We start from the raw sequence: 60,948 nt of genomic DNA, 5'->3' as shown, positions 1-60,948 counted from the left end.
ATGCTCCGTTTTAGATCAGAAAAACACATTTCTCAAGGAATCTGAAAATTTGCCATTGCTTAATTTCTATTTGCAAGGCATGCCACATGACAAGGACACCTTTAATTGGGGGGTAATCTGGGGACTGTTTCATGAAACATCAGGTTAGTGAATTTCACCGGCTAATTTGTTCTCTGCCAGTCAGATGCAAGGATTTACAGTAGCTTGTAACATTTAACAGTGAAAATCACTGACAAATTTCTTCATGAAATGCCTCTCCTAGGCAATGTTTCATAAACACGCTGTCAGACAATGTCACAAATTGTCAGATCTACAACTTTTCTTGGTAACTTTGGCCGAGAAGTACTGTTACCATGGTAACTGTCGGGTGAAACAAGACTCGTTGGGTAAATAATTCTGACAAGTCCTTTCCGGAACTACTCACCGTATCTTTCTTCAAAGTGAAAATTTTTCTGACAGTAAAGAAAAAAAATTAAATCACATCATAATCTTGTTCTACTTTCCAAATACACAAAGTCGTTCCTCCCTTCAGAGAATGAATAGCATTACAAAAAATGCACTATAAACTAGCCAAGATGAATATAAAAATTCAGGTATATAGATAGGAAATGCCATTTCAGAGCAGACTAGAGAGGTTACTAATGGTTTTACAAAATTTGTGTTTTTCCTAAGATTGTACAAATACTAAGTTTTAGTTTAGAAATTGGCAAGAAACTAGAGGGCATTATAAAAAAAATCTGAAAAAGAGTGAAAAATATCAGCCTATTCTTTTTTTAAATGTCTAATATTGTATGAGAATAACAAATCATTTGGATGGGATAAAACCAACCTACATATTTTAAGGTATTTCTTGAGTATTTCTGGGGCCCGTTGCATAAAACTTTTTGCCTGAGAAAACTCGGGTTGTTTTTACCGGAGTTTTCGCCCTGTGTTAAAATCAATGGCAGAAATCAGACAAACCTTAGTTTTCAGTTTTTACCAGAGTTTTCTCAGGTAAAAAGTTTTATGAAACAGGCCCCTGGTGTTGCAGGTCATACAATTCTTTTTTATTAGATAGTCAAATGCGGTATAATAATACTATCTCTTGGCCTAACTTTGAGTATCTCACTGTTGAATACCAATTAATTTTTACACATTTAATGAAGCCATACACCACAGCAGGGACTGCCTTGAAAAAGGTTATGAGCATTATTAGAGCAGCATCTTGGTCCCAGTTCTAGTTTGAAGTGCACTTGTGATAAGGCATATTTTAAAAAAAAGAAAAAAAGAACAACAAACAGATGTCATAACAAAAACAACTAGCACAGTTATATTTCAATGTGAGTACACATTATTCACTGCCAATACAAGTAAAACCACCAACACTGATATAATAAGATAAGCATGCACAGTACATGTAACGAGTGCCTTTATAATTAAACCAAATATATCAGAGAAAAAAAACAAAACAAAAATAATAACCCCACAAGTAACACTGGTAATTGCACAGCTTTAAGTCATACAATATTTCAACATAATAAACTCACAGGCCAAAACACAGACAAGATGACAATCCGTTAAAAAACACTAATTTCTAGGATAGTTTGTATCACACGAGTCTTTGATAAATCTATGATGCGTAATAATCTGGCAGAAATCATACCTGAAACATCTTAAATTGCAATACACATAGAAAAAAGACAAATCACCAGGTAGATCATTGTTTCTAGGCTATTAACGAAAATCAAGAAGTCACTTTCTCTTTTCACCAAACTCTGAATACATCTATTCTAAAGGCAGCTATAACATTTCAGTGCAAGATGATAGGCTAATAGGTGCTCATTTTTTCTTCTTCACAGAATCACGAATACACTGAGATCATCCAGTACTTACAAAAGAATATGCACATGAATGTACTTTTCTTTTCTCTCAAAATAAAATATTTTTCACACATTGCAAATAAATGGACAGATTCTTTTGCTTTTAAAATATATCTAAGGCAACTCAACTCTTTTTTTTTCTCCCTATGCATGTAATCTCTGAATACTTGTAAGCATAATTTTTTTGTAATAAAATAAAATCATAGCAATTAATTCGTCCAGTGATAAATTATCCATAAATGCAAATCAGACTGCAGAAAATCCACATCATTTCAGCAAGTGACAGCAAAAAATATTTACACCTCTGTGCGCTATTCACTTGAGTAAAACAAAAGTGGACCTTGTTGAATTTTCTTTTTTATTAAAATGTTTGCACCTCGTATTTGAAAGTACTTTTGTCTTGTATAGCACTCCCATGTTGAATAAAGTTGAAAAGTATATATACAGTTGTTATTCTTACATGGGATGCCAGCCTCACCTTATGACAGATGCAACATGTATTGTGTGTTTGGATATAAATGCATAGTCACTTTACTAGCGTTCAGTTTGAAAGGGGACAATGTAATTACCCTTTTAACAAAGTTTCTGAAAACACTAGGGCTTTATAAGAAAACAAGCATGATCTTGGTGTTGTAGATTTTGGGAAGTTTCACCCTACAAGTTTTTGCTTTTTTATTATGATTAAAGTCTTCCTTTTCCTTTAATATATGTTAACATACATGTATGTTAACGTATTTGTACAAGAAGTTTGCAATTTTCTGAAGGTACATTTGATGTAAAATTTAGAAGTATTGGAAATCTAAACAAGAATTGCTGTATGATTTCTCCTTTTGCATGAAGAATTTGCAGTTCCTTATCTGGACCCTATTTCATTAATTTTGATTATTTGACATTTTTTGTGACAAACTATGGATTAGTATAACTTGACCTCTATTCACCAACCCCTAATTTCAACTCAATCATTATATATTTTTTCTTTTGAATTAATGTTCTTCAGATCACATCTCTGATAAGTAAATATTTAAGTTGGATGTCCAGCACAGTCACCTCCATGAGTATTAAACACATCACCGGAAGGAGTTGTCTTAAGTGATCCATTGACGTTGTATTTTTTCTAACATTTGAAACTGACTGATAAACTAACGCGGACCTCACTAGATGCCATTTCCTTGGATAAAGCGTCAAAATGATAATGTCACTCGTCGCCGGATCACTTAACATCGCTAGTAGCTTCTCAATGGTCTCCCCTCCCTGCACCTGAGTCAGATCCCGGGGAAGGGGTCAAGAGGGGACATCATTCATCATCGGCTGATTGGATGGGTTGCCCTGGCAACGATGCCGAAGATGGATTGCAAGAAGGGGGCAAAAATTTCATCATCAAGGCTAAAGTCCATACCCCTAATCGGAATTCCTTGATATACATATAACCCCTCAATCATGATTTGGCTGCCTTCTTAGTCATCCTCTCGACGGACTCTCATTGTCTTGGAAGGAATTTCCTCCTTGCGGGGGTTTCAAGTGCCGCCATGGCAACGGTGCTGATGGATAGTGATAATAGGGATGAGAGACGGCCTAAAAAACGAGCTAATGGGATGGAAACACATTTCTCGTTATACCTCCACGATCTCGCCCTCCTCGACCTTTGTCATGCCTTCGATGGAGTCTATGGTCTTTGAAGGGATTTCGTCCATGGTTGTTTGCAGGGTCGTCATGGTGTCCGTGTTGGTGTTGGAGGAGTCGGTGAAGGGAATGGCAGGCTCTGACGGGATGTGCTGGATGGAAGCGATTCGCTGCATCTCGGGGGAGAGGTGATCATGGATGCTCTGGAGATAACTCTGCAGTGGGAGAAAATAGAAGAGGGGTACAAGAGGGGGAGGGGTGTAATGAAAGGGAAAGGGGAAGGGAGAGAGAGAGAGAGGTGATTTTAATTCTCATTGTTTAAATAAAATGATAAAGGTAGAATATGTTGAAACAATTAATTTTTCATCTTCATAGCACGTCTTTTCTACTAAAAAAGAAATATCAAAATCAATTTTTGGAGTAGGCCTACTTTATTTCATCACTTTGCCAAACAATTGCGGTAATGTTTACATTATGGCATCTTCACCATGGCAACAGGGCTCGGCAGGTAGTCAAAAAAAAATCATGGTTTCCATGGTGGTTAACCATAATGACAAAGTTACCATAATCATAACCTTTGTGAAATGAGCAGCAGGTGTTAAATGGTATTCATCATGGTGGAGTATATCAGTCAGTAAGCTTGCAAAACTAGCACCCAACACAAAATCTGCAGGGAATACAAAAAGAAGTTAAATAGGCCTAAAGGCGACTTTTATCATCTCTCTGTAAATACCGGTACTTTCAAACAAGAAGCCTGCTAAATCATCATCATATTACAAATGCAATATTAACATTCTTCATATGTAGAATATCTCCCCTACTCTCTTGTTAGAAAGCCCAAGCTGATATTTAAAAAAAAATAACAATGTCACCTTTAATAGCATGTCTCGACCCCCCTCATTAAAATATCATGGGACCGCCCCTGAAGCAGGGGGTATATACTGAAGCACAAAAAGAAAATAGATCTACGAGTAACCTCAAAATATAATCCTTCTTTGGTTAAAAAAATATTATCATCATTCTGTTGATAAAATAATTTTTTATGTCAAAGAAAATAAATATATATAGGCCTTGTCCTACAGAAAAATCTATCTGCCCTCTTTTCGCCTGTTCGACTACTTTGGATGATATCACCTAAATGTATGAGTAAAGTTTCTGCAGCAGCTGAGTCTCGAGAACACCTGCCATCTTAAGCCCCGTTCTCATTACCATCCTAAAACTAGTTTAACCTGTGATGAGAATGGTCGAAGCGACCTTGGAAGCGATCTTCCAAACCGGTTCAGACAGCCAACTCGTGATGTAGTTTTCAAGATCGCTTTGCCATGTAAAACCGGTTTTAGTGTTGGGCAACAACGGGGAAGCGATCTTCATACATTTCGAGCGTGCTACTCCACACACTGTATGTAGAATGCCTACGCTGTGGTTTCAATTTTCTCGGGAAACGTGTCACCCACTGAGAGCGTTCCGGTAGCAACAAGACCACTTTACTTGAAGTGATTTTGCAAACCACTTTTGGGTGATCAAATGAGAATGCTAGCAAAGCAATCTTCCAAACTGACTTCCTGAACACGTTTCCAGTAAACTAGTTTTAAAAAGTATAATGAGAACGGTTCTAACATGTTGTAAGGAACGAGACTATTAATGACTGTGTGAAAACTCTTCAAATCCTCCTGGTGATCCGAGCTTACGACACAGCTGATCATGCACCAGAGAGGGAAGTAATCGTCTTATACAGATCATATTCAGGATTTAAAAACTTCAGCTGTAGTCCTTGGAAACATGCCCCAAGCTATTAAATCTATGTGATATGAATTGTAAATTTTATCTCCTTTGAACAAGATTATCAAGAGTAGGAATTCTGAATCTTTAATTTCTTTCATCTTCCTTCCTCTCGTTTTTTACCCCTTCTCTCGTTTTCCCTGAAAATCCTCTCTTTTTTTTTGTGATTTCTAGATCTATCCTTTCTTTTATATAAACTCTTATAATTTTTCACCTTGGAACTTTTTCTTTTTAATATGCAATGCCTGAAACCTGCTTTCTTTTCTCATACAACTCTAGCAAACTCGTCTCATTTATCATATCCCTTCTTTCATTATACCGTACATATATTAGGTCTACTTTCATATAATCGATTCATCCTTTTTCACTCCTCCCTTTCTCAACCTCATTATCAAACTTGAAGAAAAATCCTTAAATGATCAATATCAGCTCACGAGCTACAAACATTAATTTGTAAGAATTAATTTTTGAGATCTTTCCAAAACTGGAAATGGCTTCACATTAAGTGAGAACAGCAATGCACTCCTTTTTATCATGCACTTCATGACCTGAATAAAAGTAGAATGGCTAGGGCCCATGACCAACGGGATTGCCTGAAATAACAAGATATAGCTTTCGCTGGAAGCCAAGGATTATATGTTTCTGAATGACTCACACTTTCACCCACCGCTAAACTCCATCCTCCTACTTTTATCTGATAATGAGGGGCCCATCCCTTCACAAATCTACATCATGACTGTCCATTTTAATACTCATTTGAATGTGGATGAAAAAATGGTAGACTACAACATTCAACAGTAATGAAACTATGAAAATAGGTAAATCCAAATTATCCAATAACTGAATATTTTTTCAAAAAGACAAGAGTTTTCTCCCGTTTAATACTTAAGCGAAAGAAATATGCAGTAAAATCCACTGTTGTCAACATGAACACAAGGATTTTGAGTGAATATTTTGCTGAACATACTAACACTGTTTTTGTTCATTTATTCATATGAGTTCCTTCATCCCCTACCACTATAATGATTTCATAGAGTTAGGTTTACAAGTATATACAAGCACTATGATAATACTCTGTTTATTGCTGAACACATAGGTTCGAGGACTCTGTGAAAGAAGTTCACATAAATATCATTACCCCGGTCCTTGAATCCTGGCATGCCTGCAAACAATGTACACACTCTCTCCACTCCCTGGGAGCATTCCAACAGGAGCTTTAAGACTCAATTGCTAGGCATATTACAATACGAGGCTTTTGCATCCTCCCAGGTACCCATTTAACACCTGGATGGAGAGCTGCAAAGTATGGATCACTGGATTGATGGCTTATCAAATGATGCATGCAGCCCTCTATGAGGGATTCAACCACATGACCCACTGATTACAAGGCAAGAGAGTCAAAACTGCCACAACACAACAATTCAACACTTTCTCAAGAAATTATTGTTTGCTAACAGGTACTACAGACTGTAAGAACTTTCCTTCATAGCCAATGAAGGGATTTCATGTGGGAGAGTTGGGGAAAAGTTCGCAGCGGATATGGTCATAGCGATAGAATGAGAACTGACAGTGTTAAAGCGCCACCAAGAGTTCATCGTGCAATCTTTTTAATTGGTTACCCTGGACGGTAATTCAGGGTTATTTAATGACTAAGATGAGTGGGATACTAGCCAGAGACCTGTCATAATACCTTTCTATCGGAATTGAAATCATCACCACCACCTCCACATTTGTTGTTTGCATATATTAGGAAGCCAACAGACAACGATCAGCCACACATCACCTCACTTCACAAATACAGAAAGAGTACATGTACACATGTTGAATTGTCGAGTCTTGAATGAAGGCAATGACAAGTTGGCATTGTGAAATATTGACATTTTACATTTTTATCTTTGATTATGGATTAATATCTAATCTATCTATCTATCTATCTATCTCTATCTCCTTCTGTCCATCTATCCACCTGTTCACCAATCCATTCAACTTGTCTATATCTATATTTATCTATTCATTTTTTTATTGCATTAATATCTTTTTATTTCATTTTCAGGGAGAGGGGACTGATCACATTTTTCAGGACTTCCAAAGATTGTGGGTTGCTAATTTGCTTTTGCTACACAATTTGGAAAATCGTCCAATAAAATGACACCTGCAGGATTGTTTATAGGGCCTATTGTATTTCATTGGGAAGGGTGGAGGTGGGGAGGGGTGGGCTGCATCTATACAAAAAATCAGAATAGAATCATGTAAGCCTACATGTAATAAAGCCACCTTGAACTTTAATACACACAACACACCACAAGGGACAGGGTCTCTCAGAGCATTGGAAATAAATTTCATAAAAAACAATCAAAAGCCATCCATGACCACAGAATTAAAGGGGTTCCTTTCCGAAACAGTAAAACGCATCCTTTCTTCCTGATGACGTATGTTGAGAAAGAGATGAGTCACAACCTTGGTCTTAAAAACCAAAGCTAGCTGGATTCCCTGCCTGCCATCCCCGCAATTCAGGAAGATCTCCGAGCTTGAGAAGATTATCTTATCTTACAGTTTACATCCTTGTCTCATATTTTAATAATGTGCATTGCCTCTTCATACAATCCCACAGAGGATCCCAGGCTTACAAAATAAATATATCTTATTTCACTGAATGTTTTCTTTCATAGCAGGCTCCTGAATACAATCAAAACACAAGATTAGGGTCCAATTGCTATGTTAAAAATCTTTTATAGTAGTACATATCCTTGGCACATACAGTACGGTATATAAATTTAGGGCATGCATACAGTAGACCCATTTTCTACGATTAAAAAAAAAATACTATCAGAGGATTTCGATTCAAGATGACAAAGAACCAAAAAATTCCACTGAATATTATATAAAAGCTTGAGGATTTTGATTCAAAATAATAAAAAAAGGTCACTAAATATGGTACAAAAGCTTGACAAGAGATTTCAAAATTAAGGTCAACCCCCAACGACATACTACCAAATCCAAGCAGAAAGAGGTAGGATGAGCCACCAGGAGAGTGACATCTCTCCCTCTTCTGGCTGCACCTAGCCAGGGGCCCAGTTTCATAAAACTTGCTATAATTACAAAAAAATGCAACAGTTAAAAGCTACTGAAATCCATTAATGTGATTGGCTGATAGTAAACTTGTCATGATGACAGGTGTTCATGAAACAGGACCCTGGAAGTTTTAGGGCCTACACGCAGGCCTATTGCCTCCTACAGGTGTGTATGTAGTCTGCACGCATGGACCCTGATTGAAATTTTGATCAACAAGTGGGTCTCCATGCAAAGAGTAGCACATACAAAACTTTCTGTTTCAATTCAGTGGGATGGCCTTAGGTACACAAGACATTATAGTCTTCACCTTTTACAGATCCTAACTCGAGTGAAGGGTTTGCAAAGCAGACTAGCCTACATCATTGTGAAGTTTAGGTATACAACTTACAAGTGACCTAAGACGCTGTTCTCACACTTTCTGTAATTAATGATTTTAGTGGAAACCGGTTCAGGAAACCAGTTAGGAATATAGCCTTGCTGGCGTTCTCATTTGAACACCAGAAAGTGGTTTTAAAACCACTTCATGAAGACCCGCTCTCAATGGGGCATCATGTAAAGCGGTCTCGTTTCTACAGGAATGCTCTTAGCAGGGTGACATGGTTCGCGCGAAATTGGAAACTGCAGCACAAACATTCTATACACCGTATCAAATTGGAGTACGTACGCGCTCAAAATGTGCAAAGATCGCTTCCTGAAGAATGATTGTGTCCTCACTTACTCTAAAACCAGATTAACGAGGCAGAGCAATCTTCAAAACTACATCGCGAGGTGGTTTTCTGAACCGGATTGGAAGATCGCTTCGACCGTTCTCATTACACCTTAAACTAGTTCCACTAACTAGTTTCCAGTAAACTAGTTTTAGAATGGTAATGAGAACGGGGTTTAATAGGGATAGGCAACCACAAGCCATACTTGCAACACTCGTCCTTTGAGGGAAATGTCAGGTCAGTTTTGCAATGGCCAAATGTCCCACTCACTCACTAGATCTCCTGGCTAAGCTCATCATCAGGAGATAGACAGTGCAAGGTTTATCTTTATCCCGAAGATGAGGTGAAGGTGAAATAGCTCATATCACATTGGCTTTTCTGCATACTCATCCCTATACATGTATCTGTATATCACCGTGGGGATTTACCGGCCGGCGGCGGTAACACGCAAGAGCAAGATTCCTGCTTGATTCAGGCAAGGTGACTCAGCTCATGGCTTTCAGCTGATTTTCCTCTCTGAAAATGACTCTTTGAAATTGGCCATACTTGCCGGAGGTTATAGTCTCTCACTCTGTTTAGTTCTGGACTACAGGGATGGCCGGAGGCAGCGTAGCTCAGAGTTGGTCAGAGTGCCTGTTTCGGATAAGATCGTAGATCTCAAAGTGAGGGGTTCGAGTCCCGCTCATGCCGAAACATGTCTAACAATAATCTGATGCTACAGCATTGTGTGTTACAAGTGTGCCCCACCACTGTATTCAGTGCAGTTGTGATTGTTGTTGGAAAATAATCTGTCCACCAGAAAGGACGAAAAAGTTGGTCCCATGTATAGGAGAGTCACAACTTTTGTACATTAAAACCAATACACCATTCTTCAGTGTACACCTGGTGTATTACACCTACCACTCCCGGCAAAAATCTTCAGGTCAAGTCAATCTTCACGTTCAACTATCATAATAATCAATAGAATGATTGTGGGCATTATGAGAAAGACATGACAAGAGCTCGCACTCTCAGAAATCACCCCACCCCTTTCCTCCTCCTAGGGTGCATCCTCCTTCCTCAACCCAACCCTCCTGCTCTTCTCAACCACTTGCTTCTTCCATGTCTTCTTCAGCCGCGCCGTCCCCTCCTCCAACCAGCCATCGTGAACCCTAGCCCTCTTCTCAAAATATGATTAACATCCCTCCTCAAAACTAGTCTATGGGCACAGACCTTTGGTTTTCGCACTTTGCATAGTGCATAATGCAGAGTCTGGAGTAGTTAGACTAGATTCACTACTGTATGTACTGTGGCTGGCTCTTCAAAGACAGAGCCTTTGGTGTCTAGTCTTTACACTAGACTGTTTAGTGGTTTAAGTGTCATATATGGGTCTCCGGTTGCAGACTACCTCAAAACAGCTTTTCAATATTTGGCTGGGCAGAGGTGGTTCAGTGGTTGGTTTAGTAATTTAAAATGGCGATCTCAGAAGTTTTGAAATGGCTCACATTCAAAGATTGTCAAGGGTTTGCTGCTCCCTGCTCTAGATTTAACAATCTAGAGGTTTTCGCACTTGCTTGCTCTGAGTTCACACACTTTTATGCAGTTTTGGAGAAATACTCAACACCCCACCTTCCATTCTAAAGACCTGCGCACACCATCGGACGATGCTCAATTGTCCACACTGCAAGCTACATGTTTGCAGAGTGTGAATGACACCGGTGTGAAATGGATAGGCCTGTTCATACCTGAGTGACTATATCAGCGTTTCTGCTCCTCGCCCTGTAAAGGTCGCAGTATTTTTGCGCCCGGACCTCTTCCCTTGCTTCCCGTTGTCTAAGCTTCTGAAGCTCCACTCTTCTTGTCTTCGTGTGACCGCTTACTGTTGATAGAAAATAGAGAGGGGAATATGAACATAAAATGGAATTACTTTACTACATTTTATATGCAAACACTCTATAAAGGAAACAACAGTAGCAATAAAAAGTTTGTGAACCCCATCCAAGTGTTGAATGGAGACAACATCACTGCAATGTTTGGCGAACCCAGAGAAATAAACTTTCAATAATGAATGCAACATTTTATCACATGACTTTACAATTATTACAATATCTTAAAGATGGCAGAACTTGAATACTTTTCGATTTGTTCATTTTCTAGTGGGGTTCGCTATTAAACTTTTTAGCATCACTGTAGTTTACTGAAAAGAAATCAAAATGATTAAACTTGAAGACAAAATAATGAATAGAAAACAACATTTTTAATAATTAAATGGAACATACTTGAAGGTTATTTAACTTCACCCTCAGCCTCAAAAATTGTAATACATAACTGGTAGGGATATAAAAATTTGAAGAAGAAATGATTTTGAATAGTGAAATCAAACTATTGAGACATTCATGTACAGTCATTCGTCACAGACAATGTAAAACAAACTTTCCGTGTGTAAATTACATGTACAAATATCACCAAACTGTCCTATCATTTTTTTAAGCTACTGTTTTTACCAAGGCAATATAGTACATCAAAAGGGTACAAAGGCCTATTGTCAAAGAATACACAGACCAAACTGAGGAAGAATAAAATATGGATTTCACTCAAAGAGCACATATATTTAAAATATTTTTGGCGTTTCTGTATCACCCTGTAATTGATAAATCTTCAATTAATATGCACTTTTGGCTTTTACATAGGCCTAATGCTCAGTCACAGACTGTCCCTGTATGCTGTAAGTTTTTCTTTTTTCAGTCGGTGCTTTATCAAAATGGTTAAGAGAAAAAGCCATTGATGCTATAATTGAATATAATCCCTTCCTGTTGAAATATGAAAGTCAAATTTGACAAAAGATTTATGGGAAAGGGCAGGGCAACATAAAAAACAAAACAATACTTTGCATTATTAATGTTCAACTATTTCATGCATGGATTGATTATATTTGAAGAACGGCCCTGGAGGCATAGGTCGCCAGTGGAGCGCATCTGCTTCTACATTTCAGAGCAGCAATTTATTACCCCCTTCAGACCAACGAAAATTAGGAGTGAAAGTGAATCTTAAAATTAAAGGGAAAGTTTACCATTACGCCAAGCTGGTTTATATTTTGATATGTTTTTTTTTGTTTGACTCACTTTCATTTGTTTTCAAAAAAAATTTCTTTGTCAGTACCAACTTATCATAATTTTTTCTGTTGTGTAAAGGATTTTGGTGCTATATGCCATCAATCTCCGATGATTTATGCCAAATGGTAACCTACTTTATTTCATAATTTTCTATAAGTTGTTGTTGTGACATGAGGAGTCAGTGAAATGTTCTCCCTGTGTGTAATTCATCAAGCAGGCACTTCATTATTTAATAGTATATGACAAATAGATTATTTTATAAATGAATGCTTAATATATTTTTGATTATCAGAAAAGGAAGGGGGGGGGGTGGGTAGTGGAGATGTCTAAGTGTACATATTGAGCACTTTTAGAAATGCACGTCGACATAGTCAACTGGTACGAGATGACGTCATTTTTTAGCGTTCCATATGCCTCAAGTCCTCACACACGTCCACTCTCAGAATCAAGAACCTCGCCACATCCATTTTGCGGTTCTCCTAAATCATAGTCGACGTGCACGTGAGTGACGTCATTTAACCGTTCAAGCTCAGCATGAAGTTCAACCTTTCCCTTTTAAAACACAGTTTTCAGTGACTTTTTCACAAAATTAATGTAAGTTGTACGATGCATTTTGTTTATCATATTTGAAATTGCTTTCTGATCTCCAAAATTTATATCGATATATATCCCAACTCGCGTAAAAAGGAATCAAAGCAAGTGAAAGGGCAAGAGTGCACAGGTTGCACCTTCGCATCACCCGACCGGGTCGCCAGGCGATGGTACGCCCAGATTTTCCGGTCGGGCAGCGTGTCATGACCCGCTGGTTATCGCGCTGTTTCAAGTGGACGTACGTACACGTACGAGTCGAGTGAAATCTAAAGTCATCCGATCTGTAGTGAACGAGGGCAGACGACGACATTGACTCGAGCGATCAGAGGACTGCTACGACGTTCTCGTTCACTACTCCTAAAAGTCTCTATTTGGGGTTTCAGAAACCCTCTGATGCAAAAGGTATTATTTATGCACTGTGATAAGAAACGAGGGAAGAAACCAAACACATTAATGATTATTTAAGATGATGTGATGTATGCCAATAACACATCAGACAATGATGAAGGGTGAGAAGAAATCATTTCTATTAATACTACTAGGTGAATTACCTCTTTTTTTTTTTGGGGGGGGGGGGTAGGGCGATTGCTCACTTCTGGGGGCTATTTATTTCATTCCAAGGGCTATTGTTTTGTTTGCTTCATGGGCAATTATGCTATAAATAGAAACATTTCCCATTATTCTGTTGCATGCCTACATGTATAGAATATTGATTTTGATGATGTTCAATTGCTTGAGGCGCAGCTATTGAGGCAACTTTTTTTTATAGAAAAGATGGTCACCCCAAAGCATTCCATTTTGCCAATTTTAGGGACGATGTTGGCTGTCATAAGGGCACAATTGCCCGTCGCTCTCATGTATTTCTTACGCTAAAATGATGGATTTTAAGTTTGGGAGCCCTTGAATAACCATTTTACTGGAAGAGAGATCTCCCCCCCTCAAATAAGGAAGAGGTCAATGTGCTATCAGACATGTTCAATTACCGATCGACAAAAATAGTAGCTGAAGAAGAGTAGAATGCAAAAGATAAACTGAGCCGTGATTCACGCTACCAAATATATCCCCAAATCCACTTCCAATATGTGCAATCATTTCCCTCCGTGTAATCTCCGCAGACAGGCCAAGAGAACGATTCCAACTAGATACTACGGCTGCTCGTTCCCATCCATCCATCGATCAGTCTCCCCAGACATCTTATTTATAGCCACGTCCAATCTTCTTCGAAGAGAGAGTGGTCTCAACGACTTCCCCCGTCCGATCAAAAACTCGTCAAAATTAGCACCTATTTGTCGGAGACAAAGCAATTAGACATGCAATTTGTGCCTGATTACTTGAAAGCGTTCGTCGGCATGGTCGAGGTGGAGATAATTGTCGATGGCGATCATTCATAATTCCCATCAGTCTCTGGAATGGTAATTGGTCTTGAAGAGAAAAGAACTGCACCATCATCTTGGCCTTTTTTCAGGACAGGAGAAGAGGAGAAATCTCTGTAATTCAATTAAATCACTTGCTCTCAAAATAGAAGGATTTATATTTTGCTTGTTGACACGGGGTCACCAGACAAACAAATTCAAAAAAGTGAATTTCACTTGAAGATTTTAGGCTGAACTCCAGACATGAAGTTCATGTCCAACTCCAAGCCATTGCCACAAAATAATAAAGAAATATGCACAAGCATGTGGAGTGTTTCTTTCAATCACGATTGAATTCCATAACATCTCACTTGAGAGATACATGTATCATAACATTGCTTCATGAAGGCAAACATGCCTTGGTTCTTTATCCAATACCGTGTTTACACATTGACTCGGCTCGCGTGTTGAATCCGCGAGCCGGGTTGAAGACTGCGAAGAAGGGATCAGAGATCGCGTTCATACGTACATATGAAAAGGCGAGTTCAACACGGCTCGCGGATCTCGAATGGAAGAAGAATTATGACGTCGCAAATTAAAGGCGGGAAATTCACCGCCGGAATCGAATCTTGTCCGTGCGAACAACAACAATGCCAAAAGTGAAAGCGCGCGCAGTGACCTAGGTCAAGAGAGTTCGACACGGCTTTCTGTTTACACACGAAAAAATTGCAGAGTCTGACTCGGGTCGCGGGTTGAAACCTTCGATTTTGTAGGATCGATAAAGCCGTGTTCGACACGGCTCGCGGATCACTCTGATCACATTTACACAGCATAAACACGGTACAAGAGTCAGTTCTTTATTTTCAGAACATTCCTATTGTCAAGCATCAAACTGGATTTCAAACAATGTATGATGCATGTGCATGACAATCTTTCTGTGTAAATTGAAGAGGCTAATGGGGCATTGCAATAACCTAGCAATCACTTGAAAGTTAATTTTAGGTACAAAAATCAATCATACACTACATGCACATGTAATTCTGGCAAATGGGGGTGTCGTGGTCTAGTGGTTAAGACTTGTCTTTCAATCTGAGGGACGTGGGTTCGATTTTACCAGCCATGGCATGCTCTCCTTCGGCAAGAAATTCACCCACATTGTGCTGCACTCAACCCAGGTGAGATAAAATGAGTACCAGCAGAAAGAAATTTCCCAAAAAACTGTGAGCACAGGAATCTGTAAACTAGCTTAGCCAGGGTAATAAGAGCGCCTTGAGGACCTACATGTATATGTAATAAGGTGGATACACGCACTTTACAAATCATTATCATTTCTTTAATCAATTAATTGAAAATTCATACTTGATAGCTGGTCTGTTTCTTCATGGACCTATAGGTCCATAAAAGAAATGCCATTTCTTAGAAGTTATGATTGATACCAATTGCAATTGGCAACAGAAATTTGCAATTGATTGCAAATATTTTCTAGCAACACCCCCCCCCCCCCCCCCCCCGATTGAGGAATTGGCTTGGAGGCAATCTCAGTCCTGGAGCCCAAAACACAAAGCTTTAATAGCAATCGTCAAAGAACATTTTTTTCATGATTGATTGCATTGTCTACAATGTACAATCAATCGTGAAAACCCAGTGTATGATCAATATAGCTCCTTCGTGATAATGGTTCCCTGGATAAGATCTCATGGTCAACCAAATATTTTCATCCTTCAGACCAACAATATCCTCACAAAAGCATTTTAGAGAGCAAGAAGGAATTCATACAATTCAAGCAGAAAAAGAACAGCCTCCCGCCTCTCACTTTCTCGGAATAGAAATGTCAAAGAGATAGGAAGTGTCGTATTGAGCCTATAGGATTAAATTCTACATTTGAAAGTTCAATTTGAAAGCAGAGTATGTGTAGTCCTGAGGTGGTGGTTTGAGTATCTGTTTTATGCCTTGGTTCAAACCACCTATATGCATGATATGTACATGTAGTTGGACAAAAAAATTTAAAACGGCTGTTTTCGACTCGCTGTACGGCCGCCGTAGAACAAATGTGACCATGGTATTATGCTTTAATAATCAAGTTAAAAAATATTAAGTAAGTAATCAATTGATAGATAACATTGTCTTGAATTGAATATTGTGAAAAGCAGTCTAGTGTGATGTAGAAGACATACGAATGTAGAATTTTGAGGCAATACAAAACAAGTGCAAAAAGTCATCTAAATAGAAAAACTAGTGAAATGTTTTTCCTTGGTAACTTACTGGGCCCCCCTTAAAAAAAAAAAATCTAAATGAAAAACACAACAAACAGGGGTTTATTCAAATTTTATTTTCAATGATTGATAAAGCAATAGATATGCTTTCCTGCAGCACTTTGAAACTATTTCATTCTGTAAAGTTTCACTAGCTTTACATCTTCAGTAGATTACAATGCAGAATCTAATTTTCTTTCTCCACAATTTTTCAACTGAATATATCAATTCAGCATTTATTTACAAATTCATTAAATATCAACTACATGTAGTGTCTACATGTAAATATCAATTAAGTACACAAATGAATTCATATTGTGCATGAAGGCATCCACGTTTATGTATGAGTGGAAATCAGAACATCATTTTATTGCCTTTCTCAGCTTTTGAATATAGGGGGATGTACAGCCACCTCTGGTACATGTATGTGTGCTTGCTAAAAGTAATGATTTAAAGTGGAATTTGAAACACACTTATTTTTCTGAATGATTAATTTTCATCCCACAATTTTACCACATTTCCTGCCATTCCTATAATGCATTGAGGGCCAGTACTATTATTATTAATACTATAGAAAAGACTGTCGATGTCACTTGTCAGGTTCGTGAGTGACTGACCTGTCAATCCTTCAGAGGCCTTTTCTACGCATGCGACAGAAAGCCAAAGTGCAAGTTCACGTATGTCGCATCATGACAACACCTGCAATAGACTAGCATATGTGGGTCTTCCAAAAGGGGATGTTCACACAAGAACAGCCCAATCACTTTTATTTTCTTTCAGATGAAATTCTCTGCTGCCTGCTGTTGTCCATCAAACAAACCAATACAGTGTACATGTATTCAGGGTAGGATATCATTTTCATTTTCGTTTAATAGGGGCTAGCCTTTTTTCCAAATCAGAACTTTGGGACTATTTTTTTTTCATTTCAAGGGCTAATTTTTAGGGGCAACATGCAATTACGCAGTAAAGGCATACCATTGTTCTGCCATACATGTACATGTAGTTTGATTAATAGAAAATGATTTTCCAAATCATCTTTAATATTGTTTGTAACAGATCTTGGGGCCACTCTAAAACATATGGTCGCCCCGGCAGCACATATTCTAGGAAAATTTTATGGGCTATTTGGGCTGTCATGAGAGTGAAATTGCCAGTAGCCCCCATGAACATGTATTTCCTGCCCTTAAGAGCAGCATCAGCTTTTGCACCTGCTACTTCCCCAAGTTATAGAAAATGAAATAATTTCAGTGCAAATATAGTAGCGCCTGGTGTTCTCTCAAATATTAAATTTTTCTGCGGTGCAAACAAGCTTTATTAGAGACTTCCAGCAAGTGATTGAAGTCAATTTGGTCTGAGTGTACCTTGGGTCATTACATGGATAAACAAACAAGTCCAGAACGGTTTCGAGACCTCACTCATCGCCCCGCTGGACAGACCCTAACCAATGACAGATCCTCTATCCGCAATCTAACTTATAAATAGACCAGACGAGAAATGATAAATCATTGTTTGAATGAAGAGATGAGTGAGTCTTTTTGTTTTCAGACAAGTATGTCAATGTTTTTTTTACTGGATCTTCAGTAGTGGCATAATATAAATGATCAAAAAATTTTGAAGGGACACAACATACATGTAGCATCTGTGCAGCGCGAGCAAATACTTTTACCTATTAAAAAATTATACTGTACAAATTGGTGATAGATTATGACACAATATAAATAAAAATAACACATGTTTAATCCTTTTCCCTTTTAATACTTTTCTTTCCCTTTCCTTCTCTTTTTTTTCAGAATGCATCGTTAGCACAAGACAGACACACTAGAATGGCACGTAAGGCAAGGGCATGTTCGTATACATGTACATGTTCATAAATGACATGTACAGTGTACGTGTATGGTTTGATTCGAGTTTAATACGCTTCACAACAACCAACTATCTGAAGGTCGATCTGGATGGCTCAAATCCTAATAAAATCCTTTTATTGCTTCTGGCCGAGAGTTAGACACTGTTTAATTAATAGACAAGACAAATATGATCTGTCAATTCCTTTTTTGCATCGGAGCCCGACAGTGTATTAATATAGGCTTCATTGTACAATGGGGGCATTGGGAAAATAGTATATTACTAATATATCAAAACAATTTTTTTTTTTTGGGGGGGGAGGGAAGGGGACAGCGCCCTTTTTTCTTCTTTAACGTTTTGTTGTATTTTACTAAGATACACTACTACAAATCAAACGTACATGTATCCGAGAATGAATAAACAAGTGGAATGCCTCTGGCCGTCTCACCTGCATCACGCGGTTCAATATAGCAGCAGTGCTGACTTTGAATACTACTCTAACTCGCACAAGATGTTCAGTGATACATGGTTACTCTTATGTCCACTTTTTATGAACTAGACCAATAAACTTACAGAGATATGATGGTTATTCAACAAAAAACCCCAACATGGCCAAAGTTTATTGACCTTAATACATGACCTTTGACCTTGATCATGTGACCTGAAACTCGAACAGGATGTTCAGTGATACTTGATTACTCTTATGTACAAGTTTCATGAATCAGATCCATAAACTTTCAAAGTTAGGATGGTAATTCAACAGATACACCCAATTCGGCCAAAGTTCATTGACCTTTGACCTTGGTATGTGACCTGAAACGCGCACAGGATGTTCAGTGATACTTGATTACTCTAATGTCCAAGTTTAATGAACTAGACCAATAAACTTTCAAAGTTATGATGATAATTCAACAGATACATGTACCCCCGATTCGGCCAAAGTTCATTGACCCTAAATGACCTTTGACCTTAATCATGAGACCTGAAACTTGCACAAAATGTTCAGTGATGCTTGATTACTATTATGTCTAAGTTTCATGAATCAGATCCATAAACTTTCAAAGTTATGATGGGAATTCAAAAGATATCCCCAATTCGGCCAAAGTTCATTGACCCTAAATGACCTTTGACCTTGGTCATGTGACGTGAAACTCATGCAGGATGTTCAGTGATACTTGATTAACCTTATGGCCAAGTTTTATTAACTAGGTCCATATACTTTCTAAGTTATGACGTCATTTCAAAAACTTAACCTCAGGTTAAGATTTGATGTTGACGCCGCCGCCGCCGTCGGAAAAGCGGCGCCTATAGTCTCACTTTGCTTCGCAGGTGAGACAAAAATGGTAAACCAGGCTTGGCGATCTGACGAGTTGGTAAATGATGTAACAAATTATTTGTAGGGCTACATTGTAATCAACAAAATTCAAAGGTCTCCATCCTATCGTTAATGACGAAGGCGCAACACAAGATCTTTAATATTGTGAAGTAATGGAGGGTGGGTGGGGGAATCATTGGACTTATCAATTCAAACTATTCATCATACATGTAATCCAATAAAACTTGGCATTTATGCATGGCAGAGATGATCGCACATGACATCACAAATCAAAAAGTTCAAAATCATATTTAATACTCTCTTCAATAATCTATGATAAATTTCAGCAATTCTTCACCAAAAGTTTTTCTTGAATTTTTCATTCTATTTTCAAATTATTAAAAACCATCTTATTGCTATGTTAACTTCCCCTTTAATCCTCAACATTAGATGAAGCTGTCAAAACCTCTTTTAATCTCCCCACACAATCAACCACAAGAAGCTCTACTTTTTTTTTCTGAATTCTCTGGAACCTTCATTCCTGCCCATCGCTAATCTTACGCCACCGTGGCCAAGATAACATCGCCTGTGGCTTCCTCTTCGCCACCACACGAGGGCGGTGTCACTCCTCCCCGTCCATCTTCAGGACTGCTTCCCGATGACGTTGGCATCTTGTGGTTTTTTTTTTAAGAGGAAGCAAGTTTCTTAGGACAGTATTGAATTAAGAACCAAGGGTTTTCTACAATGTAGTTTCGTTTCAATGCTGTGCTCACTCCCGCTTCCTGTGTATGCATTTTATATGTCCAAGAAGCCTTTTGCTGAATCTTATTTGTATGCTATTCAAGTCATTCACCTTACCAATAAAAAACCACAGAAGAGAAGTCAACACCCCTCAAAAGTATAAACAATGTAGCACACTTTAGAATGTAAAGTGTTGCGAAGAACACCTTCAGGAGTGCTGCATTGGACAGGGATTTGGAAGAGGTCATTAAGATTTGAAAAAGTAGAATAAAGACATTAAGAAAAAAAAAAGATTTGACAGCACAATTCATAATGCCTCTACATTCGGCTTTTTGTTTTTGCTTTATTAGAGGAATATCTCATATTAGAATATCAATCCTTTTTACAGCAAAGATGGGCTTATTATGCTACACGTATGCAAATACACGTAACTGTTATTGTAATTCTGCCATCCAATGGCAATTTTCAGGGCAGCGTTTCATCAACATTTGTGTCCGACACATTGTCAGATCTGACAGCTTTCCTTGATTTTGATTGGTTGAGAAGGACAGTTCCTATGGAAACTGTCAGATAAATCAGGGCTCGTCAGATAAAATTTCTGACAAGGCTGTTCATGACCATGTGGGAATTCCTTATTTTCGATTGGCTTTTGAACCTTGGTGGTCACTACTTGATGGAAAAGTTGCAATAATGGTTCCTGAAACCTAAAATGTAGAACAGAGAATGGACGTAATGTGTCTTCAAAGAAAACTAGGAAGTAGTTTCCACCTTACCTTGTTTATGGTTAAATCCTTTGGCGGTGACTTTAAATTGGATGATTATGCCAACTAGCGAAACAAACGGCCACAATGCCAGTATAAGCCAGCTATACCAACATGGCTCCAGTGAGACCTGCAATCTAAACCGGTCATAGACATAGTTCACCATACGGAACAGTTCAAGGTAATAGTCTGTGCACGTGGCGACGATCGCGCCACCGATGAGCGAGGTGGCGAGGATCACAAAAGTTCTCTGGAATTTGAGGGTGATGAGCCCGAAGATGATACCGAGACCGAAGGTGATCCCGATCGGGACTAGAAGCACATCCATGTGGACAAACTGCTCGACGATGATGAGGACGATGATGGCGGAGAAGAGACCCATGTGGACGCCCGTCATGAAGAGGCCGACGATCTGGATGAGCATCGTGATGAGGCCGCAGAGGAGGCCGATGGCCAGGGCAATGCCTGCGTTGGCCCCTGTCGCTAGAGAACTCTGCTCCTGACAGATGAGGAATGAGACGACGGAGGCGAGGATGAAACCTACAAGGAACATGACTGCCTTGAAACATCGGTAACCTGAAGAAATTGAAAGAATAAAACATTTTTAAATATCAGGACTCAGGAGGGATAAAAACTACCATAAAAAAACCCAACATTATAATGGCTGTAAATGGTTTCTTTATATCATTCTTCATGTAAAGGAAACATTTCCTCTCCTGAATCTCTGCATTGCTAAATGTGAATAAATTCAATTCCATAGTAATTTTCTGGTATTTTCCGTTCGGTAGGCTCTTTCAATAGTTATAATAATTATATCTTCTTTGAAGTATATTTACAGTGAGTTCCTCAAAGATGTGAGGCACATGTAGACCTGCAGGTTAGTTTACTGTTGACTGTACCTTTTCCATACTGTAGGTCTTATTTCGTTAATAATTCTCAATTTTTTTCTAATATGCATGTATTTTTGTGTTCTCTCTGCTTTGGAAAGGCAAAAAAAAGGATAAATAAATGAAATAAATAAATAAAAATTATACATAAATAAAAACACTACTTACATCTACGCTTTTTAAATAGCCTTACAATCATACTCAAACAAAGAAAAAAATTAATTTGATATCAGATCATTTCCATTCGATACCATTCCTATCATATCCCATTACACTCTGACATCATATGATCTGCATTGTTGAGCTACCAAGTATGCAATATGTTTATCATCGGGCTACTACTGAAAGTCAACACGGATGTCATCATCATATCATCTGTCCATAGATGTCTGTCTGATGGGGTGTTGCAAGGAAACTTGCAATCAATTGCAAGCCATGTTTAGGTCCAAAATAAATCACAAATCTGGCATTCAATTGCAAATTTGCACCTGATTGACAGTCAGCTCCTTTCAGCAAGAAGTATTCATAGTTATCAAAACTTGATAGATAAATTGTAAGAGTAAAAATAGTTGCAATTTATTGTACAATATAGACCTTTTTTGCAACTCCCCAAGGATATCACAATATACATCAGGGCTCGATTTTAGAGGGAGCCCGGTGGCAAATGGCTACCTAAAACCTCTGCGAGCTCCTATGAAAGTATTAAATTGAAAAAGCCCGGTGGGCTCCCTAAGATTTTTTAGTACCAGCCACCAATAATAAAATTTCTTACCAGCACAGTAATCCATGCTTCAATTCATCTAAAAGTCTTAATCATGGTTTCAAAAGCATAACAAGCATTGAAAATAGCGACAGTGTCAAATTGCTTTATAGTTTATACATGTAGCTGCATCTTTTTTCTGTACGTTTTTCCATTACATATAGGCTACCTATCCCTTCCTGATATTCAGAAAATGTACATGAACATGTACGAGAAGATCCTTTTCAAAGGAAGTGTAACATTCACCTCGAAGATGGATGTTGTTGTCAACCCTTCCCCCACTCTTTCCATCTCTCCTGCTTAATTATGATTGACATTTCATGTCATATCTGCCCGATGACCAGTCCATTGACTTGTCTTTCGCACTCATGTCACCAACATGAGATGAGAGACGTGGCAACGGCCTTACTTCATACATGTACATGCCTCACATAGCAACATCACCACATAAGGATGTGGGATGGCCAGATGCCAAGGTTAATCGGATAGGAAGAGAGGGGCAAGGGAGGGGAGATGGTAATGGTACATGTAGGTGGTATCATGTTGAGAGGAGTAGAACTATGAGGCCGTTCTCATTACGCTTTCTAAAACTAGTTTACTGGAAACCGATTCAGAAAACCACTTTGGAAGATTGCTTTGCTAGCGTTCCCACTTGATCACACGAAAGTAGTTTTCATTATCACTTCACGTAAAGCGCTCTTGTTGCTGTGGAAACGCTCTCAGTGGGGTAACACATTTCGCGCAAAATTCGAAACTGCAGCATAGGCATTCTACTACACCTGTCGTGTGGAGTAGCGCGCTCAAAATGTGCGAAGATCGCTTCCCGAAGAACGGTTGTGTCCTCACGCTAAAACCAGTTTAACGAGGCAAAGTGATCTTCCAAACTGGTTTGGAAGATCGCTTCCAAGACCGCTTTGACCGTTCTCACTACACGTTCAACTAGTTTCCACTAAAGTAGTTTCCAGTAAACTAGTTTTAGGAACGTAGTGAGAACAGCCTCATTGCTGATGGTACTGTACATATTTACATCAATAGGTTGCCAATTTGTCTCTATTGCAGATCGTCCACTTTCACATGGCCTACTTTAATGCCATTCCGTCCAACAACCAATTGTGCCAAAAACCATTTGGTCCAATCATCACTTTGTCTAATGACCATTTTGTCTCTTAACCGGTCGGTCTAATACCCATTTAATTTTTATTCATTTCGCCCAATTACCACTTTAGTAGACCAAATGGTGTATGGACTACATGGCTATTAGACCAACTGGTTATTAGATGTAATGGCAATTCATAGACCATGTGGACAGTGGACGAACTGATGGTACAGTGTAGACCAAATGATAGTAGACAAGTTGGTACCTGGAAGAATTGGAATTAGACCGATTGAAAATAAACCCACGAAGGTATATCAAACACAATGATTATACAACAGGCAACCAATGAGTGTCAACTCTCAGCTGCCTTAACCCTTTGCACGCTGATCTTGCAATTTTGTACATTTGTAAAATTAAATTCAACAATCGTAATATTTAGTTCCATCCCCTATAACTTCATATCAAAGAATCTAATAAATTGCAATTAATTTTTTGGACGTAACATCTATATAATAATCATCAGTGTCAATGGTTCAAAATGGAAATCTTGAGTAAAAAAATAACAAGGAAACAATTGTCATTATTCCCCCAAAATTAATTCTGCGTGCAAAGAGTTAATTTATCTCATATGGTACACTAGTTCAGTGTCTCTGAGAACTCTAAAGACACAGGAATCCTTAAAGCTCTTAATAATTTTCCCATTTATACATGTACAAGTAGCGCTTCAATACAACAAAACTACCTCTCTGATACCCCTTTCATAAACCCAATTATGCAGCTAATAGCAGCATAATTTGGTCGTAAGATCGGAGGAGGACCAGAGTTATCCGCGTTAATTTGATGCTGCAATTATCCGCATAATAGCAGCATCGGGACCAGATTTTGACTTTATGGATGCATTTGGAAAGTAATGCGGATAATTGCCATGGAGCGGGTCACAAGGTCACCCTTTTCCAATGCAACCGCATAGGAGGGGGTGTGTGCGGTTGCCATGACGATTATCCTCCCTTTTCAGGACGGGCGCTCGTAAAAATAGTGCGGATTATTTTCGGAGTTTAATGAACGCAATTTTCATTGAATTCGGCATAACTCTTAGGCGGCTTATTGGAGGATAGGTTTATGAAAGGGGTATGAGAGATCATACAGATTATCATTCATTACCCGGTCATTGGATCCTAGCTGGCAAGTACATGTATGTACATGTACACATTCTCTACTCCCCTCTTCAGCATATGTACCAACATGAGCTTCAAGACTGAATTGCTAGACATATAGGCTTTCACACTCTACCTAGTATCCATTTTACACCTGGGTGGAGATGGGCAAAGTGTGGATTGACGCCTTGCCAAAGGACGCTAGCTAGGCCACAGTGGGATTTGCACACGCAACCCTCTCATTACAGGGCGAGAGACAGAACTGCTACACCATGACGCTTTCATCTGCAGCACATGAATTTCCTGGGGCTTGTTGCATAAAACTTTTTACCCGAGAAAACTCTGGTAAAAACTGAAACTAAGGTTAGTCTGATTTCTGCCATTGACTTCAACACAGGGCAAAAACTCCGGTAAAAACAACCTGAGTTTTCTCAGGTAAAAAGTTTTATGCAAGAGGCCCCTGATGTCATTAATACATTTTCTCTTTAATACCTGTATGACATTTAATCAATCACTTGGGATAATGTCCAAGTTTAATATTCAGATTACCTTATTTTGTGGAAACTTGGACGATGCTACAAAAGGCATCCTTTTAGATGCCCATGATGCATCCAATGTGAAATAAAAGCATCCCTCCCGGGGTTTCCACTAGAAAAGAACATTCCAATTGAATAGTCTAGGGTATCTTTCATTCAATTACGATTCCCATGTAACACGAGAAAAAATGGCCATCGTCTTGCTAATGGAGGAGTAATTCAATTGTTCGTTTCTGATGAAATTGCCTCTAACCACAAGGACTGTAAAACCTTAAGGGACATTCCTTTTTTAAACTTGACTTCAGCGATTCGATTTGGCTTCGATTCTTCGAAGGATAGTAACATGAGTTCTATCGGAAAGAGAATGGATGATTCATGAGCAAAACTTCAACAAAACTGAATAGATTGCTATTTTGGGGGATGGGATGGGTGGGGATCTGAAGGGGGGGTGCACTGTCATCCATCCATAAGCTAATTCAAGAAAGGATATGATCGAAGAAGTCTTTTAACGATACAGGAGATAAGATAAAATGAAAGAGGCTCACATGGGAAAGGAAAAAGTGAATTTTGGGGAAAAAAATTAAAAATACAAGGCAGCTGAAGAAACAGAAATTTGAAGGGGGGGGGGGGAGAAAAGTAGATTAATTAGGTCAAAGGGACTAGGAGGATAGGCAGTGGATCTACAGGTATATATAGAAATAATAGAAAGGTTTTTATTTTCATTATTGAAAATATAATTCATTTAGAGTCAATGATTTGAGTAATTCTGCCATAAAAAAAATTGAAGAAACATGACAAGCACTGAAACCTCTCCCTCTTGATTTTTAAAATACAGCGAAAATAATTGAGATCCCCTATGTGTTGAACCCAAGTTGCTTAGACCCTTTGATGGAGGGTTAATACTTTCAGAGGCCCTAAATACTTTGTACCTGCAGATAAAAAGCGACCCAAATTTCAATTATTTGAAACCCAATAAATTACCTTCAAACACCTTTACACTAATAAATTGGCTGGTCTGCAAACAAAAGAAGCAACAGCCTTTGAACACAATAGGCAATTTGAACTGAGCAACCAAAATGACCACATCAATTTGGGGAAGGTTTTCATGGGGCAAGTTCACTTGGGTTCACTTCTGAATACTCAAATCTTCAAACCTTTTCTTGTGGTAACTGGGATAGACTTGAGGCATCATTTTTGATGCACATGATGTATAAAAAAAATGAAGAAAAATAGCGAAACAAGCAACATCTGTGGGTCTAGTGGGGCAAGTGAACTGCTACATCTATGAGAAGCACTATCTGTAAAATCACAAAAGGCAAAAGGGGTGGAAAAGGGCCGAGGGTAACAGCGTTTTCCATCCTTAAGTACTATCAGAAACGCTGTCACTCCTTGGCCTTTAAAAGGATGTTGACCCATTTCCAACCTCTCAACTTTTAGACCACAGGCCTAGATATCTTTCAGTTGAAATTTCAGACTGAGCATGTGCAGATTGATTTTTCTCGGTGTCTTCTGCCCCCTGTCATGTTTTGGAAGTTCCCTTTATCAAGTTCATTTAAAGTTGTCAAAGAAAAAAAGATAAGACACAGTTCTCACTGCCATCCTAAAACTAGAGTACTGGAAATTAGTTTGGTGGAACATGTGATGAGAACGGTCAAAGCCGTCATGGAAGCGATCTTCCAAACCCGTTAAAAAAACCACCTCGCGACTGTAGTTATGAAGATCGCTTTGCCACATTAAATTGGTTTTAGCGTAAGGACACAACTGTTCTTCGGGAAGCGATTTTTTTAGCGTGCTTACTCCACACATGGAATGCCTGCAGTTTCAATTTTGCGTGAATCATATCACCCCACTGAGAGTGTTCCCATAGCAACAAGACTTATTTACGTGAAGTGGTTTTGAAAACCACTTTCGGGTGATCAAATGGGAACGCTAGCAAAGTGATCTTCCAAACTGCATGGTTTCCTTAACCAATTTCCAGTAAACTAATTTTAGAAAGTATAATTAGAACAGTGTCTAGGAAAGTTACAGATGAGATAGTGCATCTCTTTTATTTGACATTCAATGCTGTGAATGAGGAGAAGAAGAGGTCTCCAAATACCATTCCCCCAATGGATGTCGACCTCCATCAATAATGGATGCAGGTCAAGCGATCTTTCAAGTGTTTTCATGCCAGTCTTCTTCGTTTCTCAAGATGTCCATGTACTCCACATCTCTAGGGTCACGCCAATGCACTCAGAATTAAACTTGTACATTACCTTCATTCAGACCATCAAACATTGTCAGCTGGATACCGGTACATTCTTTTATGAAAAATGCAATGACAATGATTTCTAATGTAACAATACTGTCTTATGTGAATGATCACTTGCAATATTGATAAGCAGTTGATAAACACACCTTTTCAAGAATCAGTGTACTGCTTTTTTTAATGTGATTTTTTTTCTCCAGACAAACAAAATGAAATGTTTACAAACAGATTAAACTTTTACAAATGATTGGGATGATACATTAATGTGGTATGTGACTTTAAAGGATATTGGGTGTGGCTCAGTAACTGTTTGCACCTCTAAAGTGCTAAAGTGACTGTCCAAGTATTTTGCAATGCAAACTATGACCTCGTTCTCATTACCGTCCTAAAACTACATCTTCGCACATGTTGTGCGGAGAATCCCTACGCTGCGCCGGCTGCGATTTCAAATTTCGCGCAAAACTGAGAGCGTACCCATAGCAACAAGATCGCTTTCCGTGAAGTTGTTTTGGAAACCACTTTCAGGTGATCAAATGGGAACGCTAGCAAAGCGATCCTCCAAAATGATTTCCTGAACTGGTTTCCAGTAAACTACAAGTTTGTATTAAATGAGAACAGTGTCTATCCTACATGCATACAGGCTTATTCTATTCATACTGAACAAACCAATATTCAAATCGTTGTATTGCTGTATGAATTGCAGCAGTCTGAAATGGATGGGGTAGACTTGAATAGTTCAATGCAGTTAGTAACACACCCCCAAGGGTGATGTAATGAAGAGCCTAGACTAAAACAGTCACCTCAATTTACACATCTTGTGTAGGAGTTGAAAATTAAATTGGATGTAAATGTCAACGCACTCTATACTACAATAAATATTTCATAGGAGGAAGAGGGATTCAAAAGAACAGAATATATTATTTTTCCAAGGATTAAAACACAAAATAGAAGTCTATTAAACGGAAATCTATATTATAAACTGGAGTCAAGGTATATAAACAGAAAATATTGGCCTATATTAACACAGACACCCCGTTCTTACTATACAGTCCTAAAACGAGTGTAATGTAAACCAGTAGTTAAAACTAGTTTTAATAATGGATAATGGGAATGCTCGAAGCGGTCTTTGAAGTGTTCTTCCAAATTAATTTGGAAAAACCACCTGGCGATGTGGTTTTCAAGACCGCTTTGGTTCCTTTAAAGCGTAGGTGAACGCACAACTGTTCTTCAGGAAGCAATCTTTGCACATGTTTGGCGCGCTACTCCACACAACGTGTAGAATATCTATGCTGCGGTTTCATATTTTGCGCGAAACGTGTCACACCACTGGCACTGAGAGCGTTTCCCGTAGTACAAGACCGCTTGTCGTGCAGTGTTTCGAAAACCACTTTCGGGTGATCAGATGCAACCCTAGCAAAGCGATCTTCCAAATTTGTTCCCTGAACCGTTTTCCAAACAAGTTTTAGGATTGTCAAGAAAACGGGGTCTATTAAAATGCATGTACAATGGAAGACAATATATTGAAAGGACACTATCCCAGCAATGTACATGTAGATGACCTACAATCAGATACACCATCACACTATCATGCTCTATCAAGGGACCATGTATGATCCATCTACCCCCATCACAGGGTGTAAACTGCATCTTTATTATTCCATCCTCCTCCACTCATAAACCTTCCCCATTCAGACAGAAAAAAATTAATTGAACAAAGCAAGTGAAATGTAATCATTCAAACACTACTCTCCCCAAATTTTGATTTCATTTTCATATGGCAGGCCTTTGATAATTTAAGGAAAATACATGTTCAAATGCAAAAATGAATGTGAAGGAATTGTTTGATTGCAAGCTGTATACATGACAATCAAGTTTGACTGCAGACCTGGGCTCCATTTCATTTAATAAAGACTTGCAACTGTTGTAACTTGCCATTAAGGCAACTACCATGGAAAACTTGATTCTGATTGGCTGCTGAGCCCTGTTACCATGGTAGTTGCTATTATGGTAAAGTTTATACAACAGTTGCAAGTCCTTTACCTGAAACGGGTCCCTGAGATTTAGTACAGAAAATCATCATCAGTTGGAACCATTATTACAGTTTATACTGTTAACAGGCCATACATGTAAATATGACAAATTAAATAAATAGTTGAACAGATGAATAAATAAATAGATGAATAAATGAATATAAAATGCATATACAAATGGAAAACAATTTACAACTCCTTATTAATATGAGTCCCATTCCCCGTGCATAAAATATATTCCTTCCTACATGTAGGTAGACAGTGCCCCTTTTAATGGATATTAAGCTTTATTTTGTTTGTTTGGTATTAATCTTGTCTTGTGTGAAAGGGAACAGTATGTTCTCTTCATCTCCCTGTGCTGAGGGTGTGAAGATGGTGTGAGACCAGAGGATGAAGGAAAGGGTCTCAGGAGGGATGGAGGGCACAGGTGTACATGGACATCAACTTGACAAACCTTATCCCATCATGCATTTGCCCAGGGGGAAAAAATCACAGGGGGGGGGGGGGGTCGGGGTGATTTATCCCTCAAACTGGTAGGTTGTGAAATGTACATGTAACCCTTACAAAAACTTGCCTGCTACATGTATATCACAAATGAGGGGGGGGGGGGGGAAGTCTATTAAATTATACAAAGTATATAAAATTTAAAGGTGCTCAATACAGGCATTTCAAAGCACTACATTTTCTACAAGTACAACACAGAACTTTGGCATGGTATTCAAAACAATAGATGTGGGCTCTAAAGTATTTCTTAAGTAATAAAAAACATATCTTTATTACGCTGAATATTTGATCTGTATTACTTGATTTACTTCCTATTAGAATACTCTGGTCAATAAAAGTGTATTCACACTTTGCCCAATCATCCTGTCCCCATTACCTTCACACCTACGTAACAAGGGTGTGTGCAAGAAAGAAAAACAACCTGTGGATATTACAGTGTTGACACTAAACAAGTGATTAAATCCCTAATAAAAATGAGGTCACTCTAAAGCCTTTTCACACACTTGTCTGTAGGGCATAATTCCAAGCCTCCTCAATAGGAGCAACAAAATGTACATGTATTGGATGCCTACATGTAGATTGAGCTATGTACATGTAAAAACCATTCACCCTTCTGAAATGGCTGGTGTTTCTTAAATATCTTGTTTGAGCCAATGGAATACAAATACACAGCTTCAAAAATAAAAAGGTGTCTTCAAGAAAGCAATAACTCTATTGAGAATTAGAATTGCTTTTCAATTCATAATTGTTATACAAAACTTGTGAAAGCAAATGCAACACCCTAAAAAATTTCATCTCACAAAGCCAGATGGACAAATTAAAACAGTGATAGTGAATAATGTACTATGTATGGGCACAAAATGATATTAAAGGTCATTTTAATTCATAATACATGTACATATACCTCATCCCCTCAGAATGATGAAGTCAAAATCATGCCTTCTGTATCATATCAAAAAAAAATTGATGCTACTGTATTTGTATGTACTGCACTGATGCAAAATGCTGGTAATTTCAATAAAAAACCTTTTTTTTTACTCTAAGACAATTCACAGTCAATCATTCAAATATTGCAATTTAATTTTGTATAATTTTCGCGCACTTGTCTCTTTACTTTAACGTCACATTTATATGTACAAAGTATACTTGTGTCAGGAACAGCTCATCATGTGAAATAAATACATGTGTCAATACTTGAAAGAAAAAAGGAAATGAATCAAATTTAATAAGTATTTAAATTCAAATAATGATAAAACCCTTGAATTCATTGTACAGTGCAGAGTTAATATTCAGGCCTACAAACATTTACTGCAGACTGTAGGTTTTACACAACATTTATTTTGTACAGCTTCGTAAAGTTGTATGTAATTACAGTAGTTGTGATTACTACTTGCGCATTTACAATGTATACAACTATGTAATACTGTAGTTTGCTCTGACACAATAGAGCAGCCTACAGTATGTTTATATATTATTACAAATTATTCATATTGTCAACACTGTTTTTATTTATTAATTTGTGAAGCATTTTCATACTCATCCCCATTTAGAACTATATTAAACATGAAATAAAACAGTAAAAACTGGACTTTCCACCTTTCGAGTTCCCCCATCTCAAATGCAACTTACATGTAGTAATGAAAATATATATAATGAAACAGAATTTGATTTAATACACAAATACTGTAGCATCCATCATTTAATTTCCATTTATCTCCCTGGAGTGATTGATGGTGTGATTAAAAACACAGCTATCGATAAATGATGAGGCCAAATGTTCTAATGGTTTGCGATAATGGAATGATAACAGGGATGGTATTAGCAGCAATTACTCCATTCTACTGCACGCATCGTTAAATCTTATCTCCACAAATGCGCTGCAAGATCCGCAGGAGGACAGCCGTGTAATGATTACAAATTTCATATCGCATAAAACGCACTCTTCATGATGTACATGTACTTTTGATGAACTTGTTCGATCGTCACTTTTATTCTATCCTACTTCCGTGTGTATGTAATTCCTTATAACAATGAAATTATTCATGACTATACATGTACTTTATACAGTATTCAATAAAAGGAAAAAAAATGTTGTCTATGAGGGGGATGGGGGGGGATACTTTACATGTGGCCTACAGCTCTGAAAGAATGTTCAAGATTGAAAGAAGCAGGTGGAAGAAATGGTGTGGTGTAGAGCAGTGCTGAAACCTACATGTAGTCTGCAGGCACAGACCCTTGCATTTTAGAAGTTGCACATAATGCAGAGTCTGTTAGTCTGAAGTAGTGAGACTACATGTAGATTCACTATGTACTGTGGCTGGCTCTCTATCTTAATAACACAGACAGTCTTTGGAGTCTAGTCTTCATGCCAGACCTGTTGTTGGTTGGGAGTGTCAATCACGGGTCTGTGCTTGCAGACTAGCCCAAACCTACTTGATTGTTTTGATACATTACTATAAACAACAAGGCCCGAATTCACAAAGGTGGTTTTGAAAACCCATGGTTGAGTCCATGGTTTATGCAGATTCCCGCGTATAGGGCGCATGTATAAAAAATGTCCAATGAGGATTCGCACTTTTGTCACAGTGCGCCAAATTGACGCCTGTTGCCGCGGATATCCACGCTATTTTATTCATGAGTACACTGATTTTATTCATGAGTCCACTCTTCAAACAGTGGACTCATGAATAACATAGTAGCGTATCGAACCATGGTAACAGGCGTCACTTTGGCGCACTGTGACAAAAGCTCGCATCAGCATTGGACATGTTTTATACACGCGCGCTAAATTAAGCGTAATTTATACAGGAAATCTGCATAAACCATGGATTCAACCGTGGGTTTTCAAAACCACCTTTGTGAATTCGGGCCCACAAGTGTGTTCATCATTTACAACCATGTCACAACATCAATCTAGAAGATATTTTCATTTCAATGAATAAAGACAAACTGAAAGTAGTTGAGCCTATCAAGCAAAAATCTCTTAAAATGAACTCAAGGTGCATCACAATAAACCTCTCTTTCTGTTTTGACCCTTGTAAAGTCAAACTTGAGAAGTCTGAAAAGATTCCCCTTGACTAAAAAACCTTACTACAGATTTTTAATTCTGTCCAGGGGTAATGCACAGAGAGTGACTCATAATCCTATGTGCTTTTATCGAGTATGAGAAACAGGTAGCCCAGCAGGAAGGGGAAAATAATGTCAGCAGACATACAGGATTCGAGCAGAAGAATAAATACATGTGGGTTGTAGAACTGTTGTGAACTGAAATTAGGCCTACTGGTTCATTTGACCCTGAACTATACACAGGTACCTGTACAGGTACACCACACTCTAAAAACTTGAAAAGTGAGAAGGATTGGAAGAAGGTGGAAAAAGGCTGATGAGTGAAAGTGTTTTCCACCCCCATTAGAAACGCCCTCACTCCTTGGTCCTTGTAAAGGGTGATTACCCCTTTCCACCCTTTGAAGTGTCAAGTATGTGTACATGACGTCTGTCTATTTCAGGTGCAGACTTCAAATTCAATGGTTTGAAGAAAATAATGTTTGCTAAAAATAGGCCTATATACACTTCCCAAAGAAGTCAAAGACGATTCCGGAAATAGTGTGCCGACTTCAAAAATTGTTTGAAGCCAAGTGGGCTATGCTTTCTATAATGCTTATAATTACTTACCAAAGAAGTTAAAGATGATTCCAAAAATAAAACTGATCCCGCACACCACTGCTGTTGGGATGTTATACCGGTAGTTCATTACCCCGCACTCCGGCGTGGGAACGGTGGGGTAGAACGAGGAGGGGATGAGGGGTCCATCCGAGTTGTTCACGAGGTCGACTGGCGTCTGGATATCCGAACGGTCGTAATAATCCTCCCAGAATGCCGAGGAAGAGGACTGGGTAACCATAGGATCCATCGTGGTGGATAGGGATCTTCGGAGGGGTGATAGAAAAGGGCGTGACCAAGACAAGGGGGGGGGGCAGGTGATGCCTTGGTAGGGTCGCACCTACAGATCAGGTTGGTCTGTGTTTGACTGCTTCATACTGTAGTCATAAGAAGAAAACAATAAAAAGAAATCATTTTATATTTCAATTAAAGATTAAGAAACAGTTCAATAAAAATACAATGTAAAATGCAAAAAATGAAACTGGTCAGAGAAAAATGAATGAACTAAAATGGAGGGACTTCAAAAAAAACTTAAGCCAGATATACATGTATCACATTGACACTTTTTCTTCAAAATGACATAATTTATCAACTACCACACACTATCAACAGACTCAACACTTCACAGAACATCAACCTGACACAGACATTACCAAAATATCTCATAAGTTCAGAAGCGACTATTTTTAGTATATATTTTTTTTACCATCTTCCGGTCCTCCCACAGAGATGGAACACTACAGCTAATACAAAGACAGCTGGCAAGATTATAAATAGAAATGCCTTCAATCTACAACAGCTCTGAAAGTGAGTGTACATGAATGTATGCTGTGAACAAGTGCAACAATTTCAACAATAGCTATGATTAGCCTATGAAATGAGGTGTTATTGATCTGTTTACATACAGCTGAAAAAAGTCAATATGATTACAATAGGGATGTAGGGATTAAAGTCGACATGAGAGGTCACCTCCTGTTTATCATGTGTTGAACATACTGTATACAAACATGCTTTACAATGAGACTACATACTATACAAAAGATCATGTCTGAGGAAATGGTTATTTACATGAAGGACCTACATAATAAGTTTTATGTTTTATTTCCTTCCCTTTTCTTCAAACTGGGAAACTGTACATACATGTACATGTAGCCTACATGTACTTGTACAGTGTCATCCAATATTGTCTTTTTATAAGTTATAAAAAAAATCACAACTCACATACAAAATTTACAAATGTGTGAACTTTTTTTGGAGAAAGTTTTATATGAATATTTAATGCAATTAAACTTGCATTGAAATTTTTGATGTACAAGATTTTATTATTACTCTATCGACCCCCGATCGGGAGTATGAGTCTCAACAAGAACATATTTACAAATAATGAATAGGCCTAAGCGTATATAAATGAACATACGTGTATTTACAATAATGAATATGCATATAAAAATGAACATGAATATGTGTATAAAAATGAACGTATATTATGAATACAATTGTTTGCATTGTAGGCCTACATGTAAATGTACATGTACTTTGTTTATCATGTAGTACATTTTCTCGTCCTCAAAATACATGTACCTCATTCACTGGGCACATTTTGTGGTTGTGGTTTTGACAAGCATAATTATACTCATTTCATGCGGCCAATGTTAATCTCTCTCATCAAATTTGTCCAAACTCATGACTTGTATTTGTATTGCAAGATGAATACAAAAGAGCAGAACAGTTCTGAATTATGATTCAAGAACTGTATATGGCTGCGTTTATGCGACCTCAACCCAGAATCATGATTTGAATCACGATTTGAATCATGATTCAAAACAGCAACATTAATCATGATCCGACAGAATCAGCGTTTATACATCCATCTTTCTAACGCTGTTTCTCCCTGAATTCGGGCCGATCCAGTGCGCATCACAGTGCGCAGTTTGACCCAGGAAGTATAGGTCCAATTTGTGCCTTTGGAACTTGAAGACAAGATTGATGAAAACAATGAAATATACAAATGGCGCTACAGTACAACACCGGGGGTACAATACACAGAATGATAATTCCTAAATGCACGTGACAATTGGCATATACACTGGCAATACTGCTCCACCAAAATTAACCTGCATGAAACACAGCGCGCGCCTTTGAGTCGAACCTGGAAGAAGCACGACACAATAACGTCATAGAATCATGATTCAAATCACGATATCGTTCATATGACCATCGTGATTCTGCAGAATCGTGATTTGAATCATGATTCTAATCATGATTCTAGGGTTAAAAAGTGTCGAATAAACGCACCCTATATTGAATATACCATGTCATCTTAAGAATCTGAAAACTTTTGGCAAACACATACTATATGTGGAAGCTTTGCACTGCTCTGATAATGCTTCTATCATCTACCTCTTGAATTTCACTGATAAATTTCAAGAGTGAAAAAATAAAAGTTAGGTCTACTTGTATACAATTTACATGTACATTTTAGGTCTTTATCAAGTTCACATCCACAATATTTTATGTACAGCTTTATTACCCTTTCTCCTATATTTTTAGCAAGAAGCATCAAGAATTTCAAAAGATTAATGAATTATGAATAATTAAATAAAGAGAATTTCCTATTCCTATCATAAAAATAGCAATGCATGGATTCACTACAAACCTCAATACAATCCATTGATGTATGTATGAAGTTATTCCATCTCATAATCCAACAAATTATATCAGTGCATCAACGGAGCCTATAAAACAGATCTATCCCAAATAGTCAGAGTGCTATGTAGTATCCAGGAGACGGACAGTTGAACAGAGCCAACTCAAATTTATTCCATCTAGTACATTGCAAGATCCGGAACATTCATCCAAACTTTAGAAATAAAAAAGCGATCGATCACAAAAAGAGTGCCCCCATTTCATTCCAGGATATATCCAGCATTGCAGATTTTATTAGCAAGAAGCAAAAGAATAATTCACAAAAGGAGGTAGTCAATGATCTACATGTATTATTCAACCGAAATTCCAAGTATTGTAGGGAATCCAACTCAAAGAGAAACTCCACATGTAGATCTAAAGAACAGTTGGCAATACGAAAGTGGAATTGCAAATCCTGTATGTAAATATAGAGCTGTGTCACTGGAGAAGAATGAATGACAAAGCCCAGAGATGAGACCCCGAGAGTTCTTTCCCCAGCTGCTGCGTAAGCCAGTAATGATGGGATTCAATTTGAACGCTTCCTCTCTCCCTTTGGCAGCCAGCAGTCAGACGTTGACAGACGCACGGATGGATGCACAGAGCGCAGGCAGGGTGCATGCACTGCTCAATAAATGAGAATGCGCACACGCATATATGCATCATCGCCATCATCATGGGCTATCCCGCTCGTCTTGGAGCAGCGGGAGGGATTCCTTGATAATATGATCACTGAACTAAGAAATACATTTTGTATTGTGCAGAATAATTAACAGGAGTGTTAAACCATGCTTGAAGGTGATCTTACACTTCAATAGGTGATTTTCAAACCGCCCCGATCAGCTAAAAAATACCCATTAATTAATCATGCATTTACACCGCCCCGAAACATACCCTTCGGAATAAGTTCCTGAAATTACATGTACGAGCATGTCCAGTATGGTCTGATAAGCAGGCAAGGCGCGAGATTCAAAATCACTAGCTCAGCAGCCATCCACAGCGCCCGCGCCCAACTTCACGCTTTGCTATAAGTTCCCATAAATTGCTTTCACATTGCTAAATATCTGCGACCTTGGAAAAATCCCTGCAAAAGTTCTAGTAATTTTGACAATTACACTGTACCTACTATATAGTGGAAATTTTCTTTCGCAGAGATTACACGTAATTTGCTTTCACAATGCCAATATTATCTACATGTAGTATTTTCTGATCAGGGTAAATTTCCCGATCAGAAAATACCTCCATGTAACGAACTTCGAGGCGGTCTGAAACCAACTTATGACGTATACATGTAGACTTCATTGTACTAAAAACACAGATCAAGGAGTAGTTCATGCATACATATATACATGCAGATCGAGCTCATCTAGCTCTATAGAGTCCGGGGGGGGGGGGGGGGCTCAAAAAACCTTTGAATATTCTTCAATCCATAGCATGGGGGGGCTCAAAACCCTTGGAATATTTTTCAGTCCATAGCATGGGGGGGGGGGGGGGCTCAAAAGCCCTTGGAATATTCTTTAGTCCATAGCATTTGATATTTGATATTGATAATGAATGGGTGAAATTCAAATAATGAATTGAGAGAGAATGAGATCGATAGAGAAAGGGAAGAGAGAAGAGGTGAATGCAGAGGGAAATTGTGTAAAAACAGAAAATAAAGCATAATATTGATAACAATAATAATAGGCATTTATATAGCGCCATCTATTTTAGAAATATTGTATTCCGAGGCACAATTATTATTATTATTACCCAAGCTTTAGCTTGAGCTGCCTTTCAGTGCTCATGCAATCAAGGAATTAATCCTGCCGGGTACCCATTCACCTCACCCGAGTTGAGTGTGGCACAATGTGGATTAGTTCTTGCTGAAGGAAATTATGCCATGGCTGGGATTCGAACCACAACCCTCTCTTTCAAAGTCAGAAGACTAATCCACTGGGCCACAATGCATACATCAGGATAGATCTTCATTTTTTTTACAGTTTTAAGAAATAGGAAGAAGAATGGGATAAAGAAAATAATCTAAGTTGGGGCAGGGGGGGGGGGACAAGATCAGAGCATAGATCCAAGCTCCATGATCAAAGGGACGGATGAGAGCAAATGAAATAAATTTTTTAATTTGTAATTTTTCATTACACAAATCAACTTGAGGTTGAGTAGCCTTTGAGCTTTTAAACAGATCCTTGGCATAGGCTGATAGGGTTTCCAATCTACTGTCACGATTCAAGATATTCCGTTCTAATGATACTGGATATCCTTTGGCATTTGAACCTCATTTACCGTACTCAATGACTTCATGGGGATTGTAACTACTAGCCCAACTTCTCAACCTAACTGCTGAATTTTAATCCAAGAAATTCAAGCTCAGGCAAAATTATGAATGTGACTTTCTATTGCTTATTCATTAACCCCCCCCAAAAAAAACACTAAAAAAGAAAGATTTAAATGGTTTATTAAATATCATGCAAGTTCCCTTTCATTATCCGCAATAAGAAACTACCAGTAAGTTCTTTTTTTCTTTACCTTTATTCTGAATATTGAAGCTGAGGCCTCCATGTAGTAGGCTTCTATCAACCATAATTACCCTGGCTTTTAATAGCAAGGCTCGCGAAATTGGGTGCTCCAGCATTCAAAGAATCACTTCCTACCAAGTGCCCATTTGTTACAACTGGGTGGAGAGTGGCAAACAAAGATAAATGCTTTGCCAATAAAGGACACAAACTTTTGGTCTGGTGAGTTTTGAACCCTGGACCTTGGAGACTTTACCACTAATACCCCTTTCATAAACCCAATTATGCAGCTAATAGCAGCATAATTTGGTCGTAAAATCGGAGGAAGACCCGAGTTATCCGCATTATTTTGATGCTGCTATTATCCACATAATAGCAGCATCAGGACCAGATTTTAACTTTATGAACGCATTTCCAAATAATGCGGATAATTGCCATGGTGCGGTCACAAGGTCACCTTTTCCAACACCACCGCATCGGAAGGGGCGTGTCCAGTTGTCATGATGATTATCCGCCTTTTTCAGGAAAAATAGTGCGTATTATTTTCAGAGTTTATGAACGCAATTTTCATTGAATTATCCGCATTACTCTTAGGCGGCTAATTGGAGGATGGGTTTATGAAAAGGGTACCACTAAGCCACGCCAACTCTAGTTTGATCTCATGTTGACCTGAGATGTAACGCTACAATCACAGTAAAGACACTGACTTGAGGCCCGTAGCGATTAATCTATAATTTGAAAGAGCAGTTCTCATTGGTTCCTGATTAGCCTACTGAGCAAAATGCGCAAGCAACGATGACTTTGATATATAAAGCCATTTCATTGATTTATAATCGCTATTATATTTTTGTCGTTACGGGGTGCACAATGCAGATCAATCAAATATATTCCATTATTTCCAGTATAAACATATCATTGACTGGTCTGGAGTTGGTACCAATGTTGTGACTGAAGCACTACATCAAGCCTGTTTCAGGCTGGTGAGAACACACCTACGTACAAAGCCATACCGCGATGATAACGTGCATGCTTTCTATAATGCCCCATGACTAAAACCTGTAATTGGATGGGGCTACATCAATCAAACCAGTACGACAGTTATTGATATCAAACTGGACATCATGTTCTGATGTGGCTTGTCAACAATTTACTAGGTAATCCATCTTGGCAGAAGATGAAAATATAATTTTGAGGAATAAAACGTTTGTCTATGTTTTTTAACATGCATTGTAAATCTCTTGTTTTTTTCTCTCTGGATTGTAGATCTACATCATTACCAGTCAAGACATCTAAAAAAATGAAAGGTACATTATGTACTTTTGTGAGTTTCTGACTAATATAACATTTGTGGTACATGTATCGCATTTTGATTGATAAAAGTCAACTGATATTTTGAAACAATGTCAAATTAACAGCCAAAATCTCGAAATGCATTGGGAATTTTAGGATAACTTGAAACTTAAAGTATCACATAATAGTAATCAGGGCCTCGTCTTACATTGAGTTATGATTGATCCGATCAATCATGACTACGGAAAGCCAGCAAAATTTACGTCAACATCTAAAATGCAAATTCTTTCAAAGCATTATAGATATGATATATGTTTATACCGTAAGTAACGGTGTATTAACCGCACCTTTTTCTCGGCAGGGTAGAAGCAAAAGTCGGGGGTGCGGTTTATACACGGTGACGGGTCTGAGCCAGCCCGCCGTAACCCCTCCCGTACATGTACGATGTCTGCCAGTTCACAACACATCGAGTGGCCGGGCGTAGCCGCCCAGGCAATGTCGTTTAGAGGGGTATGAGCCGCGGGTAATGGGAAGCGATTGTTGCAATATTCATTAAATGTTGTCCATAACAAACCACCCACCTTCATGACACTAATTTTGACTTTATTCTCGATTCAAAGTAGTGAAGTTCCCTGGCTAATTTAAAAGAGATGCCAAGCATACTCGGTAATATTTTGTCACCGCTGAGCGAGAGTTGAGTGAGCTTAGAGATTGCGTTGTAATGTGGTTGTAGTGCGACTTAAGCTGGCGCTATTCAAAGTCCCGTTTCGCGCCAGCTTGTTTTTTTTTCCTTCCTGTTTGCTTTTCATAAGATACCATGTAAACCACGCACGAGAGAGACAGCACGAAGCCGTAAAAAACAACTGTAAAAAATGCAAATTTCTTTGTTTCTTGAACCTTCCTATAATCCCGTATCCAAAATTCATGCTAAGACATCAAATTTCTGAAAGTGATTGTGAGATTGTGATGCAAGAAATGTGAATGTTTCTTCCTCCTACGCTGGGAAAGACACAGATCATAATTTGATAAGATGTACTGGCATGACTTGTACTGTATCGTAGTTTGCAATGCAATGTAATGGCAGTGCTGTGTGTGTACACTTACTGTGAGGTGAGCGAGTGTGTAAGTTGCCAATATTGTCGGGACCGTTCTTTCTTTCTAACATTTGTAGATGAATTGATCAAGAACAGCATATTTCTGCATACCGGTAATCTCTTTGGATACTTTGGAAATCTGAAAAACTTAGATTTTGTTTCTTCGTACCTCAAATATGCATGTAAATGTGATTTTTTTTTTTTTTTTTTTTTTTTTTTTTTTAGTCCAAAGTTGGGGGTGCGGTTAATACACGGGTGCGGTTAATACACCGTTACTTACGGTATACATATTCCTCATTCTCTTGAAGATTCAGTGTGATTCTCTTTGATTAAACGGAGATTGGGCAAATTTCCTGTAGAAAAAAATTATGGTATGAATGGATTACAGTTGAGATTGATCAGATCAATCGCAAGTAGGGGCATGGGCCCTGTCTCACATAGAGTTATATTGATCCGATTGATCGCAACTATGGAAAGCCAGCAAAGTCAACATATGAAATAAATGTTGTTTGTTCAAAAAATGTTCTAGATGTATATCCATAAAGTCAATGATTTCTTGACAATTTGGTGTGTTTTCCTTTGTTTACAAAGGACCTTGTGCAAATTTCCTGTAGAAAATATTATGACACTGATGGATTTCCATAGAGTTACGATTGATTGGATCAATCGTAACTGTTTGTAAGACAGGGCCCTGATGTATATCCTTCTCATTCATCCAGTAGTGTTCAGAAAATTAGGCAAAAAAAAGAGTAAAATAAAACTGACTGTTTGAGAGACATTTTGCCAATTATCAATCGGCTTCTTTGGGCCAATGACAAACCTGTATAAAAGTGAAAGCCCTTTTAATATTGTTTGAGCAGGGAAGTGTTCTACATAACACTTCCCTGGTTTGAGATTATGCAGATTCTGTGTGCACTGGAGGCCAGCGCACAGAATCCCTGATGACATGATCGATTCAAACTGTCGCAAGATACAGAGACTACACATACTCTCACAAGTATGGGAATAAACAATGAGACAATATACTGTGTTTGTATTTTTGTTTGTAATTCTAGTTTTTTATGAAATTTCACAAAATGCAGCCCAGAATGACCTGTAGGTGTACTATATAATATTGATATATCAAATATTGAAATACAGCGGGGAAAAATTACATAAATCATAATGTAAAATGAATATTCAGGTATACATGCAGAAGGCCTACATGGAACTTTCAACAAACTCTGTGGTCATTCAGGCCATGACAGGAAGGGTTTCGTTAAATAATCCAGGGATCGGCTTTTGAAATAAGATGTGTCAACTCCGTGTACTCAAAAGCTTGATAAGAACACATGCCAATCTTCATTTACGCATTCAATCAAAAGCTTTGCCCCGAGTTAATCTTCATGACCCCATGTATCTTGAAAAACGTTACGCCAAATTCATCAGTGCTAATATGACACAGAAAACAAAAATCCATGAATAATAACAAGAGAGAGAAAGAGAGACTGCATATCATTAAAGTTTACCCCATTATTACCCTGGAGAAATGACGGTTCGTCCACCGCTAATTGAGTCACGCGACAACGATGGTCAAATGATTATAAACAAAAAACCAACACTGTATCCTAATTTGGTAGGAAATCAAGCTTCCTTGGCAGTGGGAGCCTCGCGCCTGTTGCTGATTTGCCCCGGACCGCATACACCGGCAAGAATGCGTTAGTGATTTCCTGGCAGGCGGGACGGTGGCAATGGCGCGAGGAGGCAATGTGATTTGTTAGTCGAGCGCTCGCTAATTCTGGAACAAATTAGGGCCTGGATTAGACCGCTTCTGATTGAGCCACAAGTGGCAGTGCACTGTATCTTTGACAAACAGTTTACAGACGGTTGCATTTGACTTCAACTCCTTGACAGGAATCTGAAAGGAACTGGGAATGTCAACTTTCAGAGCTGGGTATTAGTAGTTATAATCATATTATCTACGGGGTACTGGCCTGAACGGTCATACGGAACACATTTGGGTAACGTGCCACTATCATTAAGGATGGAATGGTTAGACCTGAAGACGTGTCTCCTTCAATGAAGATATCAACACTGTCCTGTCATCTTCTAATAACCCTTCACAATTTACATCGTATAAAAACATAATTCAAATTGCATGAAGATATAATTTACGCCATATGAACCATTCAGTGAACTTGGCCCACACCTCTTATCATAATTTCCTTACTCTCATTATTACGTTCTCAATAAAACATGAAACACATGGATTTAGAGTAAAACTTTAGCCCTAGGAAGCTATTTTTCAGAGAAGAGGGGGGGGGGGGGGGGGCTTTTTGTTATAAAATTTGATGCTTTGAATACCCTATTGTGTATTGGCCCTATTAAACCTAAAAGTTATGCCCTAACTGGCTCAGTTGGTAGAGCGTCCATCTCACAACGTCAACCGGGAAGTCAGGAGTTCAATCCCCGGCTGCTTCTGACCAAAAGACGTTAATAAAAGATGGGAGTAATACTACCACTCTGTTTGGTGTTCAACGATTAAAGGGATAGAGCCCCTTCAATGTGGCTCTGCAAAGTGGCTGCTGGAACTACAATTAATTGGGCAAAAATGAATTTTGGAATATTTCTATTTCAAACAATAAAAATATGGATAGATTGATTGGCCTCAATCCTGTTTGTATATTTCTCAAATTCGCTGATATCATTTAATGAAAATGTGCCCATTCAAAACGTGGCTCTGTCCTATTAACATTGCAGTTTATATTAAGACTAAAACCGTCTGGTGGAGGGGGGGGGGGGTTCTGCACAGAGTACATGAACTAGTTTTTTTTATAGGATTGGGAAATCACATACCATAACACTTTTTATGAGGGGGGTTTACTTTATTTCCCAAAAAAACTTGCAAAAATAAAAAAACTGTAAGGAGCAGTACATGTATTTCATAAGCCTGTATTTTCATTTTGGAGGGAGTACATACTCTTGTACTCTTCCAGGATTTTGTAAGAGACAAAAAGGCCTAAACTCACACCCCATGTTGTACTTTTATAGAGGTTAGTGCCCTTTTGGTGCTAAGCTCACTCACTGTAATACCCTGAACTTTACCAATTTATGACGTGGAAGTGTATCTCAGGAAACATGCTTCTCAAAATAGATCACACAGATTGCATACATGTATTTGGGTCACCTATTTATTAATAAAAACAAATTTACTGCATCACTTCATACAACCAATTCCACACTATTGCGCACTAGTAAGTATCAGAGGAATAAATAGAGGATTTACATACAATAGGAATCAATACTAAATTTTGTGTCTAATGCAAAAAAATATATAGTTACATGTATACACATGTATCAGTCATATGATAAAGAAAATATTTGTTTTTGCATGATCTATAACTTTCTATGGATGAAGAATACTGATCAGTAAAATAAAATATTATTTTCTTACACTGAGGTCGAACTGTACTACACAATTATACTGTATGTCACTAGAGCATATAGCAATGATGGCCATTTAATAGTGTCATTATGGAAATCAATACTACATGTAAATGTTGTGTTTAATGCAAAAAATATAGTTAAATACATGTATGTCATATGATGAAGAAAATATTTGTTTTGCATTATTCAAATTAAAACAATCGTATATAATTTTATATATTCAATTTCTGCAATTTGAATTAACTTCTTACACTGTACATGTACATTCACATCGAGGTCAAACTGTACTACACAGACTCGATCCCTACCGTAATTAGCATAGCAAATGATGGCCATTTCATAATAGTGTCAAATCAACGTTGGGGCAGAGTGGATGAAGTTTAATTTTAGAAAAAAAAAATCACCATGACATGATTATAATTGTTGAGGCCCACATAGCTACATGCACACACACATGTGCTGTATGTAAGCTACATGTACATGTAAATGCATAAAATCTATTAAAGTCTATACTGTGTAAACTTGTGTTTCAACAGAAAAAGGAAATCATATCAAATCATAGACCACAGGCGTAATTAAAAAAAATGTATTTGGGGGCTATTTTTCACAACTTACTGCCTAAAATCTGCACAATGAATGGAGATTTCCAGTGCTACACATGTACCCTTTCCAGTTGCCAGGGCTCTTTTCAGTATTTTGGGGGCTAAATTGCCCCCAGCCCCATGTAATTTTTTCCCTGCCACAGAGGTAGCATCTGTAAAACAAGTTGTGGACTATACCATAGATTGGAAGACATCTGTTTTCAGTGAAACCATTGGGGGTGAATCAGGAAAAGCAAATGGATGCATCCTTCTGGATCATTGGCAAGATCAGCAAGGGTGCAACCCCCCCCCCCCATCTCTCTCACTTCCAGGATGCTACTGTTCAGTTTCTACAAGTTTAAGGTGTCATTCACACTTGCCTTTTATCATGAAAATACCTAATGAAAATTTGATGTCTTTATTCTGTAAACAGAGTCAAGAGAGAGGTGAATATTCTTCATTTTTTCGGTAGTTCCCCAAAACTTATTATAACAATTTTAATAAAGGAAATATGGATATTAGAATGGTCATTTCATGATTACTTAAATTATTCAAGTTGAAACGATTGATCAGATCAACCCCAACTATATGGAAATCCAGCAATGTCATAATTTTTCTACACTAAATTTGCACAATGTCCTTTGTAAACAAAGAGAAGTATACAGAATGTTCAAGAAAACAATGAATGTGTGAATATATAGGCCTATTACATATCTAGAACACATTTTGAACACGCATGCATTTTATACGTTGATGTTGCTGGCTTTCAATAGTTGTGATTGATCGGATCAATTGTAACTCTTTGTACAACTGGGCCCAGGGCCCTCTCACATCCCTAATGAGACATAGGCTTTATATACATGTAGACCTGTTGAATAGTCTACCTTCCTACAAAACACTACTGATATCAAACCATGCATACTATTGCCCCTGATCTTAGTTTTAATGTCTTTATTCAGTTTCTAATGAGTAATGACTCACAGCAGGGGTTCATTTTTTTTGAAATCCTGCTTCCCATTTCTTACCTAGTCTACGAATGTAGACCCACATTTGCAGTGTGTGTACCTCCGCTGATGCAACGAGTCTGCATAGCAGACTAGGAAATGGCTCGCTTCGCTCGCCCTTTCAGGCTGGTTTACTTCGGAAACCAGCAGATCCACCTCACAGGCCATTCAGAGTCTGCATAGCAGACTATTTCTTACCCCCCATGGTTTGAACTTGGAAGTATCAGGAAAGTATAAAATATTTTGGTTCTACATTATCTTTATTCTGAAATTTGCTGATCAAAGAGAAGTCCTCAGGAAAAAGTTAATTTAATTATATTGATTGATTGATTATTTTTCTAATATTCATTTATTCATTATTATTATTATTTTTTTTTTGGGGGGGGAGGATGTAAACTCTTCTAGGCAGAACAAACTTCAAATCATGTATGTATTTACAATCAAACCTACCATTCTGAGCATTTTACTTTTTTCTTCTTCAATATTTCAATCTTGAATTATAAATTCAAAGGGCTGCTCCAGGCTAAAGATAAAATAGAGTAAAGTTCACAGGGCGAAATGGTGAAAATTTTATCAAAATCGGATAACCAATGACAAAGTTAGTGAATTTTAAAATTTAGCAATATTTTGTAAAAACAGTAATATCACACGTCATCATGAATATTCATTAGGTGGGTTGATAATGTCACATCCCCAGTTCCCCACATTCCCTTTTCTTATGTTATTACATGGGATTATAATTGTTTCATTTTTCATACATGTGCAAGCGACATGTCTCCATTATGATGAAATAACTTGCAGCAATAAACAACTACTGCACTTTAGTTGTCAATCCCACTGTTTTGGTTCTTGGTAGAAAAACTTGAATAAACCTAATTAAAGAACAGGTGTGGATATGACATCATCAGCCCACCTAATGATCATGAAGATTGCCTACAACCGCTTTGGACAGCAGAATAATGCAAATCTTTAAATTTCAATAACTGTGTTATTTGTTATAAGATGTTTGTCATTTTTTCAGCATTTTGCTACGTGAATTTATACATAATATCTTCAGCCTGGAGCATCCCTTTAAAGTATTGTTCAATGTTCGATGATAAGCATGTAGGCCTACATGTACATGTACATGCATAAATTATTCAAATGTTGCATTCTTCCAAAATTCATTTTTCTTTGTTCCTCTCCTGACATTTTTGGGGCCGTCAGAGGATGTCCATCAACTCACTAGGAATTATAATCATGAGTTTACCTGCATAAGTTCCACAAGTTCTGAATTTGTTAATTTTTTTCTCTATTCGCTCAAATCAAGCACTTGGTAGAGTGGAACAGACCTTTATAGTAATATTGCCCTCTCCAGCAGTACCCGTATTAAAATGGCAGCATTTCGTATTTCTACATTTCCTACAAACACAAGTCTAGTTCGGCTCTATTTTGGGAAGAAACTTGGCATGCTTTGGCCTGAAACCAGCTCGTAAGTCTTATCTCGGAAATCAACACGTTCACACTTGGCAAACCTTTTAACGCTTTAATCATAGCAACGTTTCCTGCCCAGCCATCCAGCAAGCAAGGAGTGTATGGCTTTTAGATGGAATGGTGGAAAAGGTTTGGAATACACTGCATTGTTGATGTACATTTTCCATCCACACTTTCCAAAATAGAATTAAATTCAGAATGATAAAGAGGTATGGGGTACAAAAACATTCGGGTATTAAATCTGAAGGAAATGAATGTCATATGATGATGAGATAGGATATAATCTTTTATATTTTTGTTGAGAACTCAACTGTGAGGTTTGATTTTCCTCTCAATACATACCATGATTAATGCTATGATGGAATTCCACCGACAAATTTCTGACTGCAAATTTTTAAATACAAGAATTTTTGAATAAATTTGTTATCAATTGCTAGCAATATAATAGATGTATTATCAACGCCAGAGAGAGACACGCCCAATTCCAGTTCCGTTCACTTAGGATTAAAGATGATGATGTAAATTATGCCTACCTGTACCTACATGTATCAGTGGGGAGTTTATTGGCAACTATTCAGAAATACAGAGGATGGTTAAAATGTAGAGCTTGATCAGATGAAATTTCATTCCTATTCAGGTAGGCCATTGTACCATTCATGATAATGAAATAAAATTAAGCATCTCTGCAGTATCATCTGATCCAGATCAAGTTTGGGGCTCTCGGCCCTGTCTCACAAAGAGTTGCGATTGATCCGATCAATCACAACTGCGGACGGCCAGGAATGTCAACATCTACAATGCGAATTTGTTCAAATATTTTCTTGATAATGTATATACTCATACATTCATCATTCTCTTGAAGATCCAGAGTGATTTTCCTTGTTTGCTAGTTATGCTACATAAAGGAGAATGTGTAAAGTTTGTGTAGAAAAAAATTATGGTATGGATGGATTTTCATACAGCTTGAGACTGATTGGATCAACGTAACTCTTTGTAAGACAGGGGCCCTGGAATAGCATTTCATGAAGCTTCTTGTCAGTGACTTTTATACTGACAAAATTTGCTCTGAGCCAATCAGATGCAAGGATTTCAGTAGCTTGTAACAAGAAGCAAGTGTTAATCTTTGAATTTTTGTTTCATGAAATGCCCCCCATACCAGCTCTCAAGATGAGTTCACAAGCTCATCATACATGTATATAAAGATCAAAGTATTTGGTGATGTTCTAATTATTCAGTGGAGTCAACATATTAAAGCATATTAAAGGAAATACATGTACATGTAGATAAGGGCAACAGGCGATTTGGCCCATTATGACAGCCTGAACTGACCCTAAAATTCCCCAAATTAAGCGCATTTCTTGCAATCATCTTTTCTAAAGTTGCTCCAAGATCTACCACAAAACAATATTCAAGAACATTTTATGAGAAAATCTGTTCATTTTTTTAATACATAAAACGGAATGAGAAATGCTCTGACAGCATCTGCTTGTTGCACAAAATTTAACAAGAAACAGCCCCAAAATTCAGCTATCATCCCAATGTGGTAAAAAACAACCCATACATATAAAAAAATATTTCACATTAGAGGGTCTCAACAACCCTTTGGCATTAATATGGTATGGGGGTTATTTCATAGACGGTCAATAGTTAGTTATGGCAGGAAGATAGGCGTCTGCATTCTGATAAGGATCTGACGTTTCCATTCTTTACCCGCTTTCAAAGATGGGACATCAGGGGAATAATGGGTGAGGAAAGGCTCTAATGAGCTGAGGGTGCATTCACGTTTTAAATTGGCTATCATTGGCTGTGTTCATATTCGGCAAAAAAAAGAGTTATTTTTCATATATTTCTGCAGGCTACTTTTCACAGCCAAATGAAATTACAGTTGATTGGAGAACTTTGGGGGCTCTTTTTAAAATTCATTTTCCAGGGCTATTTTGAGCATTTCTGTGGCAAAAATTGCCCCAAACCCATATGTATTCTCCCCCACTGGTTCACATGTGCATGTATACCAGCTCTGTTTCATACATACATGTAGAGTACTTTTTTCATTCTTTCCCTGGTTCACGTGCATGTACCAGCTCTTTTTCATACGTACATGTATGTAGACTATTTTTTTCATTTGGGTGGTGAAATTTACATCACATTTCATAATACATGCCTGTTGCTCTATTCCATAACACTGGAAATATATTAAAAGAAATGATGATTAAGTTCAAAACCAATGTGAATAGGGTCTACGGGTATCTACTTGTCATATCATCAGCCTTGTGTGAGAATGTGCCCGTACATGTACACGTATGACCCCTTTTCAGGCATTGGTAGTGTGAAATATATCACAATATCATATCCCCACTGTTCTTTGTATTTTATTACATGAAATTTGGTTTATTCCAAATTTTTCTACCAAGAACTATTAAAAACAATTGGATTGACAAGTGATTATTGTGCACTAGCTATTTCTTGCTGCAACTTATTTCATCATAATGGAGACACATAATTTTTACACATTTATGACAAAATGAAATATTTCTGAATTCATAAAGAAAAGGGAAAGTGGGAATGTGACATCATCAGCCCACCTAATGAATATTCAAGAAGACATGCCTAGAACTGTTTCACCAGAATAATACAGTTCTTAAAAATTGAATAACTCCATTATTTGTTATCCAATTTCGACCAAATATTCAGAATTTTGCTCTGTGAATTTTACTCAATTTTATAGATATAAATATCTTCAGCCCAGAGCATCCCTTTTTTTAATATAGAAAGATTATTTGTGAGGATTGTGAACATGGCATTGGTTTGAATTGTGCTTGACAGTTCCAAGTAATAGAGGTGGAATGAGTCAAGAGAAGAGTCTTTGAGTAGAATCAATGCATGACAGTTAGCTAGGGGGCCGAAATGGGGGAGCCCTCTCGCAACATGGGACTTTTCAGACGTGTAATTAATGGAATTTGTTGGATGGTACATGACCTTTGAACAATGTTGAAATTACATAGAGAGCACAATTCAACATTCTGAAATGATTTTAACTTTATATGATGTGGATCTACGGAAGCCATAACATGAACAGGATTTTCAAACTAGGATACCGTTCTCATTATACTTTCTAAACAAGTTTTATACTAGAAATCGCTTCAGGAAACAGAAGATCGCTTTGCTAGCGTTCCCATTTGATCAGTCGAAAGTGGTTTTCAAAACCACTTCACGTAAAGTGGCGTTGTTGCTATGGGAACGCTCTCTGTGGGGGGTGACATGTTCGAAATTCGAAACCCAACGTCGATATAAAACAAAGAGTGTGTGGAGTAGCGTTCTTGAAATCTGCGAAGATTGCTTTGCAAAGAACGGTTGTGTTCTTAATTACGCCATCTAACGAGGGAAAGCGATCTTGAAAACTCCATCGCGAGGTGGTTTTCCGAACTGGCTTGGAAGATTGCTTCCAAGACCGCTTCGACCGTTCTCAATACACGTTAAACTAGTTTCCAGTATGAGGGTGGTAATGGGGAAGGGGGTCTATGTGATTTTCTGCAGTCAAAGGAATTGTTTCCAACATGCAGGCTGGTACTGCCCTGACATGTTTATGCTTCCACTTTTCAGGCCAGAATCAGCATTTCCAAACGTGATTAGTCCAAAACACGGTTGCATCCATGCTTACTTTCATTTAAACGCCGATCGTAAACTCACAAAAAGGTGTGTTTGTAAACGTCGTTTGACCAGAATCAGGCTTGCTGGGGAAGTATAAACAGAACCATTATCGTATTTAAATGACGTCATTTGGTACATGCTTCCGGTGAGATGAAAATCCGTGGGCAAATACAGTCACATTGCTCCATCTTATCTCCATGTAATAACAACACTCGCAAAAAAACTTTCACAAAAAGGTGCACCTAATTTGACCTCACTTTCCTGCTCAATGGAAATTACAATTCAAAGCCAGCTGGAAATCTTGATTTCGCCTCTGAAAAGTTAAGCATAAACAGCACTCCCAGAACCACGTTTACGATCGGCGTTTTGAATCGACATTTGAAAACACTGATTCTGTCCTCGCAATGGAAGCATAAACACACCCTTAAATGTACATGTATGCTATGACGGTATACTGCACTATTTCCTAGCTGCACTCATAATAATGGAATATATATGAATTTACAAATGCATTTTTATTGCCAACCTGTACTATTCTCTGTATTCAATCCAGACTTTTTGAGGGTGAATAATGAATGGGGTATTAAAATCTCTCAATGTGAACCCACCCCTATCCCATATATTCAATGAATACAAAGCCAGAAAAGCCCTTTCACATTGCTGTTTACATCCCATGAAACAAGAAATCTAAATACTAGTGTGAAAAGGCTGAGCATCACTGATCAAATATAAGACCACCTACATGTACATGAGCAAAGTGGTGAACTTCTGAACTCTACATATGATTTCATTCATTAGATGTATGCCAGAAATGTTGTCTGCATGTATCCTTTTCATTTGAAGTTCTTTCTTATTCCAAATCACATTCACATTTTGGGGATAATATCAAATCCAGACCAGATGTTCAGTTTTTCCTCCATATATTTCATGTAATAAAGGAGATGCATACATGTAGGGCCTACAATGTTATTTGTCCCAGTATCAATTCATGCATCTCTGATGCTGATACATGTACATCTTTATTTTTTTCATTTTTGTCCGATAACCCCCCCCCCCAAAAAAAAAAAAAATTAGGGTACACTAAATAATGAAATCAGAACCAATAAATGAATGAAGTCCTACATTTTCCTGTTTGAATTATTATGATGGTATTATGATGGTATTAATTGAATAATACCAGGGGAGTGTTTCATCAACATTTTTGTCCGATAAGTTGTCAGATCTGACATCTTTCTCTGACTCTGATTGGCTGTGAGGCACTGTTACTATGGTAACTGTCGGATAAAATGGGACTTGTCGGATAAAACGTCCGACAAGTCCTTTCATGAAACGCTTCCAAGGTCCTCCATTGTAATGCAATGTGCACACACATACATGTACAGTGTAGACCAAAAAAGGGGGGTGGGGGAGGTACCATTACATGATTGTGCACCCTCATCCACCATCCTAATCTACCACAAGCGCATCAATTCCACATTAATCAGGGCTGAGATGTGGCAAATCAAATGGACACCTCCCAGCCAAACATTCAATCAGTGGGATGGGCCACATCATTGTCAGTGAGTGTTACCATCAATTCAGGCATCAAACCATGAAAGACAATCCATACACACCACACCAATCTGCTCATTTTTCATCCATACTAGTACAGCCTGGATGAACTGCAATCAGTATCTTTTTGTCCCCAGCCACGATAAAATTCAGCACTCGCTGGCCAACAAAGACTCCTTGGAAAAAAAATTTATTGACCTACATTATTCATTTGGAAAGAGAGGTCACCTGAAATAACTGCTTATATCAAAACAAAAATAAAATGAAATTAAACCTTGGCTTTGTAAAAAAAAATAAGGATGGGGGGAGGTGAAACAATGAACCCCTATCATATATAATAAATCATTATATCATGTTTTTTTTTGGAATTGATTAAAAACTGTAGTTGAACATTCTTCGGAGGAACTGGGTAAATACCAACTTGATTCAAATTCAGTTCCTATACATGTACGCATGTAATACATTTCTCTGTATTTTTCAAGAGTAATCCTTTACTCCTACTATAAACTAAAACCAAAAATTTACAAGACTGATATCAATACCAAGTGAACAAATATCTAGACCAGATGGATTAACCTTAACTTTGAATGGCATCCTCATCATTGGATCCTATTAATGAGAAGTGCAGCCCCCTTTTCTGGATATCTGGCTGCACACCTTGTTGCCCTTGATGGGTGTGCTTTCATTAAAAAGTGGAAGAAGCAGGCAGAAGCCTCCTTGCATTGTACTATGGACCAGGGACGTCCCTGCCGGGGGGGCACTTAGTATGCATAGTGGGTATGTGCCGCGGAGGGGACCCCCATTTTTACACTCAAATTTTTGCTCCAAAGCTTTATAGGGGGGGGGGGCACTTAGTATGCATAGTGGGTATGTGCCGCGGAGGGGACCCCCATTTTTACACTCAAATTTTTGCTCCAAAGCTTTATAGGGGGGGGAGGGCACTTAGTATGCATAGTGGGTATTTGCCGCGGAGGGGAACCCCATTTTTACACTCAAATTATTGCTCCAAAGCTTTATAGATTTTCCGTTACAGCCGCATTGATCTGCTACAATGAGCCGCAATTTTGGTGAAAAGCGGCCGCAATTTTGGTGAAAAGCGGCCGCTGAGCGCTGTCTGACCATCGCCTCTGTGCTAGTGCACCAGACGACCGCACCGTTGGGCTAGCTGCATGCAACTTCCATAGTACTGCATATGCACTCACAAGCAGGCGACCAGTTCAAAGGACTCCCGTTTTCACAAACATTGTAGTTCCGAAGCCTGTTCCGAGGACCCTCCTTTACAATAAGGCCACTTCAAGGCCCGTCTTTTGTCTTGCCCAGACCTACTACTTTTTTTGTCGAGTACCCCCCCCCCACGGCGTCCCTGTCTCTACATGGACGTCACTACTCTGAGTAAAGGAGGATGATCACACGCAAAGAAAATATGCTTTTGATCCAGATTTGACATCTTTTTGAGCCTTTTAAACTACAAGTATAAATACGAAAGGGATAGGCCAACATTCAATGTTTTATTGTAGAGGCCTACATGCTGCCGGTCAGAGTAAAAGGGAAGTGCCTTGAATGGGAAATCAAAATGACATCACTCCAAGTCTTCCGAGGCAAGCCAATTCCCTGACAATCGAACAAACAGATTTAGCCAATCAGTGGCCTTTGATAGAATCAGCGGACGCAAAATAGGACAGAATGATTCGGTTACATTCTAAGAGTAATCTAATCACTGTCGTTGGGAAGCCTTGTGAATGCCTTGTGAATCCACCAAAAGAAATTCTGTGAGTCACAAATTATTGAAGTAACAGAATGTTCTGGTTGATATTAAACAGTACTGCTTGCCTCATGCTTATTATAAGAAGATTACTGCACATGTACGCATTTATACCAACATTTCAAAAGCTCATCATGGTCTATTCCTGCCTTAATACTGCCTTTACATCTCCAAAATCATGGATGAAATGCACCTCATCCATCTCTAAAACAGAAAAACAGAAAGGTATTACCTTAAGGTATTACTTAAAGTTGCATTAAAGAATAGAGTTCCTGAAAACATTTTAGATGACACAGTTAAAACCAGTTGAAGTGAAATCTTTCAAAAATTGACTCTGTTCTTGATGTGGATGTCAGCAGGAGAAAGTTCTAACAAAACAATTGCGGAAAATCTCCATTCAAATAGGTACAATGTATCCCCCGAAAAGGGGCCTGGATGTAGTCCTATGGCTATGTATAAAAGCAGCCAGCTTTCAGCTGAGCCGAAGGGCAAGTGATTGATCTCAGTCCCTTCCCTAGCTGTCACTCTGATTATCAGGATGCTTTCCAGAATACCCATCCTCTTCCTCATTATCAAGATGATGATGATGAAAGGAAGAAGACAATGATTAGAGGAAAGGAGTCCAACCCATGCCTATCAGAAAGATGGCAACATCATGATGTCCAAATAAAGAACTCTAGGGCCAGTATCTGAACTCTGGTCTAATTTATGGATAGCCAATAGCGGGACACCTCCTTTCTATCAAGATTTTTTATTGCTGGGCATGAAGAGTTTTCATCTATCTAGTACGGATCCATGCAGAGTCGAACTTGTTCGGGGTGTGAATTTGTAGGAAGAGTTTGACAAGCAAGAAAAAACAAACAAAACAAAACAAACTGAAAAAAAATCAGTTAAAAATGAAAGACATTTCGTCTCCAACACAAACCAAGACAAGCGCCAAACAAAAAAGGTCATCAATCATTTTACAGGGTGTGCAATGAAGGCATTCTCCAGGATCACCGTTAGTTGTATTTTCAAATCTTACGGGGTGTGCCTGCACCTTCCGCCACCCCTTGCATCTGCACCGGTCAACGGTAACCCAAAATAATATGAAAACTCTGAGCCTACCTTTTTCATTGTGGTGAGACAGTATGTTTCAGAAAAAAATAGTTGTTCCGCCTTTGAAACCCACTTTCATCTACAAAATAATACAAAATGACATAAACCTACAGGTGTAGTGAAAGGATAGGACTTCCCCAACCCTGTAATGAATTGTTGATGATTCACAACTGCTTCTCTCGGTCTCCCATTGAAGAAAGTAGCTGGTTTCAGACCACCTCGAAGTTTGTCAGTTCCAGGTACATGTATTTTGGTAATGTGAAAGCAAACTACGCGTAATTTCCCTGAAAGAATATGCCCGCTAAATAGTAGGTACTTGGCGAAATTACGAGAACTTTCGCGGGGATTTTTCCGAGGTCGCAGGTATTTTGGCAATGTGAAAGCAATTTACGGGAACTTTTAGCCCAGCATGAAGTTGGGCACGGGTGCCGTGGGTGGCTGCTGGGCTAGTGATTTTGAATCTCGCGCCTTGCCTGCTTATGCTGCGCATGTTCGTAACTTCAGGAACTTATCTCGAATGGAATTTTTCTGGGCGGTGTGAATGCAGCCTTAAAAAGTTCTCGTAATTTAACGGGGATTCTCATGATCGAGACGGTTTGAAACCACCAATTGAAGAAACCGACCTCACCTCAGAGAGGACCTTGCCACCAACCAAAACCTTTCCTTTCTCTTCAAGAATCTGACACCCCCTTTCCTCTTTGGAAAAAATAAGTATGACTTGATGGACCAATTATAAAAGATGAAATGTCCAGACCGAGATTGAATTACTGAAAAGAAAGACAACTATAAATAGGCCTACACTGTGGATGAGTCATGAGGACCATCTACACAACAGAAAAAAAATTGTACTCACGCTACATGATGTAGATGGATAAGAAAATGTTTTATGTGATGGCCATTATAGCAAATGCAATTATGTGATGGAAATTCTGATTTTTTTTCAGAAAATGCACGGACTACTTCCAAAGTTAAGCCAATGTGTTGGAGTTTTGATTTATGATTATTTAATGTAAAGCTTTATTAAATAGGAAACAATTTGAAACATGAACACACCCACAAATAAATATTCACCGACCTCCTCAGCATCTCGGACATTCAACTCAGTAGTACCCTATCAAGTTAAATGTCACCATTCATGAAGAAGTCACCAAGGTCAAGCTTTCTTCTTGAAGCTGAACTGTGCAGTAATTAGCCTACAAGGTGAATATCCCTTGATGTGTAGGCCTACAGTACATGCATTTCTACAACTACATGTACATGTCGTAGGCTAAAATACCATCAGAAGTCACTCACTCCTTCCTGAAATGAAGTTTGTTTCCTACAAGACACATGGAATATCTTAAAATGTGCCAGAGGCAGCGATTCTATATCATCATTATTCCGTAAATAGAGATGCGAGCAGATGGCTTTGTTTTAGGATCTTATACATTCTTCTTTTCTCAGTAGTAATGTACACTGTCTGCAGCATTTTGCCCGACAGGCAATGACATAAAATTCAAACGGTGAATTGCCAATCCATCCACTCGTCCAGTCACCACATGGTCTACCTTCATTTTCAATAGTCCAATGTCATTCTGTCCATCAACATTTTTTTCTAACAACCATTTGGTCCAATCATCACTTCATCTAATCACCAGTTCGCCTATGACCATTTCGTCTCATAACCAGTTGGTCTAATATTCATTTCATATTCATTTATTTTGCCCAATTAAAAGCCGAGACTTCACTTAGTCTAATTTATAGACAAAATGGCATGGACTAATTGGCCATTGGGTTATTACACGAAATGGTGAGTGGATGAAATGGCGATCAGACCAATGGATATTGGACAAAGTGATGGTAGACCAAATGATAGTAGACAAGTTGGCAATTGGACGAATTTGCATTGGACCAAATGAAAATAAACCATTTCAACACAAATGTATGTACACAAAAATGGTGAACAAATCATTCTGTGCAACAGCCACATTTGCCTTTATCTCCACGGTCTGCAAAATGCAAATTGACTGGTACAGTACACGTATAAACTCACCAAATAATGCATTGTTTGCACAAAAAGAATTCCAAGTTGGTTCAGAAATTGAATAACAGTTTTTGTCTCCCAAGATTTGAAAACTTTCCTTGATTTTGATTGGCTGAGTTCACAGTTTCTATGGTCAATATATATACACTCTAAAACCTCAGATGATGGAATGCTCATTGAAATCTCGCCGAGATCATGCACACATTGATCAGTCTGCTATCACATACATGTATGTATCTCCATTTCTGTAGTTATTACTGTCCAGAAGAAAAACTTGGGCTGGTGTGGATGGGTCTCACAATGAGCAAAGTGACTTTACTCATAGATCGGGATTCTGAGAACATCAGTCATAAAAGAAACCACGGTTTCGGTTTGATCTCGAATCAAGTCTCAATTCCAAACTTTAATTCCATCTCTTGAGAAATGAAATCTTTGATTGAAGCAAGGAGGCCAGAGGGCAGACGGAACAAGAGTTTCGATGAATTTGGGGTTTTTAGATGAATTCTATTTCACATCATATGAACGGACATGACTCAATCAGTTTGAACAAGAGTTTTATTTATCCTACATGTAGATGTTGCCATTGCTGCGCTTTGGGAATCTGCACACCTACATGTACAATGTACATGTACAGTACTACCGATACTGTACATGTATGTCAAGTGTATTAGGGCTATTTCACATTAAGTGTACACTTTTGAAAAAATGGACTTTCCCCTGTTTTAGCTGATTTGTAACATTCAATTGATTGTACTTGCAGTTTGGTTTGATGCACCTGATCTATTCCAATCTACAGTTGCAATTTCATGATGGTTCAAGTACTTTTTCTATTAATTTTCGGCATTTTTTGTGCATTTTTAACAGAAAATGGAGTCTCATTCAACATTTTCCAAAAAGTTAATTGATATCTTGGATAAATTTGAAGAGAGATGTGTTGAATATTAATGTTATGGAAAAGTACAACTAGTAAGCAATACAATAAACTTTATTTGATCGAATTCGACCTATAAATGAGAAACTTATGAATATTCTTGTAAAATGTGTTTTCTCCGTTAAACAAAAAGGACATGTCCTCTCCAGAACAAATATGTCACCAGCAGTGAATAAAATTGATAAATTTGTGCAAAAACTCTGCTAATTCAATCTTCAGAATGCATGTAAGTCAAGACATATGTCAAATCTTGGACTCTATTTTGCTGGATACTTTTTATCTCTTGGCTATTTTGATGTATCATTTCTCCGTTAAAAGTGCGTCCTCTCCAGAACGCAAGACTTTTTCATTTTATGAAGCACTAAGGAACCTGATACCCATTGTTGTGGTATAGAATTAATAGTATACTTCAGTTCAACACAATGAGATTCATTTTTCCCTCTTAATTCATATAGATGGTGAGTAATTCACACTTATGCAATGTTAAATGGAATGTCCTCTCCAGCACAAAGGTTCATCATTTTTTAACAATGCACAGAAATAATGATTTTAACAAGAAAAGCCCTTCTTTTATGTAAGAAAATAATGATCTGTTGTTGGTCACAGAGATATAATTCATGAAATATCATTTTATTTATGAGAATTTCATTCTCAATTGAATTATATTTTACATTATCAATATAATTGGGCAATATAGGAGGATCAGACGAAAACATCCTCACACCATGTTTGGATATTCAAGAAAATTTAATGTGATACTATTTGTAATTGTGTAAATGACAAAATCTGCTGATCCTGGCACTTATATACTACCCTTACAAGCAGCAAACTGTATGGTTTCATGTTGTTCTGGAGAGGACATTTATTTTAACACGATGGTTGCATTTACTCTTGGGTCACTTGTACACATATCTAGAGCTAACTACTGATTTATTTTTATTTTAAAGTTGTAGGGTGGCTAATTGGCATTAAGGTTCTTACTACAGGGCAATTCAATGTTGCTCAAATGACACATTGTAGGCACCCTAGAATATATTGTAATTGCCACATTTTTTACCATGGAGTTTGACAATCTCTTTTCTGTACAAGGTGTGTGATTTCTTAATACACCTTGGTATATTATTATAATTTGATTCAACAAGATTATCAGAAAATTTGGAAATTATACAAACCTTTGGTACTAATAAGAGCATGTCTTTATTTAAAAAAGTCCTCATACACTGTACAGTATGTACATACTAAGCAGTGGGCAATGGGTATGTGATTTCTGGCAGAGGTTCACAAGTGTACATGTAAAAGTTCAAAATTTTAGAAACATAATGATTGACAATTTTACCAAAATTAGTTTTACTCATCATGTTACACATATATACATAATCATTGTCATGCTCCTCACCATGAAACTTTAACAGCTTGAAGCTGAATATTTAGATAAATAATTATTCAATACTTGGGGCGTAAAACTGTTTCTTATAACCTACATGTATTTCGTCAACATTCAAGTAAAATATTTTTGTTACTTAAACTTATAGTACATTTTATTAAGTGAAGTGGTGCAGAGTGAAAAATATTGTTCTATTATTTTTAAAAATTCAATTACTTGCAAGTTTCCGTGGTTCACTCAGGAGACACTTATATCTTAACTGTAGTTAGTCCTTTAAGATTTTAGTAATTATTATTTTTTTAACAACTAGCAAAATGAGTATTTAAAATCTTATCCAACCAAACACGTGAATCAAGCAAACCTATCTGATGATACTTGTACATGTACATTATAACTACATGTTCTTGAAGAACAAAATAATCTCGTAGAAGATAATTAAATTACTCTGATCAAAACATTTTCTCTATTGCATTTCTTGGTGAAAGAAAATATACCCCAATAAAAAAAAATATGAGAACAGAAAGTGCTACTCTTTGTCCTCTACCAAACTAAAATCAAATGCAGATGTACATGTATATTGGTTGGTATCCATTTGTAATTCTCACCCAGGTTTAATCATTTAATTTATATTTC

At 37.9% G+C, this 60,948-nt stretch overlaps 1 protein-coding gene across 3 annotated transcripts; it reads right to left on the bottom strand.

Annotated features, from left to right (window-relative positions):
• Positions 1-2,148: 2,148 nt before the first annotated feature.
• Positions 2,149-58,600, bottom strand: LOC121425951 (transmembrane protein 198-like). Of its 3 annotated transcripts, none has more exons than XM_041622079.1 (5): positions 58,010-58,600; positions 33,871-34,235; positions 20,996-21,559; positions 10,762-10,895; positions 2,149-3,694 (listed from the first exon to the last, which is right to left on the bottom strand). In XM_041622079.1, exons 2-5 carry the CDS (start codon positions 34,106-34,108, stop codon positions 3,470-3,472), a joined length of 1,161 nt encoding a protein of 386 aa, XP_041478013.1. In that variant the 5' UTR covers positions 34,109-34,235; positions 58,010-58,600; the 3' UTR covers positions 2,149-3,469. The 3 variants fall into 3 exon arrangements, with proteins under 3 accessions (XP_041478013.1, XP_041478010.1, XP_041478011.1); XM_041622076.1 differs by lacking the exon at positions 58,010-58,600 and adding an exon at positions 36,515-37,072; XM_041622077.1 differs by lacking the exon at positions 58,010-58,600 and adding an exon at positions 34,565-34,690.
• Positions 58,601-60,948: the final 2,348 nt, after the last annotated feature.

Source organism: Lytechinus variegatus, chromosome 13 (genome assembly GCF_018143015.1).
Source record: "Lytechinus variegatus isolate NC3 chromosome 13, Lvar_3.0, whole genome shotgun sequence".
Lineage (NCBI taxonomy): Eukaryota > Metazoa > Echinodermata > Echinoidea > Temnopleuroida > Toxopneustidae > Lytechinus > Lytechinus variegatus.
This window is presented reverse-complemented; position numbering and strand designations above follow the sequence as displayed.

Coding starts and splice junctions, on each gene's coding strand:
- LOC121425951 (XM_041622079.1), bottom strand. CDS start 34,108: ATGGATCCTATGGTTACCCAGTCCTCTTCCTCGGCATTCTGGGAGGAT. Junction 10,896..20,995: donor AGGATTTAACCATAAACAAG/GTAAGGTGGAAA, acceptor TTCTATCAACAG/TAAGCGGTCACACGAAGACA. Junction 3,695..10,761: donor ACGCTGATATAGTCACTCAG/GTATGAACAGGC, acceptor CTCCCACTGCAG/AGTTATCTCCAGAGCATCCA.